This window comes from Ascaphus truei, chromosome 12, assembly GCF_040206685.1.
Source record: "Ascaphus truei isolate aAscTru1 chromosome 12, aAscTru1.hap1, whole genome shotgun sequence".
NCBI classification, from domain to species: Eukaryota; Metazoa; Chordata; class Amphibia; order Anura; family Ascaphidae; genus Ascaphus; species Ascaphus truei.
Genome location: NC_134494.1, coordinates 25,119,389 through 25,182,238, shown reverse-complemented (window position 1 = coordinate 25,182,238; position 62,850 = coordinate 25,119,389). Strand labels below are relative to the sequence as shown.

General features: G+C 45.7%; 2 protein-coding genes across 3 annotated transcripts in view; both read left to right on the top strand.

Annotated features, from left to right (window-relative positions):
- Positions 1 to 2,238: 2,238 nt before the first annotated feature.
- Positions 2,239 to 29,770, top strand: NRIP3 (nuclear receptor interacting protein 3). Of its 2 annotated transcripts, none has more exons than XM_075567061.1 (9): positions 2,239 to 2,413; positions 6,122 to 6,208; positions 9,457 to 9,827; positions 18,617 to 18,799; positions 20,048 to 20,130; positions 25,497 to 25,636; positions 26,182 to 26,234; positions 27,779 to 27,876; positions 29,608 to 29,770. In XM_075567061.1, exons 3-9 carry the CDS (start codon positions 9,654 to 9,656, stop codon positions 29,621 to 29,623), a joined length of 747 nt encoding a protein of 248 aa, XP_075423176.1. In that variant the 5' UTR covers positions 2,239 to 2,413; positions 6,122 to 6,208; positions 9,457 to 9,653; the 3' UTR covers positions 29,624 to 29,770. The 2 variants fall into 2 exon arrangements, with proteins under 2 accessions (XP_075423176.1, XP_075423175.1); XM_075567060.1 differs by having other exon boundaries at positions 2,239 to 2,518.
- A 20,036-nt stretch (positions 29,771 to 49,806) lies between these two features.
- The window catches only part of TMEM9B (TMEM9 domain family member B), a 17,187-nt gene continuing 4,143 nt past the window's right edge, over positions 49,807 to 62,850 (top strand). The window contains exons 1-4 of the mRNA XM_075567053.1: positions 49,807 to 49,983; positions 51,133 to 51,224; positions 53,649 to 53,757; positions 54,662 to 54,796. Of these exons, the coding sequence (XP_075423168.1) occupies positions 49,906 to 49,983; positions 51,133 to 51,224; positions 53,649 to 53,757; positions 54,662 to 54,796 (414 nt within the window). The 5' untranslated portion in view covers positions 49,807 to 49,905. The remainder of the gene's footprint in view (positions 49,984 to 51,132; positions 51,225 to 53,648; positions 53,758 to 54,661; positions 54,797 to 62,850) is intronic.

Genomic DNA, 62,850 nt, shown 5'->3' with positions numbered 1-62,850 from the left:
GAGGGATGGTGGGGAGGCTAATCTCGGCGCCCCTCTAGGCAAGCCGCGGCGCACAGACTGGGAACCACTGGATTAGACACATGATTTCATATGGTGTGCCGCTGTTTCTGCTTTTTGCTTTGTAAAATACTGCAGCCCACATATAGTACATTACTACAAAACAATGACAATATTTTATGTTCAGGGCAAATGTGTTATGAGTGTAACGGGTATTCTGTATGGCCTGACCCCCCCAATCTCATATTGGCCCCTGTGGTCTAACCAGTCCCCATTACATGGTCGTGTCTGGTGGTGCACCTGTTGGCAACAGGACTCCTGAGTCTCCCGCATGATGGTGTTTGGGGATTGTCAATCCAGACAGGCAGCTGAGGTAGTGTGTGCGAGTCCTACCTATATCCAGTGCAGCGCCTCCACCTCATCAGGATCCCAGCGTCCGCATAGGGATGGTTCTGATGAGGAACTCCTCTGTGGTGCCTTCCTCTGCAGAGTAATTCCAGACTCATACATGAGGGTATCTTTTATCAAGGACATCTTTATTGGCATGGTGGTATGGGCCAGCTGCCCCTCGAAGCTAGCAGCTTAGCCGCTCATCCCTCTGCTGCACTCCATTAGGAAGGTTCCTTCTCCTCTCAAAGAGATTCACCAGCTTCTCTGTCTCTGTTCAGAGCTGCACAGACTCACAGCTCTTGCATCAGCCTCCACATGACTTTCCTGAACAGAGTCAAAACACCAACTGACAGGAAACTGAACTAACTTTAGGAAGTGCTGTGCAATATATCAGCTTCCAGAAAGACCCACCTCTTCCCTGTGTCACTAACAGGGGACACAGACAGGCTGTCACTTCCTTAGCATGAGAAAGAGATATGTACACCAATTTTGCACATGGCTACATGAGTAAAGAAGAATTGCCAAGAGTATCCGAAATGTATTGCAGAAAGAAATAATCAAAGCCAGGTATTAGAAAGGTGACACAGGTTTGTTGTCTTTTTTTGTCTGTAACACACTTTACAGTGGAGATGTTTGCAAAGTGTATCAACATATTGGAAGGAGATGCCATCCTTGCAAGGGTTCCTGGCTCTGTTCCCAGACTTGGCTTACAACAGCAGGATTACATTTTAAGGAAATCCTTTTTCATACAGTATAAGAGTTTCAAGAAAAATTGACTTACATTCTGTAAGGAATTGGGGAGCGCGTCCACTGCGGCGCACTCCCTCCTTACCTGACGTCTCGCGTAACCCCGCTGTCCTTACAGCGAGCACGCTCCCCCGCAGGAGCTTTCTAGACGTTGCGGAGTCTGTTTCCGCCCCCTGCTTGCGACGCGCATCAGCGTCACGCAACACGCACACGTGACGCCTGTGCACCGCTCCCAAGCTGCGTGTCAACTTTCTTAATCATACCCACCTGTCTCCTGTGTCGCTTCTCCTATCCGTGCCTCCGTGGAGGCCACTCCTCCACTCCGCCCCCCTCTCTCATTGGTCAAGTTCTCCCATATATGCTCAGCTGCGCCACTTGCACTTTGGCTGAGCATAGTTCCAGTTAGCGCTGTTCTCCCACTTCCTGGTTCCTTGTCCTGCCTTGTCTCCTAGCTCCTTGTTTCAGATTGACCTCCTGTGTACCGACCCGACTATTACTTTGGACTCCGCACTTCTGGCTTACCGACCCGGCTTACCTCTGACCTTCCGCATCTCTCCAGTCCTGACCACTTCTAACAGACCTCTATGCTCCTACTGGCTCCGACCCCTGACCACGGCTAAACAGACACTGACCATTCTACCGGCTCCTACCTCAGACCTCGGCAAGTACCTAACCATTCTAGTCTCTCCAATCCTGACCCGGCTGCCTGACCATCCGCACTCCAGACGTGCCCCCGTGACTGTGGGTGGCGTTTATACCCATTCCCACCTCAGTAATGGGGTCCCGCCTTGTTTGTGGTGAGCACAGCATTACACATTAGAAGAGGTGACCTGTGTCCGAGAGGTCATCTAGGCCAGAAATCCATATCCATTTAATCATACTAGTGTAGCAGGGTTCTTCCCTTACCTCCGTAGGGAGCGGGTTGCGTGGCTCGGAAGGATCATGGGAAGTTGTGGCGGCCATCTTGTGGTTGGCGCCGCATGTGTATGATAAACTGTGTAGCACGGCGGCGGTCATGTTGTGGTTGGCACAGTCGGAAGGAAAGGTTCTAAGAGGAGAATCTTCTCGGCAGGACAGAGGTTCGTTAGTGGCAGTTGAACTGGAGCTGTGGAAGGAGGAGGCAGTGTCCAGGGAGCTAGTCACGCTTCCTGGACTGGGCTAGAAGCTTACCCCAAGGCCCCAGGCTGTCTCTCACTAGCTGAGTATTGTAGGGACCCCCACAGCATAGGGTTTACCCCTATAGTGAAATATTCCAGCGAAGGAGGACAGCAGACTATGAGTGAGTTACTCCTGCTGGAGGCGGCAGCACTGTTTGGCGGGCCGGACGTGAGGCGTGAAGGGCTTGCTGACGGAGACCCTGCGGCGTGGGACCCGACCCCCATAGGTATACCGGTTCCTGTGAGGAGCCATCCCACCTACGCTGGGATCCTCACGGGTGGCGGTGCTGAACCCATTCACCCCAGGCTCCCCAGGAGCAGAGGCTTAGGCCCCCTGTACGCCCGAGGCTGAGCTCAGACAGCAGGCGATGCGGCGTGTACGCGCTAACGTGCACGCGCACGTCCGTCACAAATTTGGGTTGTGCGGTGGGAGTTTTCAAACTGAAAACTCCACCGTCGGCAAAGTGCAGCGTTGTCGCTGCGATATTTTGCCGATACAACCCAAATTGCAATTTGGGGCTACAGTCGCGTGACGAGAGCTGGTTCAGCCAATAGAGGCGAACCAGCTCTGTGACGCGATCGTTGCACCCCCCCCCCCTCGCCCCCCAAACGCCGCGATCTGCCTCCTGCAGTTTAAGCAGAAATCGCTGTGCTGCAGGAGTGAGCGGCGGGGGCGCGAACGCTAACAAGCTGCCATAGCAGCCTGTCTGAGCGAGCCCTAACAGGTAGCACCATATCGCATAATGCCTGCAGTTTCCCTTAGGGGTAGGGAAGGGGTCACACTTGGATGCTGGCTACATGCAGAGAAATCAGTCCTATTAGATTGACATTATTATTATGTAAGCTCTAAATATACCTCCACACAACAAAAAGCTCTATAACTTTGCTCCTGTGATTAGCATTGATTCTTCATCCATGTACTTTGTCACCACCTTGTGGTCACATGGAAGAGTAGCACGCTGCTACAGTATATGAACCATATAATTAATGTACGTGTGCTGTGAAGACACCTTCCCAGGATATGGAGGGGAGGGGAGGGGGGGGGGGGGGGGACGCCTGAGGTACTGCTACTTCTAGATATAAATAATATGGGTATTTGTTTAACACAAGTGTTGAACTTTACTTGATAGTTACTAAATATCCACTATATATGTTTTATTATTGCTTATTTTTATATAGCGCTGAATATACTCTTAAATAGATTTAAGAAAAGCCAAATTAATTTCTATGGCAAAAAAATGTATTTTTTCCCTTTGATACATATAATGCAGATGTTTTGCTTAATAATTGCACCATTTTTGCCTTGGTACATAAGACCTTTTTGTCGTGTGTTTGTTCACCGATGATTATTAGTGGTCTGAGTATAGAGATAAACACGGCCCCTTTGACTCACATTATTTATTGGACATTTTCCGCTTGCTGCTGACTCATACGGAAGAAACCCTTTTTCGTTTCAAGGGATTGTATTATTATTATTATTATTTTTGTAATAGAATTGCCATTTCCATCCACAGATAAAGTAGCAAAATGGGGTAATAACCAACACTTGCAGCGCACGCGCACACAATCAGCTGCTCCAGTTCTGTGCCTTTGTGCTATCTGAGTAGGGTGTTGATTAGTGTGAAGATGCTGTACGTGCGATCAGACTGCACCACCAGCCAGGCTCGCTCTTATGTTCTGTAACCACGTCAGTGACTGCAATGAGAAGCAATGTGTCACTGGCTGCAAAGTGGTTAAATCAGCAACAATAACACCGACTTTAAATCGGGGAACATGGTTCAAAGCCCGGTGTCAGCTCCTTGCTACCTTGGGCAAGTCACTTTATCTCCCTGTGTCGTAGGCACCGAAATTAGATTGATAGCTCTGGTCTCGTTGTGCCTGCACAGTTCTATGTACAACACTATACAAGAGGAACATAAAATGACCATATTTGCCGTAGCTCCAACCATCTCCCTGTTATACGGGTTACTTACCATTATAGTTTTGTCATCCTTTGAGTTCCACCATATTGGCAACATTGTCAAGAGGGCGTGTCAAGGTCAGGGATCACTTGCCAAACCCCTTTGCTTCCTGATGCCAACAATGCATGGCAAACGCAGCTTTCTATCTTTCTTTTCCCCCCTCATGACTTGTCCCCGTGTTCCCCAGAGCTGAACTAACAGCTGGAAACCCCCCGGTCCTCCAGATATTAACATTGTACCCGACCACAAGCTGGAACGTCATATCCTGAAGAACTTGCGTCTGTCTATGGACCTCCAGATTGAGGTTGACCCTGGTGGCCAAGTAGTAAGGTTAAAATCGTAATATGTCAGCTACTGAAGGATCGTTGGCGGTGTAGGTAGCGCAGTTCATCTCCAGGGGTCCTCTTGATGCAGATAACATTAAAAAAAAACAAGTTTCATATTATGCAGCTTTGATCATACACTCCTGTATTTATTAAGCTGTGCTATTCCAGAAGACACCATCGATGCTCGAACACACTTTATAACCTATTCAAGGGAATGGGCCTTGTAGGGCCATATTTATTTACTAAGCCATGCTGGGTGGAGCCCGTAGCTGTTTCTGGTAATATGGCTCATAGTAAGTATTTAAGCAATGATTAATCATATAAGGGAATAAATAAATACAAAATACAGTACCACCTTTAAGAGCTGCCGTTCATCCAACGGGATGTTATAAACGTGTAAAACATTCACACACAATTGTGAAGTTTGTCAGTTTCAGACATTCATCACTGGAAGAAGAAAAAAAAGAGCTGTGATATTAACAATACTCAATTAGCCAGCAACAAATACCTCCACAATGATTACATGTCACTATTCCTTTGCACATCTTTTGGTCGCATCTACAGTTTTGGTCGTTTTTTTGCTGTTGAGTTTTGCAGTTTTGCAGCTAATTCTGGAGAAATAGAACAATGTGGAGAAAATGCCCTGAAAGCTTTCACGGTTTATAAAAACGTCCTATTCCATAAACTGCAACAAATAAATATAAAAAGCTCAAACTGCGGCTCCTTTGTAAATTGTGTTTTATATTTATTGTAATGCTCGCATATCTACACTCTTGGGCCTCGTCCAGGGTGGTGCTGAGCGTGCTCACCCTGGACACGTTGCAACAATGCACGTGGCCTGCGTGAGCGGGCGGGCGCACCTGCTCGGCGCTCAGCCGCTTGACGAGCAAGCAAAATTGATTTTGCTGCTCGCAAGCGCGTCACTTGAGCGGTTCACCCAATGAGGGCGAACCAGCTCTGTGACGTCGGGGCCGCGCCGGCCGGGAAAAGCACGGCCGAGCAGGGCGCAGCGCCGGAGCGCCAGCACGCCCGCTCCCTCCCTGGACGAGGCCTTACACTCAGGTTGACTAACCCTTCCTTCCATAAGCCTCTTCTATTAACTTTCGGCTGTAAATCTTTATAAATTACTTCCTAAAAAATGAAATATTACTTTTTGGTTTGGGGACAAAAGGTCACATTTAGCTCTTTGGGTGTCCTTAGTCTTTCAACAATATTAGGTTGACTTCCACTCTCCTAAGAACAGATCTACAAAGCTCTATTAAACTCAGTACTCAAAAACGTGACTTTACCTAAAGCAGGAACGGATATTATTTTCTCTGCGGGATAAACGTCCTGTTATTGTAGCACAACACTGCATTAGCTTCCAATACCGTGATGTAAAGTACAACACTTTGGCCAAAATATTAACCTAAAAGACCATTTTATTTAATAGATATCTATGCATATATATTTAGGCACTGTACCGTGTATAAGTTTCACTGGATGTGCACTGAGCTCTGTCTGTGTTTCATGTTTTGTCTCTGGTTTTAAACATCTTCCCCAGACCCTGGAAAAGGGTGGTGCTGATAGACGTGAGGAGGAGTTCCACTGAAAAGTTCCTAGGTCTGGCTGAGAGTAATATCCAGTTTAGGTAATGTAATATCTAGTCCCTGCGTTAACCTTAACCAACTTGCAATGTGTCATTATCACTAACGGACATTATTGTTAACGCAATGCTCTTTCCGGGAAAAACCCATGACTTAATGTTACGTAATTGCCCTTTGAAGATACGCGGTTACGATTAAGCCACTTAACAGAGCTTTGTGAATCTGGGCCCTAAAAGGGTGGAGTTTTCTTCATTTAATGTATGTTAGATGCTAGGTTCGGCATTAATTCCTCCGTCATTTAGTTTACTTCTGTCTCTGCCACTCTGCTTTTTTTTTTCTCCTACCTTAGCTGGGATACATTTTCCTTCAATAAATCCCCATCTCTTTAAAAGAACATTGACTGCAGTGTGAACATTCTTAATTAGGTAATAGATTTAGCTGCTGTTACACCATAAAACATGAATATAAAAGGAAGTTTATACGGCTCTGCTATTCTGCCTATGTTGAATGTACCCTACATACCAATTCTTTGTAAGGAAGAATGGCTAAATAAACCCACTGTTTATTCCCAGGCTGACTGCCAAATATGTTCTCGGTCTTCCTATTCTTCTGGAAGTTGTAACCCTCTCATTTAAAATATTGGGCTGTAGAGATTCAGTACGATAGAAAGGAACCTGCCATTTTATTTGCTTTCTTTTAATTATCTGTGACCACTTACTACCAGCATTGTCACAATTACCGTTCTTCACACCTGGAGTATTTGGACAGAAGCCTAATCCCCCCCCAGATGAAGACTTCCTACAGAGGCACTATTATCTTGACTGTCTTCTTCCAGCCCCCTGGTCAACATGCCCAGCTCATAGACCATGAGTCAGATGTATCCACCAAAGGCAACGAATCCAGCCTCGGAAGTGCCAGTGATTCAGAGGGCAGGAGAAGAGCAATGTACAATACACAGATGGAAGGCAAGTAAGGACTGGAGCCAAGTCAAGAAAGTGGGATAGAATCCAAGAATAGAGATCGTTGACAATAATGCATTTTACACACTGCAGCCCATATGATAGGGAGAAAATGAGAGCATAGTGAACTGTTGTTCTTACAGCCGGGCTCCCACCTTAACTAACCTCCCTTTTTTACAAGATTGGAAACAGTGGGTCCTTCCTTTGTTTTTAAATAGCTGTCAAATAGGAAACCCACAACCGACGATGTTGAAGCTTCCTGCTGGTCCAAGATGTGGCTGCCATTTTTTTTTTCTCCTGGAGGGAGATTAAACCTAATAACTTCATCTCGGGAAACAGGAGGTCCCGGCACTAAAAGTAGTGTAGTTCAGTTCCCGGGGACCCTCTGGTTCTCATCCTGCAAAATAATGGGGGTTGAAAAAAAGAAAACGAGGAGAGGGGATTTCTGCTTCGACTCCTTCACCGTGTGTTGTAGACCCCTCACGCAGTGAAGGTATAAAAGCGCCTTTGGTTTCCAAACTTCCCATGACAGCTATCTTTAGAAATGTATATCAAATATGACCAGTGGCTATGATGAGATGATTTCACATACAGACAGGCTCCTCGTTCATTAAAGAAAGAAAAAAAAGGCCTTCAAAAAAATGTGGTGCATATTCCATGCAAGGAAACCATGAGTGGGACATGATGGCGAACTCATAATGTACAGTAGTTTGCTGAATGCTCCTAGCAAAGGGAATTCATGAACACCTGCTCCTCCAAAAGACCGCATACAAGGCAAGTAGGAACTGAAGCTATTTCTTAGGCCGAAGCCTGTGCGAAGTGAAACAGGCCCAAACCCTCCTTTTTCTAACCTATAAAAACATCAACACGTGCTTATTTGCTACCCACTGTCATTTCAGTTCTTGAATCCACCTCCCTCCTTCTCTGCCACTTTCCTTTTCAGCGCTCAGTCTTTTATGTCCCTACATCAAGGGGTGGGCAACTCCAGTCCTCAAGGGCCACCAGCAGGTCAGGTTTTTAGGATATCCCTGTGACGGTGCTCGTCTCTGATCAGGAAGCGGACCCGCAGGGCTGAGGTATGGATGCAAATAAACCGACCAGGGCCCCGGGACAGAGTCCTGTTAGAGTATCCGTAGTAGGTAAGAAGGCAGGAGGTCAGGGCTGGCGGCAGTGGTGCAAAGTCCAGGCAACAAGCAAAGTGTCAGGGCAGGCAGCGAGGTCGGGATCACGGTCCGGGGTCAACAACAGGGATTCCAAATGAAAAGGCTAGGCACAGCAACAGTCTAGCCTCAGGAACGGGAAGGCTCAGCAACTAGAACCCAAGGTGGCCAGGAACAGGGAAGGCTCAGCAACTGGAACCCAAGGTGGCCAGGAACACAGGGAAACAACATATACAATCCTGAGGCAGGGGCTGGAAGTCACTGACTGCTATTTAAGCCCTTGAACAGGTGCAGCCAATATAGCAGGCTGCCAGTAATCAAAATGTCCACAGCAGCCAGGTAAGGCCGGGTTCCAGCCAAAGCCTGGACTGGAACACTTACAATCCCTGCTTCAGCACAGGTGACGCAGTCGTCGACTGAGCTACCTTCGCTGAAGCAAGGATAGCCTTAAAACCTGACCTTTTAATGGCCCAGGAGGACGGAAGTTGCCCACCCCCTGCCCTACTCCCACCACGGGAAACGCATAACCAAAACAGTTTTAGCAAATTCCATCAACCTGGATAAAGTCCTTATAATCCCCCTGCCGTCGATGTACTCTCTCATTGTAACCCTTTCCTTTTGCAATGCGTTGCTGGCCTACTGGTATCTAAGGGGTTAAGCATCAGGGTCACTAGCACAATTAAAGAGACAGCTGAGATTCCGCGGCTCACTCCCTACGCCCGGAAGCTCACTGTTAATCTTTGACACGTTTTGTGTATGTGCATCGAGTCGTTAATAATAAAGGTCTTCTAAACACACATCATCTCTTCCTCAAGTGTACTATTGCAGCCGCCCAGGGAAGGTCGCCAACATCTGCCTTTTATATACACTGTTCTTCCTCGTGTTGGGAAGTCAATTGTGTTGAATGTAAGAGGCAGACAGATGAATAACATGTTCTTATTGTACACTAATGGTACGTTTCATAGCCAGTGAGCAGAAGAGAGGGGGGAAAGAAACGCCCCCAACCCACATCTCCAAAACAGGGGCAATTATAAGCTCTGTTACTGTACAGATGCTAATGTTGAGTCTAGTGTACAAAGGCAGCTCCAAAATTGAGGTTGTTTGTTTATTAGCTCATAGTCTTTGAGTCTGATTCCTTAGTGTAAAAAGCAGATGGATTTTCTTTTTCCATAGGCTGCACCAGCTCTGTTTTCAGCATCCACATTGAGGTGTATTACCACCTCCTCCTGGCACAGCACTGGCTATTCTGCCTGCTACTCTGGATGCGTCAGCTGATTGCATTAGCTATAAAACCCCAGACAAAAGGCTTTGCTGCTGCTCATTTCTCTATACGCTGGTGAATCTGCACACCGTGAGGGGACCCCACTGAGATGTTTTATTCTGGGATCCTGACGGAGAGCAGCAGGAAAGAGGCAGATCTGAGGGAAGCTGCCTCCCTTCGGCAGCAGAGAAGGATGAAGCAAGCAGTCCAGTTTATCCATAAGGATTCTGCGGATCTCTTGCCTCTCGATGGGATGAAGAAATTGGGGACATCCAAAGACACTGTAAGATAAATCCACATTGGCATGCCTTTTGGGGATGAGAAGGGTGGGGGTTGAAGTGCTAGCCTTGCCCCGTGGCAGATCTGCAAAGTCTCACTCTTTGGAGTGCACAGAAGGGTGGGGTAGCCGAGTTGGTCCTTTCTTCCTTGTAGTAACAAAAGGAGGGAAGTTACCCAATGAAGGACCCTGAGAGGTTGAAAAGTTTGTAACATATCAACTACTTGTTGGTCCACTAAAATGTATCATGCCACCTACTCTCTCTCCCTCCTTTGTTACTCTTTGGAGTGAGTGTTACTCATTGGAAGACCATTTTACTCACCTCTAACATGAGTGAGCTCTAACCTTCAATGGAGCCTGAATCCATGGAGACTCCTTCTATTAAAATACCCATTTTTTAAAAGTCCATACCCTTAAAATCTGACTCACTTGTCCCCTTGGCCTCTCAAAGCTAGTCCTTAGCAGAAACACACGAAAGGCACATTCCATTAAAGCAGCAAACACATCACTTGCATGACCCACTTGGTATCCCAAAGAAGGACTCCCTTGGTCTTAACCCTAGCATTCTGTAACCAATCACGTCTAATGCATGAGCACCTTTGGGGAATAAAAATGGCGGTGGTGAATACTCTTGAAATACATTCGAGGAATGTTGCTAGGGTGCATAATGTTCTCCTTTGCCATCACGGCCAATGCTCATTTTGGGTTTCGGCGGTCAATCTTTCCTGTACCACGGAGCTGCTGGTACGTAGAGCATGGTTGCCCACCCTCTATAGGCAAGTTAACCCATTTGCTGTCAGATGGGACCAGCAACACAATGCATGGCTTTCCCCCCCCTCTGCAGCGAAATAGTTAATAAAGTTTATTGTGTAGAAAGAAAAACACCTTGCTTGTTCCTGTACTACTGAAGATATACTATTTGAGATGACAAAACACCATATTCATCTGTGTGAATACCGAAGATAATCCATCCTTATAAATGTCTCAAATTAACCTCAGATAAGTTACTACTTATTGTTGTACATGAGATTTATTTTCTTCCTCTGCCATAAATCTTTTATATTGTACCTCCCGTTCAAATGGTAGCAGCTGAATGTATTACAGTATTTTCTTTAAGATTACGCCACATAAACAAAAGCGAATAAAATGAAAGGTTTGATGAAAAATGTTAAAAATTACTGTATTAGAAATATTTTTATGCCGTAGTTTTTTTGTAATTTTTTTTTTTAGAAGTAACACTAAGGTATTTGATATTAGACTTTGGCTGAAATAAAACACAACCAGCTGTTTTCAGCAATGTGACCATTTCACGGGCCGTTCTATTACGTTGCTGATCATGCCGCAGTTATCAGAAATTTCTGGATTTTAACTGCGTGTATATATGTATGTATGTATGTATATATAGAAAGAAAGAGAAAAAAAGTAACCCGTATGGGAGCACTCAGGTATGCAAAAAATTAATTAATTTATTTATTTGACACAATGCAAAAAAGATTTGAATAAACAGTACAAGATTAAAAACACTAAAAAAGAGGCATGGACCCCTGTCACGGTTGTTACCTTAAAGCACTAATAAGCAACACTAGGGAACGACATACATTGTCAACCCTATACATAAGTAGAATAGTGACTCAAAAAACACTAGGGTAAATCAAAGTAAATCACAATGGGTTATTGGGTTCAAAAGGCACCTATATAGAGCTAAGAATGATTCGCACTACACACCAAACGGTGGACTGATCAAAGAATAAATGACAGTCACCAGGCATCACACATCTGCATGAGTATACAATAATTTGATCAGTACCTTCAGCATGAATCCTGTGTAGGAAAGGTGGTGAATTGGAATATAATCCCTAGGTGTGTGGAGTGGGAGTTGGTAATTTAGCATGTATAGGAAAATACCTGATGGACGCCTATTACATAACCCTGTGTTAGTGGTCAGTGCCCCTAATGAAAAAATGATGAAAGTCACAGTCCAGGAAAATGGTTAGCATAGGTGCTGGGTAACATAATTACGTGAGCCAGTGGGTCAGGGGTCCTGCCTAGCACCCCCACTCCGACGCGTTTCGTCCAGAGACTTAGACTTGGAGTCTTTGGGCAATTTCCTGCTTTCCCACAAGAAAATACATTACAGTGGCAGGGCTGGATTAACCCTTCAGTACCATTTCCTAAAAACACTCACTTTATGCTCAACCTGTATTATACCTTTTCCTATTTCCTTTTTCGGGAAAAGACATCCCTCACATCCCCCGTAACGTCCCAAGTACTCTCCAGCGTTTTGGGCTAGATTCTAATTGATGCACCCCTATAAGGACTATGTTTTTATGTTCCGTTATTCTTATTAACGATAATTAACATGAATAATAAGTCGTTGTTAAAATGATCGTAAATATTATTTATATGAAATAATACTGTTTTTACTTTCCTCTGTTATTATTTTGACACGTGCATACACGGAAAGAGAAAAGGAGTTAACGTTACTGAAAATAGATTAAATGATTAAACCAATAAATTACAAGTTTTAAATGCTATATGTAGATTTAACTAGAAGTCACGGGTAGAGGTGAAATGATATCTTTGGAATGTATTGCACACTCACCAGCGGTGAATAAATTAATTTAGCAGCTTAGTGCTAAGGAAAGCGGATAAAAAAAGCTAATGCTAAAGGTATTGAAGTTAGTCCACTAATACAACATTCCTCAAGTCAGAACTATCTAATATTATGAACCCCAAATTAGTAGAGAGGACATGGACACAACAACACCATATTCTCAAAATATACCTTAACGAGTGTTTCCCTTAATAAGTACTGGGAACACTCATATTACATGAGAATTCACGATAATGTTACATGTAATAGATTACATGTATGTGATTGATGCCTTAACAAAAATATCTCGGGAAACATGTCCTTTGTTTTATAAAGGGGTCTCTCTAAATCAGGGAGTATTTATAATCGGATTTAGGCATGTACAGTACCTTTCTGACAAGACCAATTAAAAAAAGGGACTGGATGAGGCAGAGATAAGCTTATGGCTTTAATTTTTAGAAGAATCTCCAGGATACCTACTGTATAGTGTCCATCCATCTATCTATATTGAACAGTTCTCTTTAAGACATCATTCAATCAGCTACTGTAGCTGTTTTTTTTAGCTTTTACGCAGTGCCCCTGTACTGTAAGTAGTTTGCAAACCAGACACAATGGTGGGTACAAATTTGACAAAAGCCTTCCAGAGTACAAAGTTCAGGAAACATACAGTAGTATACCCAAGCATGTGACATGAGTTCTCCATAGAGATCTTCCAGTGTCATGTACCAGGGGTCTCCAAACTCAGTCCTCAAGGCCCGCCAACAGGTCGGCTTTTATGAATATCCCTGTTTCAGCACAGGTGGCTCAATCAGTGGCTCAGTCTTTGACTCAGCCACTGATTGAGCCACCTGTGCTGAAGCAGGGATATCCATAAAAGCCGGCCTGTTGGCAGCCCTTGAGGACTGAGTTTGGAGACCCCTGCCTTATACAATATTACCTCTCAGTAAATATGGGCCACAATCTCTCTCGGTTGTAAAGAAGTTTATTAGTATTTACGCGTTGCTGGAAAACTCCTTCCTTGTTATCTCATTCCTGTTCTGCACCTCCTCTCATCAGTAAACAGGCTTTTGGGAATTATTTTAAAATGTCTGAATTGGGATGACTTCCATTTTTTTTTCCCAATAGAGAGATTTTTCGAGGGTGCATTATTTTCAGCAGCTCCATATATGTGGTCCATTCATCGGAGGTCATTATATTAACTATTTGGCCCATATTAACTACGCTGTATTATGCCATAAGACACGATCTGGCACCACGACACATGTGACAGCTCGTCAAGTGAATGGCCAAACTGAGTAATGTCATATGGCATAGCACTGCTAGTAAATATGGCCCTTGATGTTCACAAGTTCCCATGACCTTTGATATATATGAACTGGCATAATATTATATATTCCAGTTTAGTGATAGAGCTTTTCTCTGGTTTGGTCCAAGTCTTTTGTAGTTGCAGTCGGCCTTTCATCGGGTAGATGTCAATATAGAATGTTCAGAGCAGAGAGGGTAATTATAGTATAGGATATGTAATAAGAATGTGTGTGTATGTTTGTATGTATATATGTATGTACACACGTGTGTGTGTGTGTGTCCTGTGTGCATTCACCAATGTGACAATGTTAAATAGATACATAGATGATGTGGTTTTGATGGTAGGTGATTGATGGTAGGTGATAGGTGACTGATGGTAGGTGACTGATGGTAGGTGACTGATGGTAGGTGACTGATGGTAGGTGACTGATGGTAGGTGACTGATGGTAGGTGATTGACGGTAGGTGACTGACGGTAGGTGACTGACGGTAGGTGACTGACGGCAGGTGACTGACGGCAGGTGACTGACGGCAGGTGACTGACGGCAGGTGACTGACGGCAGGTGACTGACGGCAGGTGACTGACGGCAGGCGACTGACGGCAGGCGACTGACGGTAGGCGACTGACGGTAGGCGACTGACGGTAGGTGACTGATGGTAGGTGATAGTTTTGTCTTTGTCTATCCGTGCTGATGGAAAAGGGCCTAACATTTTGAGACCTCCTTCCAAGAGATAGGGCATGGAAAGGAGAAGAAGTTTCCAGTACACCAGTTTTTAACTGTCCTATATACGCAAGGCCTGAAGGGAAAAAACAAATGAGTGTGTGTGTGTGTGTGTGTGTGTGTGTGTGTGTGTGTGTGTGTGTGTGTATAATCAGATTATCTCCCTGACATGGATTTTGTAATGTGCTAAGCAAACTAATCAACAGGTCGAGCCGTGTTCAGCTGTTACTGATATCACAAATGGCATATCTCAAAACGAGATTACTCATTTGTCTCCTAATGCTGAACATGTTCTCCCAATTATATTTTTCAAAGCAGCAGAAATTAGGCGCCCGGCGCTTGATGATTCCTGTCACAGAGAGATCAGCACGCTCCGTCTATAATTAACCCTTGTGCGGCCAGTGGAACCCTGCCAGGCTTTGCCATATGGGACAGCCCCATCTGGCATCAAATATGTTAAATGGCTCCCACTTCAGTAATAAAGAACAAATCATCGTAAATAAAATATTCTGTGGGAATTTTCCTATTATCCGTCAGCCACTTAAAGCCGACCGAGAACCCAGACTTCAAAGGAAACAGACAGCCCACGCATTAACTGCAACAATGACTGGTAGAGGGGCTGTCCCATTTATGACTATATAATGTAGTTAGAACAAAGCAAAAAGCTCCTTTTACAATTTTAGTCTTTTTTCTTCATTTGAAATGTGTTTAATAACTTTACCCAAAAGCCAAAACTCTTACACCTATTGATCAAGTGAATTTTGAGTACAATTTGTGATTAAAAAAACCTAAAGCACAAAAAGAAATATAGCATTATAGAAGTGACAAGGTGCTACCTGCTGAATTCAGTGATTAAATCGGTGTGTGGTCTCTCACAGATGCTTTCTCCTCTTTAGCACTGTACGAGCCTGCTGCAAATCCCTTCACGTATGGCAAATATATATATAGTAAACAAGGACATATGGCACTCACATAAAGATAAAAGATAGGTGCTTATCCCATAGCTATTGGATAGGTAACAGAGTTCCTTACAAGGCAGACCAGGAGATCCAGGACCACGCAGCAAGAAAAGAGACAGCACTCATGGTAAAGTCCAAAACAATGTATTTAAAAGGCACAATCAACCTGTCTCTTTTCTTGCTGCGTGGTCCTGGATCTCCTGGTCTGCCTGGTAAGGAACTCTGTTATATATATATGCAAGTGTAAATACAACTGTATGCTCATCTGCATGTCTTAGGCAGGTCTGCAACCCCGCCTTTCACCATTATCACCCAGCACACAGCACTTCCACTGCAGCAAGGGATTCTGGGAAATGACATGCAAATGAGCACACAGTGCCACTTTTTGCTTCAAAAACCATTTTTAACATGGTTCCCTATAGGCTTAAGCTTGCTGCATGGTCACAGCTTTGAGCACAGCCAGGGTTAAGGTGCATAGCCAGAAAACCCACCCAAATGGTTTTTTGAAGCAAAACGTGGCACTGTGTGCTCATTTTCATGTCATTTCCCAGAATCCCTTGCTGCAGTGGAAGTGCTGTGTGCTGGGTGATAATGGTGAAAGGTGGGGTTGCAGACCTACCTAAGACATGCAGATGAGCATACAGTATATTTACATTTGCATATTTGCTTTGCTGTGGAGGGTGTTTGTCACTTTTTTTACTCACCATAACTTAACTCAGTATATATATCTGCAGCTTCCTACGAATCTCATATTGATGTATTAGTCCTGCAAGTGTGGGCAACCCTCTTTCATAAACACACACCATGTCTACAGTGAAATAACCGGTGCCAATTTAATTAAACTGATCTCAAGCTTTTCTAAGCCAGCTTAGTAAACGCATACCTGCAGCTTCCCCCGGGCTAAACCTCTTTCTAACCAGTTCACTTTCCTACAGTTCTCACTCTCCCCCTTTAATCGAGATGGGATTTTTCTATCAAATAAGTTATTGACTCGTCTTGATTTCCCAGGGACCCCATCCTTAATATCCAGCTGGGAGATCAAAGGGGCGCAGAGCTGTGGCAGTGCAGGAAGGCTGATGGGTTTTGGCATATCATGACACTTTTCATGCTTGGTGTTATCGCTTAACAGTGTTAGATTTGTTTATGAGTGCTGGCAGCCTTTGGAGGGGGGAGAGAGAGAAGTATGTCTTCTCATAGAAGGCACAGCAATCTGTAGTACTTTCCACTGAAACCATGAGGGCACACCTGTAATCTTAAAGAGTAATCAAATATGTGCACCACCCAATGCTTACGCTAGGCTGCAGGGGAATAGAAAGCCGGGGGTAGAATACATCATACAAGTAGAATACAGGATACGGGAAGAATACATGATAAGAGTTATCCAAACGAATGCCCCAAAAGATCTCAACAGAGTGACAGTGTGGAAGTGGTGTGCACGGAGGTGTGTGGGAAATTACCAGTAGAGAATAACTGGATATGCCACGCTGCATGTCATTGGTAATCCCTAATTTACAGGAACCTATCTTTTTCTAGAGAACACATCTATGGAAAGACACACTACAGAAAAAGGCTACTTATAAAGAGTAAATATTTCATACCGAACGCCCCAGGAAAGACTTAAGCAACTATACATGCGAGCCTGACAAGGAAAGAAACTGTACAAAGAGATTTTATAGAGACATTGATTAACCTAAGTGGTGAGGGTCTTATTGATTCAAACAGTAGTTGTGTCCAACATAGAATTGTGTCCTCTTGGATTCAGCTGTTCAAAGAGCTTTTAAGATAAAACACCACCCTGCTTCAGATATACAGTATGAATACATGTATGATCAAAAAGGGAATGCTGAAGCAGAATTAGCATGTTCGTCCATTAAGATTACTATTTAGCAGGGTACCAATCGACTTAAATACCTCCCAAAACACTCACCTGTACAGCAGGTAGAGCGATGCCGGTGCACACACGAGACACGTGGGAAACAAGCCAATTTGCATATGCAGATAGGCTTATATTCCAGGTATCTCAGGTGTTGTGTTCACAGGTATCTATCCATGTGGAGTACAAGTGACTCTATTGGGAGGTGAATAAGTCAATGTGTAAGCTACTAAATGGGAGTTTGACAAAAGCAAACGCTTTGAGAACGTTTGGACATTTCTGAAAGTTTGAGCGAAACCTTGTCAAACCGAAGGAGGACAAATCCCAGATCTTTTCTGCATATTTTAGCATTTACAGAGTTCTGGTATTTGTACAGTATGGTATTTTTTACTCGTGCAGACCTGCATTTTCTCAATGGATGGTAATACTAGTGGGTAGAAGATTTGTTTTAACAATGAATGAATGGATAGATGGGAACAGTGATTGTTATTTCATATTTTATGCCCCAGTAAAATGTCTATGTGTTTCAGTTGGTTCTTCTTTTCAATTTGTCTCCTTTTTAATGCACATGAAAACATTTCTGCTCATAAATGTGTCATCTATTTTCAGTGTTATAAGATGAATAATGAATGTTAAAGGTTATGTTATTTATTTCCTAAACATTAAAATAACAAAAATGAACTGAAAAAAAATGTAATGACTCAAAGAACCCTAAAAATAGCTTTTTTCTTTCAGGTCTCGTCCAGGGTGGCGCCGAGCGGGCGGGCGCACTCACGCTGACCCCGATGAAACACATTGCGGCAATGTGTGTGGCCAGCATGAGCAAGCACCTGCGCCCGCTCGGCACTCAGAGCAAGCAAATTTGAATTTGCCGCGCGTCACGTGTGAGGTTCGCCCAATGAGAGCGAACCAGCTCCGTGACGTCATGGCCGCGCCCCCAGGCGAGCGCGCGCCTAGCCGGACACCAATCGCCCGGCCGAGCAGGGCGCAACGCACGAGCGCCAGCGCGCCCGTTGTCTGCCTGGCCGCAGCCTAAAAAGTGATGTACTGAAAAATCCTTGGGTTAATATATCAGCGTAGGGACAATATAACGGAAGGTCTGTTTTAATGCACGCTCTAACTCCTCCTTTTGCTCCATATAATGGCTCCCTATAGTTCTGCCCTAATCTCTCCTATTGACAATCCTCAAATCACAAGATGACACACACAGAGCAAAGTTGCACCAAAGCCCCTTGATACATTAATAAAGACACACAATATGTAAAATTATGCTCCAGTATCACCTTGATCCATCATCTTTGCACTCGTATTTTGCTGACGTTCACAATCTTTCGTTCTTTAAAGCAACCGCATAATATCCTGCAAAGACGGCTGCTGGAGACCAACTTAACTAAATTAAGAACCAACCGCACTACTTGGACACCGGCGAAGACTGACTCCTCGGCCCAGAGCAACAAGTTAAAACAAGCGAAATCCGAAAGCCCGAGGAAAACAGAGGAGGAAGATGTGATCTCTGTGTGGTGTCAGGTTGGACTTCATGGCAATTCATATAAAAATGTCACTAATCTCATCAATCCAGGCAGGGTCGGCTCAAGGTCCATACATACATAACAGCCCAAATTCAGGCGTACGCACACTGGCACATACAGGCAGGTAACCAATCGTACTGACATCGTCCTTGGCATTATCTGGCTGGTGTTTTGGAAGCTCAGACAATAATAAGGAAGGAGAAAGGGCAAATAGAGGCATCCCAAAATAACTGCTGGCGTGCTACCCCTAAATAAAGGCTGATCCAGGTAAATGTTTTTGGGTCCAGCCAAAAATAACAAAAATAAAATGAAAAACAAATGATGTAGTCTGATACCTTTTTTTTTTAGGTAACAAATGGTTAACATTTTTTGTTGTTGTCCAGGGATACATTAAAGACAAAAACTCAATGTGTATATCTGATAGTATTGGTAGCCTTAAAATTAGGGATCTGGGTAACGATCAAATTGTTCTTCGGGTCCTGGAACCTCTTGGTGTAGAGAAAGGTTCACCAAAAAGAAAACTTTGGTACATCAGCTTTCTAGTGTCACTGCTCTCTTACTGGAGCTCATAATAAACACTGAACTTCCCAATTTGGAAGCAAATAGTTCGGGATTCTAGGAGAGGCGCTGGTTGAAGGTCAGCAGAGAAGGGCACATGGAACTGGTGGAGTAGACTACTTTTTATTATTGACCATACACAGACGCAAGTTCAGAAACCAAACCTACCGCACCATATATTTGGAGGAGTGCTGCTGGGATTGTGACCTAATGTATACAACATAAGAATGTCTTGTGGTGTATACTTTTTATTGTAGATAACAAGAAAAGACTAAGAATTGTCACTGTTGTATTACAAACTCCTCGAAGTTCAGTTGTACAAGCATTGGGAATTCACCCCCTCCACACCAAATATGAGCTGTTAACACCTTCACTCCCAAGCAGCGCAGGACCCCCCTGGCAGCCACTGGGTTAAAATAAAGTAGTGACTTGCACGGCTGTGGAAAAAATGAGCATAGGCCTGACACTGAGCATGCTTCCAAAGCTCCAGCCAAATAACCCATATCCAGGATACCACATCCCTTGCAGAAAATAACGGTATATATAAACAGTTTATCTGTGCATTTGTGCTGAGGCGGGATTCTGGCATGGAAGTCATTCTAGCATAATAAAGGACAGTAGACTAAACATGTCACGGTCTGTTTTTTGCAACTCTCTGGTGATCTGTGCTCCATTTTGTCTTATACAGTGTGCCGGTAAGGAGACGAAAGCCATGATTGACACATCTTGTCAGTACAACCTAATGTCTTCTACCTGTCTGGACAGACTGGGGTAAGCAGCTTTCTTACATAGCTACAGCATGTGCAGTTCCCATGTGCGGATTCCTAACATACATGCTCATCTGAACCATGGCACGCAAGCAGAGCAGCAAAAATAACATTGTCAGAGACAGGCTGCAGTCATCCACCTGTAAGTGTAGATAGCCTTACACGACCTAGTCGTCTGCCTAAGGCCTCGGGCATGGTCAGCGCACCGTGCTGAGGCGCGCTGCTGCTCGGCACTGAGCCCCTGCAGCCGCAATGAGAGCGGAAGCGTGTGTCTCACTGAGTCTTCAGATTTGGCGCTCGCCGGTCACGTGAGCGGTTCGCCCAATGAGGGCGAACCAGCTCTGTGACGTCACTGGCCCGCCCCCAGACCCGCCCCTGACACGCCCACGGACGGCGCGCTGTGTAAGGCCAGGGAAAGCACCACTTTCCCTGAGCCTCAGCGCGCCTCCGCCCGTTTACAGCAACTATGTCCCAGGCCTAAGGCTTGGTCCCGCTTGCTGCTGCAGCGCTCGCTATGGTGGGCGCTGCGGGAACAAGATCCGCCCCTCAATGGGAGGGGTGGCCGCCGCGCTGCGCGGCGAGTTTTTCAGACATATATTAAAATTGTGATTAGATCTAGCGACGGAGCGTTAGGCCACGCCCTCTGGCGGTGCAGCCAATGAGGGCGAACCTGCCGGGGGATGTGATGGCCACGCCCCCGCCATGCCCTCGCCACGCCCCCGTCACTCCCCCCCTGCCTTTTCCAGTGCAGCTCACTGCAGACCGGGGAACTAAGCTGCACGCGCCGCCAGCCTCGCAGGCTCGCGTGCAGCGCAGGCACTGGGGCCATAGCCTTAGGCCTGAAGGGACACTCTGTAATGCCACTGCCTTTGAAGAGGGTGAAGTGTGTTCGATTCCTAAAGTCAGGTCCTTCCTTGCCAGGCACGAAAAATGTCATTGTAAGTGCAACGGATCAGGGGTTTGTACCTGCGCACATTACAGCTCCAGGTAGGAAAATATATTAGAAAGAAGGAAAACAAACATATGTGGCGCCTACACTTAGAAATGTAAAAGTTTACGCAAAAAAGGGGCTGAAAAGGCTACCACATGATGATGGTATCCACTCTATAAACCTGTGTAATACCAGGTGGTGCTCCCTGGAGTGAAGGTTAACACTAGTAACAAGCAAGAAGAAACGGTAGGTCCCACAAGACAAGACCTACTGGATCTCCAACCTAGGGCACTCTTAAGGGTGGGTACAAAATAATGACTTTATTCAACGAACAATGGGACAAGGACAATGGTGACAAACTAGGATAAAAACACTAAAAAACATTTAGTGGACTGTCTCGTACACACACGGAAAAACTGATAATTCAAAGAATATGAATATATTATATATAATACAGCTTTTTACTTTTACCTAACAAGAGCAGTACGCATTGTCCTACAGTATGTACTGTAAGTACAGTCCTAATTAAAGCTATGCATTGCAGGCCTCTGGCAGTGAATGGGTTAAGCTCTTTTTACATTATGCAACACACGTAAAACATGGTAGAGATACACGTGTACTCTCTCCTCATTGTCACTCCAATACATGTTGGTAAATGGGATGTTACCTTCCAAGCCCAGTTTATGCCGTATGACATCCAATTCCACCGCTCATGTAATTGCCTCTCGCAGTTCTCGGGCTTTGCAATATGTCAGTGTTTAATGAAGCCAGCTCGGCGCTGAGTGTAATCACATCCCGGCTACTAATGTGCTAACGTCTATCGTGATGTGTTCTTTCCCAGAGGCAAAACCAATTAATCAATTTTCAGGCTGCTTCTGCTCTGCTCTTGTATTAAAAGGACTGTTAAAGCGCAAACTTTAATGGCTCACATTGCCCGTTCCGCTCATCACAGAGGGGTTTTGCTACCTTTGACTCCTGCACAGGTGTGTGGAGAAGCACAATCAGGACAGGGATTATCGCAGACAGCCGTTTTCTTTTCAAATATAGTATTACAGATTGCATTTTCCGCTCCCTGCTTTACCTCTCATATATAGCGGGTTTCATTCTGTCCCCGGTTGGGATTTCCAGAAATAGCTTTATTATCTAGGGCCGATAAGTAAAAATCCTACACTTTGCTGAATGAATCAGAAGTAGCACATTAGCGGAATGTGGAAGGAGACAGAGACAGTAATAGCAGCAGTCGGGTTGTGGGCCTGAAAAGGCTGAACACCCTGTTTAGTGATGCGCAGAAGAGAGGTGTCAACCTAACGAAAGTGCGAATAGGGGGTTGGCGCATTCCTGCATGAGCCTACGTCAAAGAATGTCCTACATGTGACAGATGTGTTGCAGGATGTGATACCTTTTAGGGCAGGGATTCTCAACTCCAGTCTTCAAGAACCACCCCCCCCCCCCCGCCGGTCAGGTTTTAAGAATATATCAGCTTCAGCACAGGTGGCTCAGTCGAAGACAGAACCACTGATTGAGCCATCTGTGCTGAAGCTGGGAAATCCGGAAAACCTGTGCAGTTGAGGGGGTCTTGAGGACTAGAGTTCAGACCCCCTGTTTTAGGGGAACAAAAAGAGTTCTTGATGGATTCAATTATAGCGTACAGCGCTTTCAAAACCACGTACGTTTCACCTTCAAAGGCCAGCTTTGAGCTTATTAAATGAGCCCCATAGATTTTGAGAGAGAGGTGGGTTTCTCGTTTCTATATATATATATATATATATATATATATATATATATATATATACACACCAACATAAACATATATACAACATACTGTATATATAAATCATATATACACCAAGCGATAAGTTATCTTTTTTTCCCCTTTCTCTGCAGTATAGCTACATGATACAGTATATCTTATATCGGGGGGGCGCAAACTTTTTTCCCTGCGCCCCCCTGCCGGCTGTCCCCTCACTCCCGCGCCCCCCCCAACCCCAACTTACCCTCGCACCGGCGTAATGACGTCACGTTGCCATAGCAACGTGACGTCACATGACCTCGCAGCGTCATTTTGACGCCGCGTTGCCATGGCGACGCCGGGAGGAAGCCGCCGGAGCCACGGGTAAGTATGGTTTACAGAGGCCCTGCAGCTCCCCCGGCACTTAATTTAAGTGCCTTCGGGAAGCGCGCGGGGCCTCTGTAAACCCCGCGCCCCCCCTCGGCAGTCTTGCGCCCCCCCTGGGGGTCGCGCCCCACAGATTGCGCACCGCTGTCTTATATAACCAACCAACCAACCTACCACCTTAGTTAGCAACGTCCCCCCTAATATTCCCCCAGTAGAGAAACCAACAAAATGCAACATTTATGTTTCGATCCAATTCAACTTCTGAGACTCAAAGAGGACCCTGGTGGGGCTTGAAAGATGGTTACCCTCTTGAGAGCTGGAGGGTGGCAGCCCCATCCGGCAGACCACGATCCCGCGATCACTCCTCGGCACACCATGGTCATGGAGGGGGTCTCCGGAGCTGAACCCCATTAATTTCAGTTCCTGGGACCCCCTGTTTCCGGAGATACTTACCTCCGTAGCGGTGCCGGTATCCCTGTGAACTTTAAATGTTTAAATGTCCCAGGCGGACAGGATTGAAGCAGGGGGGTCTCCGGAGCTGAACCCCATTAATTTCAGCTCCGGGGACCCCCTGCTTCCGGAGACACCTACCTCCGTAGGGGGTGCAGGTAGCCGCTCGGCTAGCAAGGTTCACGCGGAGTTTCAAAGCTTCCACGTCCTGCGGGCCAATAGGAAGCTGTGACGTCATCAGGTTCAGCTTCCCATTGGCCCGCGTGCCCCGGGAGCTTTAAACTTGCAGGAGACACCGGCACCCTCTTCGGAGGTCTGTATCTCTGGAAGCAGGGGGTCCCCGGAGCGGAAATTAATGAGGGTCCGCCCTGGAGACCCCCTGCTTCAAACCCATGTTAAAAAAAAATAATATTTTTTTTCTAAAAGCGCATGAATTTCTCCTTTAAAGGGTCTGACAATGCAAGGCAGACATACTAGCAGGACAGTGACCATGAAAATGCAGCCCCCTGTGATCAGCCCACAGTTTGTTCTCTAAGCTTAGATTGCAGTTTATTTGTTATCATGTACAGTATAGTGACACGCAAAACCAAGCAGAAAGCCGCAACATACCAATTATGCTGAGCTACAGAGGAAAAGCCACTCTCTTTGTTGGCAGAATGAGGTCAGCGAAGGCATGCAGGGTTCAATTAAACACCAAGGCAACACGTTTTAATAAAAGCGGCGAAGGAGCTGGTGTGGGTGAGCTTCGGCGGCTCAAGGCACCGACTGAAAACAGTCACACTGACTTTGAAGCCAGGGTTCAGATCCCCGTGTCAGCTCCTTGAGCGAGTCGCGTTAACCCCCCGTCGCTCAGGCACCAAATGTAGGCCTGGATTAGGGGTGAAGGGAGACCAAAAAGCGCACCAGCACAAACGGAGCAGGAAAAAACCAGAACAAAAAAATGATTAAAAGGGCACTTTAATGTGGCAAAAGACCCATCCAATGCATTTCGAACGTCGCAGCGTTCTTTTTCAAGGACTGGTCTTATTATCATTTTGAGATATACCTGCATTTGAGCGCTTCAGCTATTTTCCATACTGGATTAGGGGTGGCCAACTCCAGTCCTCAAGGGCCTCCAACAAGTCAGGTTTTATGGTTCTCCTTGCGTCAGCACACTGATTGAACCACCTGTGCTGAAGCAGGGATCGCCTGAAAACCCGGTGGACTGCCCTTGAAGACTGGAGTTGGCCACTCCTGGCTTAGAACCACAAAAGGGTGCTAAGTTTTAGCACGTCTCAGCTCCTATAGATATGAATGGGAGTAAAACCGTGCTAAAGGTTAGCACCCTTTTGTGGATCTGGGCCATTGATTGTTAGGTGTCGGGGGCAGCGACTGTGCCTGTAACATTCTATGCACCACGCGCGGCATTGTACAGTAATTGTGTAGCGTTTATATAAAGTTAATATGATAAAATAACATTATTATTATTAGTGGTTCACCTGTCCTCGCAATCAATTTAGACACATTCTAGAGAATCTTTAGAGGCGTTGTAATGTTTTCTCTTACATGTAATAGATGGTTTAGAGATTGCTGTTCTATTGCCTCCTAGGCAACGTGTTACATGCCTGTCCACCAGCACACGTGTTAAACACGCATGCATATCTAGCCATGCATAGAGATAAAACAGGTGTGAAATTCAACAGTGTCATTTAGACTTAACATAGATAAGGGCTCATATTTACTTAGTGGTACTATGCCATGATACCATCAGAAACCACCATATGTCCCAATGTAATGGACCACGGAAGGAGTCTTCAAGCACGGGAAGGTGCCTTATGCCATAGTACTGCTTAGTCAATATGGCTAATTTCTTCTCATTTCCGTTTTGATGTAGGTTGAAGGAACATTTCAGATCGTATAAGCACGAGGACGAAAATATTTCCCTACCTTATAATGGCAAGAGCATTGGACAAATAGAACATTTGAGCGTCACTCTGGGAAGTCTAACTGTGGACTGCCCCGCTGCAGTTATAGGTAAGCAAGACTCGTATTCTACGGCTGATGGACTGTGACATGAGAATAATGGTTCTGGGTGATGTAAAGTGCGGCTATTTTCTATTTTCTGGATCTTGAGCTTCTGTTATCAGATTACCAGACAAAGGAGAGCTCAGTGAGTAATTTCTCTTTGATGTGGGTATTTGGAGGGTGATTACCATGTATGTGTGGAATCCACAACTAAATATTGTAGACTCATCTGTGCTACACTTCAGCACGGGACATATGTTCCAACTATGTGTTGATCAATGTGAATATCATGGTCAGGGTAACTTTTCAGCAAGTTGCATAACGATATAAGACCTCCAGTCACACAAAATGACCTAGCCAATTGGCGGTAGGGTTCAATATGTGCATGCATACAGTATATATGAAAATGACAAATACAATTTTAAAACTAAGCACCTGTGGTGGGTTTGTACAAGTCACTTTACTTAAAGTGTTAAATAAAAATGAAAGACACTTTGTTGAATCTGCCATTAGAGAAAGGGATGATGGGAAATAACATTAGCATTCTTTCCTAGATGACAATGAGAGACATTTCTCCCTTGGGCTGCAGACCTTGAGATCCCTGAAGGTAATATGTTTTCCTTTGTGTGATTCTATTTACATTTCTAAAGCACAGTTGAGAACAACATCTCCAGTGTTCAGACATATAAACAGACCAAGGTCGGCAGTACAGTACATCCCATTCGAACATTCCATTAGGCATACTGTAGTCTTGGTTGGAACCCTAGTATGGAACCCCAGGTGGTAACACGAAACCCCAAACACAACAAGAGACGGATATATGTTAAATAGATAGTGTTTAATGCTCACACCAACGCAGTTCGTGAAAAAGAAAAAGCAAAAAGGTATCTTTAAAGTCTGCAGAGCTAGGTGGCAAAAGTGAGATATCCAGGGAATACAACAGAGTAGGGGGCAAGCAATGCAAGGGGAATACAAGGCAAAACAAAGTACCTGTACAGTCTGCAGAGCTAGATACAAAGTAATGGTAACCTGGGAAAGACAAAGAGCAGGGGGCAAGAGACTCGGGAATTAAAAGTTGGCAAGCAACAACTAGCAGGCTGGGTGGGTTTATATACCCGAAAATAACATGGCCGCTTGCCTCATGGCAGGTTCTACTGTAGTTCCTACCAGCCCTGGGCCTGAACGTGACTTCTCTGTGTGCCCCTACAGGTCTACAGGGAGTATTGTGGGAGGAAAGTTTGACAATACTCCCTTTCTTGGGCCTCCCCCTAGCGCCATGCTTTTCGGGTGTCTGACATGAAACCTGGAGATCAAGTTGTGGGCATTAACCTGAGTGGCCAGTTCTCATGACCTTTTGTTTGGCTCGTAAACTGCCCAATCCAAAATATATATAATTTCCCCCTCTGATACTTGGAATCCAGGATTTTCCGAACCTCATACTCCAGACCAGAGTCTAAGACCTCGGGATCAGGGGGCATGGTTAGTCTTACTTTAGTAGACAACACTTTTAGTAGCGAGACATGGAACATAGGATGAATTTTCATGGTAACTGGAAGTTTTAATCTAAGAGCTACAAGGTTGACATTTCCTGGGACCTTTTAGCTTTAATTTCTTGTAGGACTCCTTAACTGTAGTTACATTTTCTCGAACGATTGAGAATGTCTGTAGCATGATTCTATTGCGTTCCTCCGCTGAGTATAAGGTTGGATTATCCGGCATTCGTTCTGGAATCAGTCTACAATGAAACCCAAAGATGCAAAAGAATGGAGAATATTTCAACGCAGAATGTTCAGGGTTGTGACCAGGCAGTCACTAGATACAATTGGTGCACTGCTAGAGAGAGGGCAGGGCTCAAAAAGTGATGGGCCAGGGCCTGTTTCCGAAGAGGAAGGGGATGTGACTTTGCAAATGGTTGATATAGTAACAAAAAATTCTTGTTACATTATAATACATTAAAAATGTAATTCAGGGTTGTTAAAAATGCTACAAGTATTTTCTCATAGTACAGAAATGATTTATTAAAAAAAAACACATAGGATATTGCTTGGTCTGCAGCTTCAAGATGTGGGTCAATAGCTACAAACAAATAATCAATACTCATTTAATCCAATATTATTTGGAAAACCTTTCTAAGTTATTTAATGTCTGCAGTGTGTCATAAACTTGGAAAAGAATCACCTTGAAGTGGGGAGAACAGGCAGAGAGGCCGTTCCCTTCATTGTTAACAGAAGCACTACTAATGAGGACCGGTAAGTATCTTTTTACCTAATTACTGCACATTATGTCATAGAGTTTTAGTTGGGAGATGTGAATACTGGTAATTATGATGAAAGTATTTCTTTACCAGTGTTGCTCAATCAGGGTGCCGTGGTATCCTGGGGAGCTGTGACCCTCTGCCAAGGGTGCTGCGTCCTCCAGTGCAAACACTGACGCTGGCAGCCTCCCTGCCGTGAATGTGAAGGGGATGTTATGTGAGAAGGGGGGCGGTTTGAGAAAATGGGTCAGTGCGCTCAGTGATAAGGGTGTGGGGGGGGTGAATGTGGAGTGTGTGGAGAATAAGTGTGTGTGTGGTGGGGTCTGTACGTGTGAGGAGGGGTAGTGTGGTGCGTGTGGTCCGATAAGCAGAGGTGCCCCAAGACTTTAAAAATCCTCCAGTGGTGGCCGTGCTCAAACAAGGTCGGGAACCTCTGATTTAGACCAGAAAAATCAACATTTTGGTTCTCCTCTCCGGGGCCTTTCTCAAGACAAACCACAACGCAGGGAATCTCACTTTACACAGCCCCACAGGACGCCTGGGAAGCCGCCCGCACGCAAACTCCTGTACTGCAGCCTAACAACCGGAAGTAGAAACACAATGAGGCCAAAGGAAAGAAAAAAGACACGGATAAAGGATCCCGCATTAGTGACTAACTTATCGAGAACAGACCTGTCTATGAATATATATATATATATATATATATATATATATATATATATATATATATATATATATATATGTATATGTATATGTATATATATATATATGTGTATATATATATGAGATAATATTCATAATAGATAATCTATCAGGGAATTGTGTGTAGATTTTAGTGAAAGAGACACTGAAAGGATGAAATGGTTAGCACTTTAGAATAACACAGCCTGCTTTCTGTTGCAATAGCACGATGTGAAAAACGGAGCACTAATCCAGGCAAAAATCACTCAGTGGCCCCCATAGAAAACATAATTTTATTCAAGTCTCATGGACCAAAAAAACACCATCATGCTTCGCTTTATTAACCTTGATAAAGCGCTGGGGAGCGCGAAACATGTCGGTGGGTTTTTCTGGTCCATGAAACTTGAATAAAATTAAGTTTTTTTATGGGGGGCCACCGAGTGATTCTTGCCTGGATCAGTGCTCCGTTTTTCACATCGTGCTATTCCTGGACTCTGCTCACGGACTGCACCCTGAGACTTGCTGGGATCACAAGAGGACGACGGGCACACACCAAGGAGGTTTTAAAGGTGCTGGCATTTGGATATATACTGCTCAACCCCATTATAACGCTGTGTTTGGGGTCCAAAGAATCACGTTAGAAATACTGTACAATTGTATGCATTGTACATTAAAGTATTTAAGATACCAATAATCGTGTTGTAAAGTATTCTTAAATCCGAAAATTGGGAGCCACCCTTGCGTCGCGTTATAAGCGGATTCGCGTTGTAGCGGATCGCGCTATAACGGGGTTGAGCTGTATATTCATTACATAGTCCCTTATATTGCCTTAAAGAGTTCTTATTCATAGTACATAGCCATATTTGTGAGTACCGATGGTTGTCTCACTAGGCTGATATTATACTACCATGTTGCCTACTTCAGGTGCCTATCTAACCCCCTTGTATGCCGTCCCAGTGGCAACTGCTTAATTACCGCGGAGAAGGGTCTTACCTGCTGAGCGGCATTCCCGTTTTTCTGGACTTGACTTTGCTTTCTGTTGCAGTTCATCCGATGCATAATGGAGGAATGATGAACCAACAAACCAGAGCGCACTCACTCTTACTGAAGAAAGAGCAACATGAACTTCAGATCAGAACAAATCCCTTCTGTAATGTTGTGTACCAAGCTGAAACTAAAGCCAGTAGCCACCCTGGAGTTTATTTTGATGCGTTTGTTTCGTTGTGCTTTTTATAACAGCCGTATTGCAGATCATTTCAGTATTAACTGGAGATGCTCAAATCTAATTTTGTAATAGATGTGTTTATTTTAATATGCTTGTATTTATAGAAAAAATAATTGCACACACTGTAAGCCTTTCCATCTATTCACTTTTCTTCACCCTTTCAATCTGCGACGTTTCGAGGTCAGGATTCCGCATGCGTTCCCCACATGGGAGCTGACGGTGTCCCAACTCCTGCAGTGCTTTATCGTTATGAAAACCACATGAGTCGAGCCAATCATTTTCTGGTGAACCCAACGTCTACAAATTGATGATTGCCATTCCAATCAGTATTCATCAAAATCATTTCATCAAAATAATTTTTAGAAATTAAAAGTGCCCCAGTATTTAGCAGTACTGAGTACCAATACCTACAGTTTCACAATCATTATACAGAGAATTGGTTTATGTTATTGTGCAAGCAGTTTTCTCCCAATGCTTAAAAGATTTAGCACATCTTGACATCTCACAGTATCACTACTTTTTTTTATAAAACACAATTAATGGAAATGTTTCAATCATGTTGCCAAAAACAGCACAAATTACTTTTATATCCTAATATCCCAGTTGACATTTTCGCAAGCTGATTTGCATTGATTTAGGTCCTTATTATATATGCGTGAAGCCTCTTCCCCGTGCTGGAGTAGATTTTAGTCACATTTAGTGGAGTGAAGCAGGAATCTTCTCCTGCACCAGGAAGGGTTTATTCTTACAACATGTTTGCCTCAGTTTGCAGAAGAAAGCTGTAAAATGATATTCTAGCGAGACCACATCCTGGAGCTGGGTGTAATACCTTTATCCTTCTGGGTTTTGGGTCCTACACTAAACAGCACCCTTTTTCCCCCCACAGATCATAAATAATGTGACATGCCAGGGGTTCCCAAACTTTTTTATACTGTGCACCCACTGCTAGAAAAAAAATCTGCAAACCCCCTAATTAATATATCTTATTGCCTACTCCTCAGACTGTTGCAAACAAAACTGTGTGACCGATCCCAGGCAGTATAGTGTCCTGAGCTCGTGGGGGAACACACGCTTAATAAGGCACCAAACTGCACCTTGATTACTGTGGGAGCATCCAAAATCACGACCCACAATGCCTTGCAGCTGTGGATGCAAAGCACTTTGGAAGTGACTACTTTATTCGACAGCTATACCATTCATGCCGAAGAGAAGTTTGGGGCTTTAATAAGTTCGCAGTCCCCACCCTTCGAAAGAGCCATTGACTGAGCCACCTGCGCTGAAGCAGGGATATCTTGAAAACCTGACCTGTTGGTAGCTCTTGAGGACTGGAGCTGGTTACCCCCTGCCTTAGAGACGCTTCACGGAACTCCTGTTAGGAATCCCTGTGCCGCGCTGTCATGAAATATTCTCTGGGACCCGCGGGGTGAATGTACTGGATTATTAATACTAGTATCAGCCTACTCTGCACAGACAATCAGCCCCAATTTAAATGAGCCAACATTCACTCTGATCGCTAATATTTATACAAGTGTCGCACAGCAAATAGTTAACATAAAATGTGAACAATATGTAGGAAATCAGACCGTATTGTATGTTGAGTAATATCAGTTTCTTTCTTTGCAGTAAATAGGCCTTGTGTGTTGTTTTGATAATATTGCCTGGATTATTTTTTTTGAAGCACCAGCCCCTCCAAAAAATACTTTGCTACTTTAACATGTCTTACTTGGACTCTCCAGTACAGGTAGTCCTCGCTATCCAACGTTTCACTTGACAACCCATGGCATATCCAACGCGTTACAATGCAACCCTATGGGCCGTTTCCGACGCCTGAATGTTTTATCCAACGCTCACCGCCACTGATTAACATGGGACACACTTTACAACGGTGTCACTATCCAACGCTACTTCCAGAACGGGTTCCGTTGGATAACCGAGGACTGCCTGTACTGTATGTAGACATGATTAACAGGGTTGTGACAATGGCTAACATCACTCGGGGTTGCCAGGTGGCTTCTCCAAAAATACTGGACACAATGACGAAAGGTGCGGTCAGCTCGAGACACACACGCGACACACGCACAGTTTCCTCATCTACTTGACCCCACCTCTAGGCTACTGACACCTCCTGATGATTGGCTGCTGCTGGGTAATGCAGCCAATCAGGATGGAGGAAGCTGCTTAGCCTCAGCTCGGGTGAAATCCCGCATCCCCTCCTCAGCCCCCCAAGCCAGTCAGGTCACTATGTCCAGAGAGGTCATACCGGACACGTACATGTCTTAAGAATCCTCCAACGGATTGCTCAATCCGCAGATTAGATTTCACGAATCCGTCCACGGGCGGCGGAATCCGTGGAGTGTATTGGTGATAATAATTTTAAAATCCGCAAATCGCCCTTTTTGAGATTGATCCGCTGAAATCCGCGGACCAAAGGAACCGGACGATCCGCTGCGGATCCAAATCCCCCCCCCCCCCAAAAAAATTCTTCCTTCTCTATTCATGACCAATTAGCACAAAGAATTGAAACCAGCAGGATGCTTGTTTCATAAACTTGCTGCTATTTTGGCATCTGTGTGGCTTCAGGGAGACTTTCATACACGAGACGCACTATTTCTCTTGGATAGGTCCAAAAATATAATTGCAGTCTCCACTGTGTACTGTATCTTGATGAAGAGGGCAGCCATCTTTAAAATGTCCACGCTCAACATTTGGAAACCGCTAAGAAAAACCTTACGATTTCATAAAAAGCACACAACACAAAAACATTACTTTTCAGAAAGGTTTTACTCGTGTTAAAGATAGCATGGAGAACTGGTGTTTTAAAACAGGACAATCCATCTAAATTAGACTTAAGATAGCTGCTACTCGTGTATACTGTATGTAGTTTATTATAATGTTTCTGTATACTGTGACAATCTTTGTTTCTGTGGCAGTTTATTTCTAATAAAGTGTTCTTTTAAAATAAATATTTTTTTTCTAAACAAGTGTTATTTCAGATGAAAATCATAGCTCGGCCGGCTCTTTATAACAATGTTTTGCTACACTAGCTGCTCTGTCGCTGTTGGGCCACAGACTTCATGGTCAAAATGTGAAAGTAATAGTTGGTTCTGAAAACCACTACTTACAGTATGAACACTAACCACTATTAACATACCTCTGAATAAAGAGTGACACGGGCAAAACCTCTGTGCATGTTCAACACCAGTCCTCAAGGGCCAACAACAGGTCAGGTTTTCAGGATATCCCTGCTTCAGCACAGGTGGCTCAAATAATGAGCCACCTGTGCTGATACAGGGATATTCTGAAAACCTGACCTGTTGGTGGCCCTTGAGGGCACCCATGCTTTAGAACAATTGTGGGTTTTGGGGTTGACCCCAAATTAGCAGTGTTTGCCTGAAATTGCCCCAAGCCAAGATCCTATTAAGGAAGCATGCGTGTGTCAAATGTCGTGCATATTTGGCAAACGTGGCAAAACTTGGCAAACTATTGCAAGACCTGGTGATCTTTACTAATATCCCAGTAGGCGAGAACATTTAAAACAAAGGCGCACACTTTTCTAAATACGTTTAGAACCGACATTTGTGAACCAATATGGGAAAACTTTGCACATATCTGCAGTATGTATGAGTCCAACCTTTCACCTGGGCCTTAGCTGTGCAACACCCAGTCTTGTCATTTAGAAAGCCCTACACTACAGCAGGTAGCTGTCACTACCTAACTACAACAAAACCTCCACCCCCTATGAATTATAATCATATTAAATACTAGCTTTGCCCCTTTTGTGGATCTAGGCCACGGTTAGGTAGGGTCAACTAACATGTCCCTAATGATAGTGATATTCTTTGCATACTTGCTACAGTATATAGTTTTGTTTGTTGCGGTGTTGTTTGAAGTTAAACTTTTGAGACTACGTATTAAAAGGCTACAGAGCATTCATTTGCTAAAGTTAAAAAGTTGTTAAAACAAACAAACAAAAAAACACAGCCCATAATCATGGCTTTTGAGTAACCGTGGGATCCCAAGGGACCACATTATATAATTGTCTTTGAACAATTGGCACACCAGAAGAATACGAGATTCCAAATCCTCCACACTTTAAAGTATTTGTTAATCAATTAAAGGTATCATGCTTATTTGATATTTTTTACATGAATAAGTGACCGATGCAGCCAGTAATTTACTTTCTCTGCACCTTTCGTTAAACTGTTCTAACTGTAAAGAGCGAGTCTTCATTAAAGTGCATAGGACCACTGGTGTTAAGAGTAGGACCAGCTTCCAGTGAGTGAAGTGAGTAAGCTTCACTTCAAATAAGTGAAGTGGTTGATCGCTGTGGAGCTGCAGGTTCACCCAGCTGTGATAAGGTTAACTAAAACATTGGAATCACTTCAGAGCTACTAGATTCTGCTTCAAGTGAATATACCAGGTCCATAAACAAGTTATGCTGAGTTAAATAAAGTGACACACACTCCACTGTATATAATACAGTAATAATAGAGAACACTTACAGTATGAGCACATTCACCTCTCAGGCAGGACCCCCAAACCTTAATTACACAGCATACAATGCTTCAACTGCACACAGGGACTCTGGGTAATGGTATGCAAATGAGCACTCATCATGCATTGGTTTTTGTTTTAAAAGTTATGCACTGAGTGTTCATGTGCATGTCTTTACCCAGAGTCCCCGTCTGCAGTAGCCCCGTATGCTGTGTTATTATGGGGTAAGACAGCTTCAAGTGAATTCAAGACACATTTAGGAAACCAACATTTGTTCCAGCTCAGTGTGATATTACGAACAAGCAGCCTGTATAGCTGTGACTATCACTTGCAAATTACATCCTGCTGGAGAGGACAGAAAGAGTAATGTGAGGAGAAGCAAGACGTAAGGAAGGCTGCCTGCCACCTATTAACCATAGGCAGCTGTGCCGATATAGACATGATATAAAGCCTGATATAGACATTAACGCCGTCAAATCTGTCGTTTGTGTAACCCTCCTTGCCCGGCTCTAAAGGCGTTTACATCAGATGGACTATATACATGGCAGTGCTCAGTCTCTTATACCTTGTGAGGGTCTGTGCAGGCCTGGTCTGTGCAGGCTGGGCATAGGTATGTAGATGGAACAATGATGGGCGCCAGAAACATTTATAGTACAAACAAGAGCTTTATTGACAGCTGTTGATAATGCTCTTCACATAAAAACATTCTTTCGTTATACACAAACTGGTGACATTACAGGGGTAATACATCAATGCTTCTTCCCTAGGGAACTCTCGCTCTTCTTACTTTAGGGAAGTACTTAGACTTGTTCCTTCACGTGTTAGCTGGATTGGCCATCTCCTGTATAGCATCCGATATACTCCATTTAAACTGAGCCCCTTCTGAGATTAGTCCTGCTCTCTCACCGGGATGAGTATCCCGGTGCTGAATACTGAGTACCACTTCTACACACCCTACCAGTAGATCAGAGTTAGCTATGGACTACCTGGTTTGGCTGATCCAACTATGCCCCAGGGCTACTCCCTGGAGAAAACCCTGTGGGGACATATGCTTCCTCTTGGTGAATCTAGGGAGCTATCTAAAACCATTACTATGGACACTAACTAGATAAGGCACTTTCCCTAACTACAAAACAACAAACAGGGATAGGACAATATTAATATACTTATCTATACACTGAAACCTATTTACACATCTTCACTGTGAGGCCCTCTAACTGCCACTCCGAGGAACCTGCTTCTAGAACCTTCTATCAAGCTATTTAAACCCCGATGGTGACGTCACTAGTCACCATGCATAAAGTGGTTGTGGCTTCTTTCCTGCCATGTGATGGGAGAAGGGCATTTTCCTGCGCGAGCCCACATATTTAACCCTCTACCAGCTAGACGTGACGGGAAGTTTAGAGTAGGTTCCGAAGTCTTGTCCAAGCAGAGGCGGAAGGAAGTTTCTTGGGAAGATGCTGGTCCTCCGTTTAAAACCTTCCAAAGAGTTATCCCCATTCCTAACACAATTTTAACCCATGTGGTTTACAATGCCCTGTAAGCAGAGCGCCCCTGGTACCGGGTAGTGCCGGCAACCCAGACCAGATGAATTGTTGCTCTAAATAAAGAAGCACTTTATGTTTTTACAAAAGAAGCATGTCCCGTGTGTTTCCTTGGAGTGCCCAGCAATAGAAAAGGGCTGGTTGCAGCGTAAGCTTGGCTATAGCAGAAAAAACATACATTATAAATGCTGGTGTTAACTAACCCCTAGAAAAAGCGGTATGTATTGTATGAATTGCATACTCATTTTTGTTAAACTCTGAATGCATGGAAATCCCTTACAGATCGCTACAACTCGCACTTAAGACGTTAAAGCACTTGCTGCTATTTGTGCACAAAAACAATACTTGAACGACACAGATTCAGAGTGAATCGCTGTTGAAAAATATATTTTTTGATGTTATGAACCTTTAATTTGCCATTTCCAGCAAATGCCAAATTACACTGTGTGGTGAAGTCGCTCGGCGTGAGTGCTGTTTATTAAAGACGCTGCGTAGAGCCCGAGAGCAGTGTACCTGCTGTGCAGATCTCTGTGATATTCAGGACATGTCAGTTTCTAGTGTCCCACTCCTTGCCCTCCAATTAATACAGCCAGAGCTGCAAACATATTGTGGCATTTAGATGTGGGCATTGATGAAAGCTTTGCTGCTCCCAGCATGCTTCCCCAGGCTAACAGACATCACTTCCTTCCAGGTAACTAGGAAAACCCCACTGTGACGCACAGCAAGGAGTCACAGCCACCTAAATCAGCCAAAGTGAGGTGTGGAGATGAGGGGGAAGTACGCATTTAAAGCTCTGTGTGATACTCATGAAATAATAAAGGCTATTCCATATAAAGAGGTCATAAGAAAACTTCAGAATAAAATAATGTCTTGATGACTTTTTTTTTTTGGTTGCTACCTGATCACTATCAATTAGCTGGAAACTCTTGTTATTAAAATATGTTAGGATATCAAAACACTATAATATTTTAAGTATTTTGGAGTCCTCCCCGGAGACTTCCTTCTTCGTTAGGATATCAAATCACTGCAGACAAAAGGTGGCACTGAAATGTAAACAGGATCTGGGTGAAGATCACAAATATGTAATATACTGTAGAAAGCCTAGGGATGCAGATCTACTTGACACAAATCAATTCTGACCACATCATGTATTGTGAAACCCTGCCAATCTGTAGAAACGTCGATAAAATGAAAGATATTTAGTATAGTTTAAAAATGATGTATTGGAGAAATAAACCCTTCTGCTGCCAGACTGCAACGTATTTAAGAGCAATGAATTGCATGCTCATCTGGCATGGAAAGGGTCAAAGTCCTGGCCAAAACCAGCTTTGGGCTAAACACATCCTATGCAACAATGTCCAATTATAAACACAACCTTACATTTTATTCTGCAGGTTGGTGATACAGTGAAGTAATGCCAGGGATATGTTTAATGGGTCAACACCTACATACTTGGCTCATTTAAAAATACATAAGTATACAGATTTTTACGTCTTTTGTTATTATTTTAATGCTTCCCTAGTCACCAGATTATTTGGAGGTGTTTTACAGTCTTTACCTACTGGAATTTACTCTTCCCCGCGCAAACTTTGACTATCCAACCCTTTTGTTTTTGGAAAGTAACGATGATGCTAAAAGAACACAGCTAGGAGTGCAGAACAACACATGAATGATTGGAAAATAATGACTAAAAACATGATTTTATTTCAGATGGTGGAACCTAGTGGAATGTTCATGTGAAGGATAACGTTTTTCAAAGGAAGCCATCTTTATTGGTAAGATGTTCACTTCCCTGCCATATGGGACTGCCCATCTAATCCATTGACTGGGGCCAGCAAAGCCAAGGGGTTAAAGGTCAAAGGAGAGGTTAAGCATCCTTTGACACACAATGCCCTAAAACAGTGGTGCGCAAACTGGGGGGCGGGAGATTTCGCTGGTGGGGCGCGGGCGGTTACAGGGTCCCCGCGCTCTTCCCCATGACATTTAAATTAAATGCCGGGTGAGGCGTGAGGCCTCTGTAACTCACTTACCTGCTGCCAGCTGGGTCTTCGGCGAAGCGTCGCCATGGCAACGCAGCGTCAAATGACACCGCAGGGTCATGGGACATCACGTGTCGCCATGGGAACGCGCTGCAAATGACGCGGTGGGGTCACGTGACGTCACATGACCCGCAACGTCATTTCGGGAGAGGGGGGGGGGGGCGCGAACGCTGCGGCTCCCAGGAAGGGGGCCGCAGCTCAAAATGTTTGCGCACCGCTGCCCTAGGGCCTGGACTTTTCACCTGGTTTCTGATCAACATCAGATTAGAATTTTAAATCAGGTTAAGGGAAAGGTGCCGCTTTTTCCTTTAAGCTAACAGCATTAAAAATACCTTAGAATAAGATGGTAATTGAATATAGTCCAAAGTGGCTATTCGGATGAAAACGCCAATGGGGGTTTACGGTCGAGGACGGTCCCTTTGGACCATACTGAATAAGCTCCTAAATGTTCTCCCCTATTGCGAAAAATATCTGATCATTTATATCTGTGGAAACACAAAGCCAGGAGACCCCAGAATGTCCCAAAAGATCCCTAGTAGTTGCACTCCATGGCTGCTGAAATAAAGGGGGTTAAATACTCCCTGACACAATGTCTAATTGGCTTATAGAGGTACACAAAGTAACCGCTCCCTGCACTGTGGGAGGACAGTTACCACTAAAAACCTTAATAGGTCACAAATAATAAAATTTTATTCAACCAAAAACAACGGCGCAAAGTCATAATAAAACCAATAAAAAAATGGGTGGTAAAGTGACGACATGTGGTTAATGAACACAATGGAGACGGTGAACAACTAGTCTTTATTGGTATTGTACATATACCCTGGGGCCCAAGGAAAGGTGACTGGGATAGGAAACTTTTACAGACAGAATGTAAGTGGATTTACACACTTCAAACTCTCAGTCCCATGGGTCTGAATCAGGGCTACATGTACACTTTATAAACCAAGGCTATACATCATATTACATCGTTGGTGTTTACCTAGGGGGATCCAGGTGTAACGGGTTTCCCCCCCCCCCCCCCAATCGCAGATTGGCCCCTCTAGGGAAACACTACTCCGGTTACACATGGCTATAGTGTGGTGCAGAAACACACAAAGTGAAAACCGGATGCTTCTAAACTACAATATGATAATGAAATAATATACACACTATAAGTGATAAAGGTATATAGTGTGCAAATGATATCACAAATGTAATAAGTGACCTCCACCAACACAACGTGAATTATAAGTATAATTATAATGTGAAATACACGAAGCCACAGCGAAACGCGTTGAATCGATCAGCTGTTGGAGGTGACAGAGCTGGGGAGAATACCGGAGGAAGGTGCTGGCAAACTACGGAGACTGACACGCTAGGCAGCCTCTTCCGCCCTTACCTGAGACGTCACAGGATGTGACGCGGGCACACGTGACGCACGCAGGCACACGTGACGCACGCGGATGTACTCCGTCGTTCCTGGAGATACCGGCACCATCCGTCTGACTACAGCTGTCCTCTCCCACGAATATGTCTTTTATGTAAAATGTGAGTGCAATATCCATATTTATACTGTTGTGCAATACAATTTTAGATCGTACTATTGTGCGTTCTCTCTTTTCTCTCTCTATAATTCTTGGGAGATACTCTGAGTATCTATACGATCTACATACACTACAAGCTTCCAGAATTACAACTATTATACCTTCCTATAGTGTGGTGCACCTGCTGGCTTACAGGACTCCAGAGTCTGCCGCTTGATGGTGTTATTGGGAATGGCATCAGGACAGGCTTCTGGGGACACACCCAGTACGCACTCACGGTGACAGCACCTCCATCTATTGCAGGCCCCAGGATATGGGGTGGAATCCCTGGAATAGAACGTCCCCTTCAGGGATGAGAGATTCCAGTCTCAAAACCGTTTCTTACAATCAGGAACACTTTATTGCACCAACAGCATACACTGGAGCAGCATACACAGCAGTACAGGAACACAGGAACACAGGAGTTCTCCTGCAGGATGGACCTGGCCTTACACTCCCAGTCAGGGCCCTGGAAGCAGACCTAGCTCTTCCACTACCCCCTATCAGAGTAGTGGGAACAGTCTACCTGCCTCTCCCCTAAGGGAGGGCCCACAGATTGGCAGAGCCCTGCACAACTGGGTTTGGTGACTGAGCTCCTCTCAGGGTAGGAGCAACTGATCTAAATCAGGAAGTGCTTCTCCCTAAATCACATTCAGCAAGAGCCCGCCCCTGTCCCTTATTGGACACAGACAGAACTGCACTGACTTATCTGACTCAGAGAGCTGCAGTGAGTGGGGAGAACCCATGATTACTCCTGGCAACTTACCCTTACTAAGTATTACTGCCAGGAGGAGAAAGAATTATAGCCCCAAAACTACCCTGGGCTACACAGGTTTATAGTGTAATCCTAGATGTCCGTTTTGACCTAAGGGGCGGACAGCCCAGGTTAGTTTATTCCTACACTTATATACTTACATTGACTGTCCCATCATTTGTGTTACATCTATCCTCCCCTCCTCCGCATTGGTTCCAGAGGATAGTAGTTGAAGTGCTGATGGCCCCCATTCACACACATGCTTGTCCTATATCATGATTCACATGCAGCCTATTAACAGTCACCTAGTATTAGGGACAATACACTTAAGCAATATGGGGTTGTATTAGTGATCTCTCAGTATATGCGGGGCAGGTATACACTCTCTTTTTCCCTTTATCTCCCCTGCGATTTATTATTCATTTATTCATGTATTCATGTATCTATCACTGTGCGAGAAGCACATTTTGGCTATAATTCACTTGACTGAGTGATTGAGTACACTCTAACGAGCCTCCCGATTCACGACTCTGGCTTCAGTGTAATTGTCACCTCCCACCTTGAGAAAGCGCTAGTCCCGAGCGCGAAACGTACGTCGGGTATGACGTCATCGCGTTGACGTCGTGGAGGTCACGGGTGAGATTGTTCCGATATACTGGGGGGCGGATACGCTGTGATGGGTGGCGGGTGCTTGTAGCGCCAAGGTATATACAATAATGCTGCTGAGACTACCATTATGAGCAGACAGGCCACGGCCACATAAGGTACATTTTGTGTAGCCGTATAGCACTCTGATTGTTGCGCATCGTAGACAAGTTTATGGTGACTAGCCAATATTTACACACATTGACAACGTATGTTCATATATACTGCAGTATGTTTCACTAACAGCATTATATATTCTCTACCTTATTGAGTATATGCTTATGCACCCATTATACACAGCTACCTATCACATAGAGAGGAGGTTTTGTTAATGACCCTAAAATCATCTCCGTATCCTAATACAAACCTATTTTGGGATATTCAGTATTTAAGGGGTTAATTGGAACCCAATAAAGCAGGTACTATATACCTACCTCCTTAGTGGCTCACCCATATACGGAACGTTTAAGCAACCATCACCAGGGACTGTTCATATAGCCATTTGGGGTATATCCCTTGTTCCCTACTGAGGTTACTTTACCACCCATTTTTTTATTGGTTTTATTATGACTTTGCGCCGTTGTTTTTGGTTTAATAAAATTTTATTATTTTTGACCTATTAAGGTTTTTAGTGGTAACTGTCCTCCCACAGTGCTGGGAGCGGTTACTTTGTGTACCTCTATAAGCCAATTAGACATTGTGTCGGGGAGTATTTAACCCCCTTTATTTCAGCAGCCATGGAATACAACTACTAGGGATCTTTTGGGAGATTCTGTGGTCTCCTGGTTTTGTGTTTCTGTATAACACCATTCCTATGCACCGGCTGTGTCTTGACTGATTATTTAATATATTACTTAAATTGGTGAGCGGACAACCACAAGATAAGTCATTTTATATCTGTGACATGAAACACCATTCTGAATCTCATATGTAAAGTATCATTGTTTTTATTCGTTAAAGTCTTCCACTTTTTGGAATGACCATAAGGTCGTGTATCCGGCACACATCAAAACACACTGAAAATGCTTCAATTAGGCGCCTTTATTTTTGGGGACAAAACACAAAAACACGCGCAGGTGGGATAGGATAAAAGCTTCTCTTTGACGTTCTTGTCCCAACGCAATGAAGCAGTCAATATGAAACGTTGAGAGAAGCATGTCACGGCTTGTTACCATGGAAACGCTGTACAACTAGGGCACCGCCAAGAGCATCATCCATTTGTGCACAAAGTCTTGCCACTGTAAGGACATCAAATCAATAGCAGACAGCAGTAAGAACATGCAGGAAAAACACAATAGTGTTGCAAAATCTCAGCTGGAGCACCAAAGTACTAAAAGAGCAGGACGTTTCCATATACATACAGCGTATAGATGTAATGCCATCTTTTCAAAAGACTTCTTTAACAATAGCTCGACAGCGACACAGAAGTGTACGTGAAATGAGTTACTTGGATGACTGTATTAATTAAAGCGTTCTGCAGGATAATAATAATAGGCGAATGGAGATGATGGAGATCTGGAGCCCCTGGTCTCGCTGATTTTTGCAAGTCCGCCTCAGTCATCCACAGAACTCATTCAGTGGAGATTGATGTCAGATTTACACTGGGCCTTTGGCTAGATTTAAAAAAAACTAGGGATTAACCCCAAGTCAGTTTGACGAGCCTAAAATGCATTGTATATCGCTTCAACGTGACATTATTGATGATGCATAACTAGGAAGGAGAAGCAGTCAATGCTGCCTCTTGGGCTAATCTATATCGAAGACATACAAATCTGAGATTAGGCCTGGGGCCTGCAGGACATTGTTTTGTCATTCTAGTGGGGATGTCCCTGAGCAGATTGCAATGTTTGAGCCTCCACAAGACTACAATAATTCCCCACTTAATGATATCAGACTTTGAAGAGAGACTGACATTTTTGTTTATTCTGAAAACCTAATTGCAGTGCCCTCTAACTACAAGGGTGAGCAAACTTTCTACGTCGAGCTCCTAGGGTTGCAAGACACACACACTATCGTTAAAGGTGTGACGCACTCGAGACACACACACTCTCGAGACACACAAACACTCGAGACACACATGCTCGAGACACACGCATACACACGCTTGAGAAACAAACATACACGAGACATACACACGAGAGACACACATGCATACACATGCTTGAGAAACATACATGCTTGAGACACCCACACACACACACTCGAGACACGCTCGAGACACACACACACTCGAGCCCCACAAACACTCGAGACAGACATGCTCGAGACACACATGCACATACACACGCTTGAGAAACATACATACTCGAGACATACACACACTCGAGACACGTGGGAAGAAATCCCTGGACAGAGGATTCGGCAATGTGCTCTACTACAGCAATAGTGGAGGACAAGATTGCGTTCTCCGAATTAAAAGTAGCTGATTCACTGGGATGTCAGCCCAAGGCACTCCCTTCTGCCTACTGCCATCCAGAAGGCATGTCCATCACCCAAGATACCATCGTAAGATGGAAAGAATTGGTGTTGTACCAGATGCGAGACCCAGTGGCTAGAGCTATACACCAGGCCATTCAACAAAACAGCCCTTCCTTGGTGAAGCGTGCTCCTACTGACACAGTCGCTGTCAACATGATGGAATGGGACACATTCCACATGCAGCGTAGTCTTCTCTACAGGATCGTCCCATATCATAACCATCCAGATAGGAGACAATTAGTACTACCCAGATGCTTGCAGTACCATGTTCTACGATCTTTGCATGACGATTATTGACATCTGGGCGAAGACAAAACCTTCGGCCTAGTGCGACAGGTTCTTCTGGCCCAAAATGCCGGACTAAGTAGAGTGCAATTGTAGAAAGTGCCTGCGGTGTATACAGCAAAAAACACTGCCCACAAGCGCAGCCCCAATGGGCCACTTAAAGCGCTCCGGTCCCATGGACCTAGTCTGCATGAACTTTCTCTGTATCGAGGCAGACTCGAGGGGCATTGGGAACGTCCTGGTAGTGACCGATCACTACACACGATACTCCCAATCGTCCCCACTAATTATCAGAATGCTCTCACGGTAGCCAAAGTGCTGTGGGAGAAGTATTTTATCCACTATGGGTTGCCCAATCGGATGCACGCCGATCAAGGGAGAGACTTTGAAACAAGCTGATTAAAGAACTTCTCAACTTGCTCAACATCAAGAAGTCTCGGACCACTCCATACCACCCTAAAGGAGACGCTCTGCCGGAAAGTTTCAACTCAACCCTACTTGACATGCTAGGCACTCTAAAGGGCTCCCAGAAAGCTGAATGGAGCAAGGACGTCGAACAACTAGTGCATGCGTACAACTGCACCAGACATGAAATCCGCTACTTCATAATGTTTGGCCGAGAAGAGCAACTGCCTGTGGACATCCGTCTCCGGGTATCTACCGATGGAGTACCCAACATGACCCACTATAAGTATGTGAGGCGACTCCAAGAAAACCTTCACAGAGCCTATCAGTTCATGGAGAAAGTCACCGCCAAACTGAATGAGAGCAATAAACGGAGGTACGACCACAAGGTCCGCCATCGGGAACTTCGGCCTGGAGACACCGTACTCCTGTGAAATCTAGGAGTCCCCGGCAAACATAAGCTAGCGGACCGCTGGCTCCCTTCGAGCTAGAGTCCCAGATGCCGGTTCCTCCCTGTCTACAGAATCCGAGACATAGATGGAAGGGTAAAGGTCTGGCATTGCAATCACTTGCAGCCCATTCCTCAAGTGGAAAGTGGCCCAGAACCAGATTCAATAGCAAAAGCGAGGAGAATTTAGCTTCTGTCGCAGAACCGACTCAAGATCCTTTGGAAGGAACCTCCGCCAACTCAAATGGAGACTGGTGGGCACCACCCAAGGGAGCAACGGGTAATGGGCCAGTGCCTCATGTACCCTCCCCAGTGGCTTCAACAAGCCGTCCACTCAACACAGGAAGCCCGAGCTTCGTTCCTCAAAGAGACTGTTTAGAGACTGATTCACACCTTATGAGAGAGGCAGGGCCTCAAGCCAATGGTACAGTAGCCTCTCCACCGAAGATACTGGAGAAGAGACTCACAGGAGTCAAGGGGTGAGACGTCTGCCAACGAGACTGACGTATGATTTGTTAGGGGCACCTCACTATGAGTCTCAGCAGCTGTCTCGGAGCAGGTTAGCCTCTGTTATAACCATGATGAAGGGAGACGGGGGTGAGAGAGGATGGAGGGGGGGGGGTGAGAGAGGATGAAGGGAGGGGGAATGCGAGAGGATGGAGGGGGGTGAGAGGATTAATGGAGGGGGGTGATAGAGGATGAAGGGAGCGGGTGAGAGGGGATGAAGGGAGGGGCGATGAGAGAGGATGAAGGGAGGGGGGATGAGAGAGGATGAAGGGAGGGGGGATGAGAGAGGATGAAGGGAGGGGGTGAGAGTATGAAGGGAGGGGGTGAGAGTATGAAGGGGGTAAGATAGGATGAAGGGGTGAGATAGGATGAAGGGGGGAGAGATGATGACGGGAGGGGGGGTGAGAGAGGATGAAGGCGGGGTGAGAGAGGATGAAGGGAGGGGGTGAGAGTGGATAAAGGGAGGGGGATGAGAGAGGATGAAAGGAGGGGGGTGAGAGGGGATGAAGGGAGGGGGGGTGAGAGAGGATGAAGGGAGGGGGGATGAGAGAGGATGAAGGGAGGGGTATGAGAGAGGATGAAGGGAGGGGGGATGATAGAGGATGAAGGGAGGGGGGATGAGAGAGGATGAAGGGAGGGGGGATGAGAGAGGATAAGGTGAGGTGAGAGGATGAAGGAAGGGGGGTAAGAGAGGATGAAGGGAGGGGCGGTGAGAGAGGATGAAGGGGGATGAGAGAGGATGAAGGGAGGGGGGTGAGAGCATGAAGGGAGGGGGGTGAGAGGATGAAGGGAGGGATGAGAGAGGATGAAGGGAGGGGGGATGAGAGAGGATGAAGGGAGGGGGTGAGAGAGGATAGAGGGGGATGAGAGGATGAAGGGAGGGGGGATGAGAGAGGATGAAGGGAGGGTTGTGAGAGAGGATGAAGGGCAGGGGGTGAGAGAGGATGAAGAGGGGTGAGAGAGGGTGAAGGGAGGGGGTGAGAGGATGAAGGGAGTGGGTGAGAAACAATGAAGGGAGGGGGGTGAGAGGGGATGAAGGGAGGGGGATGAGACTGGATGAAGGGAGGGGGGATGAGAGGATGAAGGGAGGGGGATGAGAGAGGATAAGGTGGGGTGAGAGGATGAAGGAAGGGGGGTAAGAGAGGATGAAGGGAGGGGCGGTGAGAGAGGATGAAGGGGGATGAGAGAGGATGAAGGGAGGGGGTGAGAGGATGAAGGGAGGGATGAGAGAGGATGAAGGGAGGGGGGATGAGAGAGGATGAAGGGAGGGGGTGAGAGAGGATAGAGGGGGATGAGAGGATGAAGGGAGGGGGGATGAGAGAGGATGAAGGGAGGGGTGTGAGAGAGGATGAAGGGCAGGGGGTGAGAGAGGATGAATCGAGGGGGTGAGAGAGGATGAAGAGGGGTGAGAGAGGGTGAAGGGAGGGGGGTGAGAAACAATGAAGGGAGGGGGGTGAGAGGGGATGAAGGGAGGGGGATGAGACTGGATGAAGTGAGGGGGGATGAGAGGATGAAGGGAGGGGGTGAGAGGATGAAGGGAGGGGGAGGATGAGGAAGGGGATGAGAGAGGATGAATAGAGGGGGGATGAGAGAGAATGGTCAGGTCAGTTATTCATAAATAATCCGACCATTACGTCATTTGCTCTAAATTTCACTCCAGGCATGCACCAATCTGCATCAATTTGCACTATTTTATATTCTATTTCACCAATCTGCATCAATTTGCACTATTTGATATATATTTGAATGAGAGCAATAAACGGAGGTACGACCACAAGGTCCGCCATCGGGAACTTCGGCCTGGAGACACCGTACTCCTGTGAAATCTAGGAGTCCCCGGCAAACATAAGCTAGCGGACCGCTGGCTCCCTTCGAGCTAGAGTCCCAGATGCCGGTTCCTCCCTGTCTACAGAATCCGAGACATAGATGGAAGGGTAAAGGTCTGGCATTGCAATCACTTGCAGCCCATTCCTCAAGTGGAAAGTGGCCCAGAACCAGATTCAATAGCAAAAGCGAGGAGAATTTAGCTTCTGTCGCAGAACCGACTCAAGATCCTTTGGAAGGAACCTCCGCCAACTCAAATGGAGACTGGTGGGCACCACCCAAGGGAGCAACGGGTAATGGGCCAGTGCCTCATGTACCCTCCCCAGTGGCTTCAACAAGCCGTCCACTCAACACAGGAAGCCCGAGCTTCGTTCCTCAAAGAGACTGTTTAGAGACTGATTCACACCTTATGAGAGAGGCAGGGCCTCAAGCCAATGGTACAGTAGCCTCTCCACCGAAGATACTGGAGAAGAGACTCACAGGAGTCAAGGGGTGAGACGTCTGCCAACGAGACTGACGTATGATTTGTTAGGGGCACCTCACTATGAGTCTCAGCAGCTGTCTCGGAGCAGGTTAGCCTCTGTTATAACCATGATGAAGGGAGACGGGGGTGAGAGAGGATGGAGGGGGGGGGGGTGAGAGAGGATGAAGGGAGGGGGAATGCGAGAGGATGGAGGGGGGTGAGAGGATTAATGGAGGGGGGTGATAGAGGATGAAGGGAGCGGGTGAGAGGGGATGAAGGGAGGGGCGATGAGAGAGGATGAAGGGAGGGGGGATGAGAGAGGATGAAGGGAGGGGGGATGAGAGAGGATGAAGGGAGGGGGTGAGAGTATGAAGGGAGGGGGTGAGAGTATGAAGGGGGTAAGATAGGATGAAGGGGTGAGATAGGATGAAGGGGGGAGAGATGATGACGGGAGGGGGGGTGAGAGAGGATGAAGGCGGGGTGAGAGAGGATGAAGGGAGGGGGTGAGAGTGGATAAAGGGAGGGGGATGAGAGAGGATGAAAGGAGGGGGGTGAGAGGGGATGAAGGGAGGGGGGGTGAGAGAGGATGAAGGGAGGGGGGATGAGAGAGGATGAAGGGAGGGGTATGAGAGAGGATGAAGGGAGGGGGGATGATAGAGGATGAAGGGAGGGGGGATGAGAGAGGATGAAGGGAGGGGGGATGAGAGAGGATAAGGTGAGGTGAGAGGATGAAGGAAGGGGGGTAAGAGAGGATGAAGGGAGGGGCGGTGAGAGAGGATGAAGGGGGATGAGAGAGGATGAAGGGAGGGGGGTGAGAGCATGAAGGGAGGGGGGTGAGAGGATGAAGGGAGGGATGAGAGAGGATGAAGGGAGGGGGGATGAGAGAGGATGAAGGGAGGGGGTGAGAGAGGATAGAGGGGGATGAGAGGATGAAGGGAGGGGGGATGAGAGAGGATGAAGGGAGGGTTGTGAGAGAGGATGAAGGGCAGGGGGTGAGAGAGGATGAAGAGGGGTGAGAGAGGGTGAAGGGAGGGGGTGAGAGGATGAAGGGAGTGGGTGAGAAACAATGAAGGGAGGGGGGTGAGAGGGGATGAAGGGAGGGGGATGAGACTGGATGAAGGGAGGGGGGATGAGAGGATGAAGGGAGGGGGATGAGAGAGGATAAGGTGGGGTGAGAGGATGAAGGAAGGGGGGTAAGAGAGGATGAAGGGAGGGGCGGTGAGAGAGGATGAAGGGGGATGAGAGAGGATGAAGGGAGGGGGTGAGAGGATGAAGGGAGGGATGAGAGAGGATGAAGGGAGGGGGGATGAGAGAGGATGAAGGGAGGGGGTGAGAGAGGATAGAGGGGGATGAGAGGATGAAGGGAGGGGGGATGAGAGAGGATGAAGGGAGGGGTGTGAGAGAGGATGAAGGGCAGGGGGTGAGAGAGGATGAATCGAGGGGGTGAGAGAGGATGAAGAGGGGTGAGAGAGGGTGAAGGGAGGGGGGTGAGAAACAATGAAGGGAGGGGGGTGAGAGGGGATGAAGGGAGGGGGATGAGACTGGATGAAGTGAGGGGGGATGAGAGGATGAAGGGAGGGGGTGAGAGGATGAAGGGAGGGGGAGGATGAGGAAGGGGATGAGAGAGGATGAATAGAGGGGGGATGAGAGAGAATGGTCAGGTCAGTTATTCATAAATAATCCGACCATTACGTCATTTGCTCTAAATTTCACTCCAGGCATGCACCAATCTGCATCAATTTGCACTATTTTATATTCTATTTCACCAATCTGCATCAATTTGCACTATTTGATATTCTATTTCACCAATCTGCATCAATTTGAACTATTTTATATTCTATTTCACCAATCTGCATCAATTTGCACTATTTTATATTCTTTTTCACCAATCTGCATCAATTTGCACTATTTTATATTCTATTTCCTAAAAAAAATCCTCAGAAGGGCGCTCCCTCCCAAGACCCCTCCCCAGATTTTTTTTACGGAACATAATATATAAAGTGGTGCAAATGGGTGAATACTTGGGAGTGAAATTTAGAAAAAAATACTTAATAGGTCAGGTCATTTATAAATAACATTCTTCCCCACCAACGATTCTCGCGCGCGTCGCACCTTTCACCATTTTGTCCACCTGGCAACCCTATTTTACAACACACCCTTTAAAAAGTAAAGCAGGGTTTTTAAATGTATTCTTGTTTTTTTTAAATTTTTTATTGTGCCCCCTTATTTCATACCACTCCCTGAAATTACAATTTCTCCTACAAAATGTAACTTGCAGCTTGCAGACCTCGTTATGTATTTAAAAAAAAATGCTGCGTAATAAACTGAGGGAATTGTTTTTTTTTTCTGATCTTGAATACCCATGTGATATCTCCACCACTACACACTGCGAAGTGTAAGAGGAAGCACACAGGAGGTTACTTTTGACAGACACAGGAGAAGTCACCCTGAATAAACCAAAAAATGAACAATATAACAGTCACTTTTAACGGTTGGACAATTTTGAAGATCACACTGAGCCAAAGCGGAACCAAAGCTTTTGCGGTGTCATTCCCGGGGGGTGAGCAGAGAGGCGCTGCACACGGACGCGGAAGCCGGGCGGAAGTGAGGCTGTCAGTTGTTGTGTTGTTTCCCGGAGTTCCTTATCTCGGTTGCGCTCCGCTTGTCATGGCGCCGGGCTGGACCCCGGGTTACGCGGTGGTTATTTATCTGCTGGTCGTGGTAGTGCAAGTGGCTGATGGAAAGGTGAGGTTGTGTGTGAGAGCCCGCGGGTGCAACCACCTCATACCGTCAGGACCGGGACAGAAGCCACACCCCCTCTCTCGGGGGCCTCTTATCCTCCAGCTTCTTAAAGAGGAGCCCAGATACCCCCCTTCAATTCCTGGGGGCTGCAGCCCCCTCTCCCCCCCCCCCCCCATCAAATACACACGTCTCAGCTCTCCCATAACCTCTCCCCGTCATTACATGCACCAGCCCTCCATACTGCTCACACGTCACCTCTCTCCCCATCATTACATGCATCAGCCCTCCCTACTGCTCACACATCACCTCTCTCCCCATCATTACATGCACAAGACTCAGCCCTCCCTACTGCTCACACATCACCCCTCTCCCCATCATTACATGCACAAGACTCAGCCCTCCCTACTGCTCACACATCACCTCTCTCCCCATCATTACATGCACAAGACTCAGCCCTCCCTACTGCTCACACATCACCTCTCTCCCCATTATAACATGCACAAGACTGAGCCCTCCCTACTGCTCACACATCACCTCTCTCCCCAACATTACATGAACAAGACTCAGCCCTCCCTACTGCTCACATCACCTTTCTCTCCATCCCATACACACACCTTGCTACTCAAGCACCATCTTCCTGTCCCTGACCCCTCACCACCATATTTCAGCAATTCTCATAGGTCCTTCCAATGTCTTTGTTCCTCAGCCCCAATGTCTATTTTTTTAATCCTACCATTCACCTGCTTTCCAATCTTTCGGGAACTTCAACCACTCCCGTCATCCAATTTCCTAATGTTAAACCACTTAGAGCACCTGAATCCTCTAATTCGTAATGTTCCACTTCCCCCTTCTTCACCATCATTAGGAGGAACTCTCGTAGGACTAAGGCCAGTTATATTTGGGTCATGCCTCTTTCACCAAAATCTGACCCGTATATTTATGAATATATGTAAATATGATGAGCTGAGACTTGGGAGAGGTTTGATTTTCTTGACTTGGGGGGGGGGGGGGGGGGGGGGGGGTTGAACCATATTCTTTCTTACTTTTATTTTGTTATTGGGTGATTCACTGTTAGTTTAAATTAAGTCATCTTTAGATCTGTCACCACTTTGCCTTCTCGGGTATAAAAATACTAAAACGTGTATTTTGCAGAATTCTGAGGACGTCCGGTGTAAATGCATTTGTCCACCGTATAAAGATAAACCTGGCAAAATATATAACACAAATGTGACACAGAAAGACTGGTGAGTTGCTGTTGAATTATATTTCTCCACATCTTTATTGATTCACTAATAATAATAATATTCATTTCGGAGAGTCTCGGTTTTACTTAATTTTTTTCCTTCAGTGCTAAAATACACCACGTTTTTGGTCCTGTTGTAATAACAGGCACTCTCACCCCCCTCCCTCTCTCACCCCCCTCCCTTACCTAACTTTGGTGGATGACTGCAGTGGTAGGACTGACTGAAGATGAGAGCGGGAGAAGCGGATCACCATGTCAGCAGGGCAGCAGAGGCGTTAGATGGTAAAAGGCGGGCGGTGCCAGCAGCAGAGCATTCACATCCATGTGAGCAGCAGGAGAAAAGCCGGGTAGGAGCGTACCCCTTCTGACTGACCCGAAAGTCTTCAGTAAAGTTACTGAAGACTTCCGGGTTGGACCCGCAGAGGCGCTACTACCTGGCTTTTTTCCTGCTGCTCACATGGATGTGAATGCCCCTGCTGCTGCTGCCGCCGCCGCCTACCTTTTGCCATCTACAGTAACGCCTCTGCTGCCCTGTTAACATGGTGATCCGCTTCTCCCACCGCTAGCTTCTTCAGCTCCTATCTTCTGTCAGTCCTGCCTCTCCAGCTCACAAAATCCACTTGCCACATGTGCGTGGATTTGTCAAGCACTGGTAATTGAAGTCTATGGGGATTGTTGTCTGAAAATGTCCACTTTGGCGGAATTACCCCCCAAATGTCTGTGTTAAAGGGTGCGCCTTGATGTAATTTATAGGACTTCCACGGTTGGGGAATGGGACGGGTGAGTGGAGAATAAAACTGGTAAAGTATAATATATATAAAAGTTAGCACAAGACGATTATAAGAGTAGAGATATGGAATTCAGCTTCGAATACAAGTCCAATATTTACCGATCCATAGGACCAACCCACAAGACTTTGTTTGACATACTATGGGCAAATCCTGAAATTACAAACTTTCCTTGTAGGCAAATAAAATCCGATAAGAAAATCTAGATGATTTTCCTACATGGGCGCTGCAGTATAATATCAATGATAAGCCGTCAAACAGAGGAGCCTGGTTCAAATCCCGGCTCCTTGGGGAAGTCACCTGATGTCCCTGTACCTCCGGCAACAACAATCAGATTGTAAGGTCTATGGGGAAGAAGCGTATAGTGCCTACAACAATTCTATGTACTGCGCTGCATACACGTCAGCACTATACGAGAAAAAAACAATTATAAACGGTATAATAAATATTATGAAAGTTATTAACCCTGCGTGCCCCCAGATGTGTCCGGCACTATAGGGGTTCTATGACGCACAGGGTACATATATCATGCTAGAAATGCTAGTTTCACAGCTCCACCGAAGTGGTGAACACGATGGGAGGTCCTGATGATACTCAAAAGGCAGATCAATATCTACCACACATCATAAGATCTGTTCGGCAGCTAAGTCTTGGGGAGGGTGTGGGACCTGATACAGTGCAGCGTATTTTGTCGATGAGATTCAGGAATATGCGAGGCAGGCGTAGTTAAAATGGCAAATACAGCACTGGTTTAAGCCTTGTTGCCCCCTTAGCAAGTGTGCACTAACATCCTGGACTCGACCCTTTTTATTGTAAATGTTTGCTCTGATGTTGTAGAATAACTGACCCCTTCCAATATGGCACCATGAAGCCTTTTCATGTACAGCATTTTGAAAACTGAATGATGGACAAAAATATATTTTTTCGAGGGTTTCAGCAGCTACACACAGACACCCCCTTTTTAATACAAGGCTCAATTCTTGGAAGCAGGTCATGCAGCTTCCTTATGACAGGAAGCATATACAGTACAGTGTAACAAATCTCCTCTGAGGGAGAAGGAACTGACTGGCACTGTGAGTAAAGCCACTGACTGGCACTGTGTTTAAAGCAGGGGAACCTGGTTCAATACACGGGGTCGGCTCCTTGTGACCTTGGGCAAGTCACCTTATCTCCCTCAAGCAACAAAAACATAGATTGTAAGCTCCACGGGGCAGGGACCCGTGCATGCAAAAATGTCTCTGTAAAGCGCTATGTAAAACTAGCAGCGCTATACAAGAACATGCTATTATTATTATATAGCAGGAAAGTAACACATTATTTTCATGAGTTTCTCTCTATACATTGAATCTTTTAGTGACAGCTACTTGGTACATTTAATTAACCCCTTGCCTGCCAGATGGGACTGCAACACATTCCTCTTGCAGTGAATCGGTTAACATGTTTCTCAATTTATTAGTATACAGCCTGTTTATCACACACGAGCTGCACAGAGAGCCTGGCGGTCCGTTTTGTGCTACTGAAATAAAACGATGGGATGTGCAAGCCATTGCTGGCCACGTTTAATAGCGGGTGATAGCGGATGTGTCCTACATTCATATTAATGGGACTTAACCATGTCTCTGTTTCCCTTCCTCCAGTGACTGTCTCCATGTCGTCGTCCCCATGCCTGTACCTGGGGCAGATATGGAAGCTTACTGCCTACGCTGTGAATGCAAATATGAAGAGCGGAGCTCCGTCACTATTAAAGTAACTTGCCTCCATGCCTGTTATGTTGTGAGAACCACGAAGTAAAGAGATGAATGAGCATAAAGTCCCATATTCACTAACTAACAATTTCAACTCCAGTCTTCAAGACCCCCCCCCCCCCCCTAAGAGGTCGGATTTTAAGGATATCCCAGCATCAGCACAGGTGGCTCAAAGACTGAGCCACCTGTGCTGAAGCTGGAATATCCTGAAAACCTGACCTGTTGATAGCTTTTCAGGACTGGAGTTGAGGACCACTGTTTTATTGTATTGTCATAATTCACATTCTAACAACAATACATAGGGGCCATTGTATTGGACATGGACAAATCGATCAAAATCCGATCCGCGGATTGTCCCGGGCTTTTCGGGCCAAATCCAATCCATGCGCTGAAATCCGGTCAGGATTTCATCCACTTTAGCCCACTCGGATTCCTTAAAATCCATCCATGAAGTTCGGTTTCCCAGATTTGCCACTATTTCTATACTCCCCCTCCACGTTATAATTCCGTTTGACCGATTCGGATTCAGTTTGCAGGTTTTGGATTCCAAATCCGGCGGACGGATTCTCAGTAATAGGAAAGAAAAAAAAACGAATCTGCCTTGAAGACTAAACCGTGGCTCGAGGGGAACTGGTCAATCTGCGTCTAGGCGGAAAATGTGTCCACCTCTAATACTGACTCCCTTGTATTTTTGTTATATTATTAGGGACTCTTGATTTAAAAGCCTGGCATTATTTGGCATGCATCCAAGTATATTTTTACTATTAAACCTATAACTGTGGATATATCATTTTGTGTTTAGATCATTACATCCCTACTCTTTATTTTGAGGGTATGGAGTTAGGGCTGGAAAGTACATGTGAAATGTCAGCAGTATAACATGTTCTGCACCTCCTTCCATCCAGGTTACAATTATAATCTACCTGTCTATACTTGGCCTGCTTCTGCTGTACATGGTGTACCTTACACTGGTGGAACCCATGCTGAAGAGACGTCTGTTTGGCCATTCCCAGCTCATACAGAACGATGATGACGTGGGGGTAAGTTTCTTCCAGAATGAACCGCATTGCGGTGCTTTGACTGTGGTCATCTCCTCTCTGACAAGACAGGTCCGCAATGGGTTGTAGTTTCCCGAGGTAGCTACGGGGTTAACGATCTGTTACTGAGGTTATGCAAGGAATGAGCTGCTGCAGTGTAAGGTGATGTCTGGGTATTTAGGCTGAAAGATGGATCGAGATTGTCACGTACGGCCCACCTGAGAGCACGCGACTTGCATACATGGGTTTATACTCGCACTCGCAAGTGCTCCCACTGTTCACCTCCACAGAGCTCCCTCAAATGGACAATATCACCTCTACAGGATAAGGGTTAGTACACAGCTCACAAGCTGCCCCACCCTTCACCTTCGCAAAGGTCCCTCAAATGAGTTGACATCTCCCCTAAATCTGTCCCAATATACCAACTGTCACAAACAGCACACAAGTGAGCACGTGACTTAGATATGCAATCAGGGTCAATACACACGGCTACTCCCTTTTTTCCTTCGCAAAGGTACCTCTGACGAGTTAATATTAACCACTTACTCCATTGCAATCATATCTATACACTTCCACCACCTGTGATCTGCAAATAAGATGTCAAATTAATATTTGCCAGGGCCCCAGGTCCCTGTTTATTATAGAGAAAACGATGCACTTTAGAACGCACATCCGTTGTAGCAAAATGTGTCCGAAAACGTAAATACTCTCTCCAGAGCGGGCAACAGTTCATTCGGAGCCTAAAGCATTACTTATTAAATGTTTTAATATATATAAAAATACAGTGCTTAGGTTACAGAAAAATGGACTACAAGAACATAGTTATAATCAATGCAGAACAGTTTCTTAAAATAAAAGGATAAAACATCCATGAGAAATCTCTATACAGTACATTACCCAAATGTTATAGGTTTTCCGCCAGAGAGGTCACTGGTACAGAAGATGAGATCTCATGTATTTGGTCCCAAATACACCTCTCTTGAGATTTTTCATAACCTTTGCTCAGACTAAGGACAATTTTCCCCATTGCAACAACATAAACCCAGCCCCCATCATAAATCGGCTGTGAGATTGACAGCTTTACAAAATGACGTTTAACTAAACCGTTCAATATCTAAATGTATTCATAATTTTCCTTAACTTACACTTACACACACGTGAAGCACATCAATACATTCAGGTGCTCATGGCGGACGCGACAAGACTAAATATGATCATCTTAATCCTAAATGTAAGCGACAAATGAATCTGTCCCTCATCTCTTAAACATAGTGTGTGATGTCACTATTACTGTAACAGTACACCCGCGGCACGCTCACTATTACTGTAACAATACACCCGCGGCACGCTCACTATTATTGTAACAATACACTGCGGCGCACTCACTATTACTGTAACAATACATTGGCGGCACGCTCACTATTACTGTAACAGTACACCCGCGGCACGCTCACTATTACTGTAACAATACACCGCGGCGCACTCACTATTACTGTAACAATACATTGGCGGCACGCTCACTATTACTGTAACAATACACCCGCGGCACGCTCACTATTACTGTAACAATACACCCGCGGCACGCTCACTATTACTGTAACAATACACCCGCGGCACGCTCACTATTACTGTAACAATACACCCGCGGCACGCTCACTATTACTGTAACAGTACATCGGCGGCACGCTCACTATTACTGTAACAGTACATCGGCAGCGCGCTCACTATCACTGTAACATTACATCGCCGGCACGCTCACTATCACTGTAACATTACATCGGCGGCACGCTCACTATCACTGTAACATTACATCGGCGGTACGCTCACTATCACTGTAACAGTACATCAGCGGCACGCTCACTATCACTGTAACATTACATCGGCGGCACGCTCACTATTACTGTAACAGTACATCGGCGGCACGCTCACTATCACTGTAACAGTACATCGGCGGCACGCTCACTATCACTGTAACAGTACATCGGCGGCACGCTCACTATCACTGTAACATTACATCGGCGGTACGCTCACTATCACTGTAACAGTACATCGGCGGCACGCTCACTATTACTGTAACAGTACATCGGCGGCACGCTCACTATCACTGTAACAGTACATCGGCGGCACGCGCACTATTACTGTAACATTACATCGGCGGCACGCTCACTATTACTGTAACAATACATCGGCAGCACGCTCACTATCACTGTAACAGTACATCGGCGGCACGCGCACTATTACTGTAACATTACATCGGCAGCACGCTCACTATCACTGTAACAGTACATCAGCGGCACGCTCACTATCACTGTAACATTACATCGGCGGCACGCTCACTATTACTGTAACAGTACATCGGCGGCACGCTCACTATCACTGTAACAGTACATCGGCGGCACGCTCACTATCACTGTAACAGTACATCGGCGGCACGCTCACTATCACTGTAACATTACATCGGCGGCACGCTCACTATCACTGTAACAGTACATCGGCGGCACGCTCACTATTACTGTAACAGTACATCGGCGGCACGCTCACTATCACTGTAACAGTACATCGGCGGCACGCGCACTATTACTGTAACATTACATCGGCGGCACGCTCACTATTACTGTAACAGTACATCGGCGGCACGCGCACTATTACTGTAACATTACATCGGCGGCACGCTCACTATTACTGTAACAATACATCGGCAGCACGCTCACTATCACTGTAACAGTACATCGGCGGCACGCTCACTATTACTGTAACATTACATCGGCGGCACGCTCACTATCACTGTAACAGTACATCGGCGGCACGCTCACTATTACTGTAACAATACATCGGCAGCACGCTCACTATCACTGTAACAGTACATCGGCGGCACGCTCACTATTACTGTAACATTACATCGGCGGCACGCTCACTATCACTGTAACATTACATCGGCGGCACGCTCACTATCACTGTAACATTACATCGGCGGCACGCTCACTATCACTGTAACATTACATCGGCGGCACGCTCACTATTACTGTAACAGTACATCGGCGGCACACTCACTATTACTGTAACAGTACATCGGCGGCACGCTCACTATCACTGTAACAGTACATCGGCGGCACGCGCACTATTACTGTAACATTACATCGGCGGCACGCTCACTATTACTGTAACAGTACATCGGCGGCACGCTCACTATTACTGTAACAGTACACCCGCGGCACGCTCACTATTACTGTAACAATACACCGCGGCGCACTCACTATTACTGTAACAATACATTGGCGGCACGCTCACTATTACTGTAACAATACACCCGCGGCACGCTCACTATTACTGTAACAATACACCCGCGGCACGCTCACTATTACTGTAACAATACACCCGCGGCACGCTCACTATTACTGTAACAATACACCCGCGGCACGCTCACTATTACTGTAACAGTACATCGGCGGCACGCTCACTATTACTGTAACAGTACATCGGCAGCGCGCTCACTATCACTGTAACATTACATCGGCGGCACGCTCACTATCACTGTAACATTACATCGCCGGCACGTTCACTATCACTGTAACATTACATCGGCGGCACGCTCACTATCACTGTAACATTACATCGGCGGTACGCTCACTATCACTGTAACAGTACATCAGCGGCACGCTCACTATCACTGTAACATTACATCGGCGGCACGCTCACTATTACTGTAACAGTACATCGGCGGCACGCTCACTATCACTGTAACAGTACATCGGCGGCACGCTCACTATCACTGTAACAGTACATCGGCGGCACGCTCACTATCACTGTAACATTACATCGGCGGTACGCTCACTATCACTGTAACAGTACATCGGCGGCACGCTCACTATTACTGTAACAGTACATCGGCGGCACGCTCACTATCACTGTAACAGTACATCGGCGGCACGCGCACTATTACTGTAACATTACATCGGCGGCACGCTCACTATTACTGTAACAATACATCGGCAGCACGCTCACTATCACTGTAACAGTACATCGGCGGCACGCGCACTATTACTGTAACATTACATCGGCAGCACGCTCACTATCACTGTAACAGTACATCGGCGGCACGCTCACTATCACTGTAACATTACATCGGCGGCACGCTCACTATTACTGTAACAGTACATCGGCGGCACGCTCACTATCACTGTAACAGTACATCGGCGGCACGCTCACTATCACTGTAACAGTACATCGGCGGCACGCTCACTATCACTGTAACATTACATCGGCGGCACGCTCACTATCACTGTAACAGTACATCGGCGGCACGCTCACTATTACTGTAACAGTACATCGGCGGCACGCTCACTATCACTGTAACAGTACATCGGCGGCACGCGCACTATTACTGTAACATTACATCGGCGGCACGCTCACTATCACTGTAACAGTACATCGGCGGCACGCGCACTATTACTGTAACATTACATCGGCGGCACGCTCACTATTACTGTAACAATACATCGGCAGCACGCTCACTATCACTGTAACAGTACATCGGCGGCACGCTCACTATTACTGTAACATTACATCGGCGGCACGCTCACTATCACTGTAACAGTACATCGGCGGCACGCTCACTATCACTGTAACATTACATCGGCGGCACGCTCACTATCACTGTAACATTACATCGGCGGCACGCTCACTATCACTGTAACATTACATCGGCGGCACGCTCACTATTACTGTAACAGTACATCGGCGGCACGCTCACTATTACTGTAACAGTACATCGGCGGCACGCTCACTATCACTGTAACAGTACATCGGCGGCACGCGCACTATTACTGTAACATTACATCGGCGGCACGCTCACTATTACTGTAACAGTACATCGGCGGCACGCTCACTATCACTGTAACAGTACATCGGCGGCACGCTCACTATCACTGTAACATTACATCGGCGGCACGCTCACTATCACTGTAACATTACATCGGCAGCACGCTCACTAATATTGTAACAGTACACCCGCGGCACGCTCACTATCACTGTAACATTACATCGGCGGCACGCTCACTATCACTGTAACAGTACATCGGTGGCAGGCTCACTATCACTGTAACATTACATCGCCGGCACGCTCACTATCACTGTAACATTACATCGGCGGCACGCTCACTATCACTGTAACAGTACATCGGCGGCACGCTCACTATTACTGTAACAGTACATCGGCAGCACGCTCACTATTACTGTAACATTACATCGGCAGCACGCTCACTATTACTGTAACATTACATCGGCGGTACGCTCACTATCACTGTAACAGTACATCGGCAGCACGCTCACTATTACTGTAACATTACATCGGCGGCGCGCTCACTATCACTGTAACATTATATCGGCAGCACGCTCACTATCACTGTAACATTACATCGGCGGCACGCTCACTATCACTGTAACAGTACATCGGCAGCACGCTCACTATTACTGTAACAGTACATCGGCGGCACACTCACTATTACTGTAACAGTACATCAGCGGCACGCTCACTATCACTGTAACATTACATCGGCGGTACGCTCACTATCACTGTAACAGTACATCGGCGGTACGCTCACTATCACTGTAACAGTACATCGGCGGCACGCTCACTATCACTGTAACAGTACATCGGCGGCACGCTCACTATCACTGTTACATTACATCGGCGGTACGCTCACTATCACTGTAACATTACATCGGCGGTACGCTCACTATCACTGTAACAGTACATCGGCGGCACGCTCACTATCACTGTAACATTACATCGGCGGCACGCTCACTATTACTGTAACAGTACATCGGTGGCACGCTCACTATCACTGTAACAGTACATCGGTGGCACGCTCACTATTACTGTAACAGTACATCGGCGGCACGCTCACTATTACTGTAACAGTACATCGGCGGCACGCTCACTATCACTATCACTATCACTGTAACATTACATCGGCGGCACGCTCACTATTACTGTAACATTACATCGGCGGCACGCTCACTATCACTGTAACATTACATCGGCGGCACGCTCACTATCACTGTAACATTACATCGGCGGCACGCTCACTATTACTGTAACAGTACATCGGCAGCACGCTCACTATCACTGTAACATTACATCGGCGGTACGCTCACTATCACTGTAACATTACATCGGCAGCACGCTCACTATCACTGTAACATTACATCGGCAGCGCGCTCACTATTACTGTAACAGTACATCGGCAGCGCGCTCACTATTACTGTAACAGTACATCGGCGGCACGCTCACTATCACTGTAACAGTACATCGGCGGCACGCTCACTATCACTGTAACAGTACATCGGCGGCACGCTCACTATCACTGTAACAGTACATCGGTGGCACGCTCACTATCACTGTAACAGTACATCGGCGGCACGCTCACTATCACTGTAACAGTACATCGGCGGCACGCTCACTATCACTGTAACATTACATCGGCGGCACGCTCACTATTACTGTAACAGTACATCGGCGGCACGCTCACTATCACTGTAACATTACATCGGCGGCACGCTCACTATTACTGTAACAGTACATCGGCGGCACGCTCACTATTACTGTAACAGTACATCGGCGGCACGCTCACTATCACTGTAACATTACATCGGCGGCACGCTCACTATCACTGTAACATTACATCGGCGGCACGCTCACTATCACTGTAACAGTACATCGGCGGCACGCTCACTATCACTGTAACATTACATCGGCGGCACGCTCACTATTACTGTAACAGTACATCGGTGGCACGCTCACTATCACTGTAACAGTACATCGGTGGCACGCTCACTATTACTGTAACAGTACATCGGCGGCACGCTCACTATCACTGTAACATTACATCGGCGGCACGCTCACTATTACTGTAACAGTACATCGGCGGCACGCTCACTATCACTGTAACATTACATCGGCGGCACGCTCACTATTACTGTAACATTACATCGGCGGCACGCTCACTATTACTGTAACAGTACATCGGCAGCACGCTCACTATTACTGTAACATTACATCGGCGGCACGCTCACTATCACTATCACTGTAACAATACATCAGCGGCACGCTCACTATTACTATCACTATCACTGTAATAATACATCAGCGGCACGCTCACTATTACTATCACTATCACTATCACTGTAATAATACATCAGCGGCACGCTCACTATTACAAAGTACCTATAATGAATTATCAACAAATTGTGCAGTTGTGACTACTAACAAACCAAAGGTGGGACGTACAACTGATGTGAACCGTGTGATTATGTGAATTTTCTGACCGTTGATGTATCTCTGTGCGCCGCTTTGCGTCACCTTGCATACTGGGCAGTGGCAGTAAGAAGCTACGTGACGCACGTTATACTGAGATGTTACATTCTGTGCAGATATGCTTACACACTGACAATACTTCGTTATGCGTCAAACAATTTGCCAGGCCTGGGGTGGCATGAACCTCATCGGTTTAAATTTATGCTATTGGAAAAACTTGAATACCACATACTGCAGGGGTACTCAACTCCAGTCCTCAAGGCCCCCCCAACAAGTCAGGTTTTCAGTCTTTGACAGAGCCACCTGCGCTGAAGCAGGGATATCCTGAATACCTGACCTGTTGGAGGGGCTTGAGGACTGGATTTGAGAACCCCTGTCATACTGGTTTTATATGACATATCCTGGAGCAGAAAAACTTCTGTGTACGTGTGCTTTTGGTATATATCCACCCTTTTTCTTTATAACTTGGCCATCATTTCATATTTAGATCACTATAATAGAATGCGTCACATTTTGGATGGTTTTCAGGTGAGGTGTTAATCAGTTTGACAGCCTAATAACAATATCAAATAACCAAAAAAAGGTATCGCTGTTTCCAAAGCACTGCAGACCCATATGGGTTTAAGTTTACTGTAACTACGCTGGGCAGCTGTAAAGACAATGAGCAAAGATTACAGCATATTATAGCACTTACTGATCAATTTAAAGTATTAATGCTGAGTAGATCATAATTTAGTAACTT

Coding starts and splice junctions, on each gene's coding strand:
- NRIP3 (XM_075567061.1), top strand. CDS start 9,654: ATGTTTTATTCTGGGATCCTGACGGAGAGCAGCAGGAAAGAGGCAGAT. Junction 25,637..26,181: donor CTGCCCCGCTGCAGTTATAG/GTAAGCAAGACT, acceptor ATTCTTTCCTAG/ATGACAATGAGAGACATTTC. Junction 26,235..27,778: donor AGACCTTGAGATCCCTGAAG/GTAATATGTTTT, acceptor TAATGTCTGCAG/TGTGTCATAAACTTGGAAAA.